The 72,089-nt window shown below is 36.7% G+C and overlaps 2 protein-coding genes and 1 pseudogene across 2 annotated transcripts; all 3 read left to right on the top strand.

The window, feature by feature from the left end:
- The first annotated feature begins 36,643 nt into the window (after window positions 1-36,643).
- Window positions 36,644-39,698, top strand: LOC140884522 (receptor-like protein EIX2). The gene has a single exon (XM_073291296.1). The coding sequence runs from the start codon at window positions 36,711-36,713 to the stop codon at window positions 39,684-39,686; it is 2,976 nt and encodes a 991-aa protein (XP_073147397.1). The 5' UTR covers window positions 36,644-36,710; the 3' UTR covers window positions 39,687-39,698.
- Window positions 39,699-40,146: 448 nt separating this feature from the next.
- LOC140880349 (two-component response regulator ORR21) lies at window positions 40,147-45,973 on the top strand. The gene is made up of 6 exons (XM_073284705.1): window positions 40,147-40,515; window positions 40,919-41,071; window positions 41,143-41,541; window positions 41,700-41,776; window positions 43,341-44,464; window positions 45,587-45,973. The coding sequence occupies exons 1-5, from the start codon at window positions 40,383-40,385 to the stop codon at window positions 44,442-44,444; spliced, it is 1,866 nt and encodes a 621-aa protein (XP_073140806.1). The 5' UTR covers window positions 40,147-40,382; the 3' UTR covers window positions 44,445-44,464; window positions 45,587-45,973.
- A 15,763-nt stretch (window positions 45,974-61,736) lies between these two features.
- LOC140878265 (uncharacterized) lies at window positions 61,737-69,809 on the top strand (annotated as a pseudogene).
- Window positions 69,810-72,089: the final 2,280 nt, after the last annotated feature.

Here is a 72,089-nt window from a genome sequence, read left to right as displayed (position 1 = left end):
ATAAAAAAACAATTAATAAGTAAAAGAATTAATAATGGTACCAAAGTAAAAATTATTGGTAGAAAAAATTATTTAAGAACATAATTGTTAGCCTTATTTTTAAAATAATCAATGAATTTAATAAAAAAAATAAAATAAGATATTAGAAACCAAATCATATGATGTAGTTGATATTTTTATTTAGGTATATAGTTTTAAACATATAATTTTTTTTAATGAAAATAATGAGAAAATAACAAACAAACAATGCACAATAATGAATGAAAAAAATTAAAAAAACAATTAATAAGTAAAACAACTAAAAATGGTACCAAAGTAAAAATTATTGGTAGAAAAAAATTATTTAAGAACATAATTTTTAGCCTTATTTTTAAAATAATCAATGAATTTAAAAATAATGTATAATAACAAAACCAAACAAATAATGCACAACAATTAATGAAAAAAAGAAAAAAAATAATTAATAAGAAAATCAATTAATAAGGGTACCAAAGTAAATTCACAATGAAAGCTCATATAATTTTTGATCAATGACAATAAACATAGTATGGCCATTGGAAAGTTAGAAGCTCTAAAAAAAAGTAATATAACTTTTATTAAACATATAATTTGTGATAATTTTTGAAAGTAGAATAAAGAGTTTAGCGAATTATAAGATCTAAAAATGCACATTTAAAAGTTTTTAAGTCATTCAGTCTATATTTAAATGTTTTTATTCATATTATTAAGAACCAGCAAGGACCAATGTGCTACCGAGGTCATAGAAAAATTGTACGTTCTCAAGTTGCGGCATTTTCTAAAATTATGAAATTAAAAAAATTAAACAACAAAAGGTATACACATTAATCTTTTGACCAGATTTTATTTAATTGAATTTTAAATACAAACCGTAAATTTTAAAAATAAAATAAAAAATATATAAGAAATCAAATCACATGATGTAGTTGATATTTTTATTTGGGTGTATAGTTTTAAACAGATATTTTTTTAATACAATAATGAGAAAATAAAAAACAAACAATGCACAATAATGAATGAGAAAATTAAAAAAAAACAATTAATAAGTAAAACAATTAACAATGGTATCAAAGTAAAAATTATTGGTACATGATGTAGTTGATATTTTTATTTAGGTATATAGTTTTAAACATATTATTTTTTTAATGACAATAATGAGAAAATAACAAACAAACAATACACAATAATGAATGAAAAAATAAAAAAAAACAATTAATAAGTAAAACAATTAATAATGGTACCAAAGTAAAAATTATTGGTAGAAAAAATTATTTAAGAACATAATTGTTAGCCTTATTTTTAAAATAATCATTGAATTTAATAAAAAAAAATAAAAATAAGATATTAGAAACCAAATCATATGATGTAGTTGATATTTTTATTTAGGTATATAGTTTTAAACATATAATTTTTTTTAATGACAATAATGAGAAAATAACAAACAAACAATGCACAATAATGAATGAAAAAAATTAAAAAAACAATTAATAAGTAAAACAACTAAAAATGGTACCAAAGTAAAAATTATTGGTAGAAAAAAATTATTTAAGAACATAATTTTTAGTCTTATTTTTAAAATAATCAATGAATTTAAAAATAATGTATAATAACAAAACCAAACAAATAATGCACAACAATTAATGAAGAAAAGAAAAAAAAACAATTAATAAGAAAAGCAATTAATAAGGGTACCAAAGTAAATTCACAATGAAAGCTACATATTTATAGAGACTAGTAACAAATACGTACGTTGCACGTGAATATCGATTTTGTATTCACTATGAATGGTCACAAAATTTTGCTATTGAATGTTATACGCAATTTTTTTCATTTCCTATTCAACTATTTTAAACAATCGTGATTTTTTTTTAATCATTTTCTTGTTCAATTTTCTAATCATTCAATTTCTTTATCTTTTATTTTTATTTTTCTTACTTTATTTTCGATTAAATTCACAAATCCTATTATCATCTCTTATTTTAACGTTTCTTTGTCATTATCGAATTTGATGTTATTTAGTCTCTTTGATACTTACCTGTTTTTTATTGTGATATTATTGTTTTATTTATTTGAATTATCGTGATATACTTTTATTATTTATTTAATTAAGGTAACTTTTTGGGTTTTCTTCCCTCAACCCTCCCTTTTGTGTTTTATTAAGAATCACTCGATTTTTTCACTTTTTTCTACCGTAACTAACAATACATAATTGTTTTTAGGTATTAATTTGTCAATTTTTTTTTTAAAAAAACATTGTGTGATTTGTTGTTTAGTTCTTTAAAGTTTTTTCATGTTTAGACATACATTTTTCTTGTATATAAAACAAGCGTAATATTAAATAAATTTTTAACTCTCTCCTTCGATACGTACTTAAGTTTTTTTTACGCGAGATATATATTATATATATATATATATTATTATTATTATTATTATTATTATTATAATCATCATCATCATCATCATCAATTATTAATGTATAGGTTTTCGTGCAATGTCATTTCCTAATATATTTATTTATTTATTATTATTAGTACTACTAATACTAATACTTATTATATGTATTTATTATTATTATTATTATACATTAATTAATGTATATATGAAGTTATTTTGTTTTATAAGAACAAACAATTTCATTAGATATTAATCTTTAATTCAACGTGCAATCAGATTTTCTTATTTATTATTATTATTATTATTATCACTAACTATTATATTTATTTATTTATAATTATAATTATTATCATCAACAATTGGTTAATATTGTATAGGTTTTCGTGCAATGACATTTCCTAATTTATATATTTATTATTATTATTAGTATTACCAAAATTTGTCACACTTTTATAATAGTAATAGATATATTTATATTATTTGACGAACAATATGTAATAAAACTAAGTTACACTTTGTTTTTTTATGAGATATATCTACACGCAATCACATTCTGTATTTATTTTTATTATTAGTATCACTAATAATTATTATATGTATTTATTATTATTATTAACATCATCATCATTAATTAATTAATGTTGTATGGGTTTTCATGCAATGAAATTTCTTAATTGGTATTATTATTATTATTATTATTATTATTATTATTATTTAATGTTGTATATATGGAGTTATTAGTATTACTAATAATTATTATATATACATAAATTAATTAATTTTGTGTGGATTTTTAATTTATAATAAATTTTATATATAAATTTGGATACAAACTTTTCATGTACCAAATTGAGGGATAATAATATAAAATCACAATTCAAACTCATACTTTTATAATAGTATTATATGAAATTAGATATTAGATTTGATAAATTTAATTTATTTTTTGTTTTATTTAATAAAATTATTTATAACCTTATTACTATTATCGGTAAGTTATTATATGTAACTAATCATTTTAATAAAAAAATAATATAGTTACCTAAATATTATTAAATAAAAATTCGATATATTATATTTTAAATATTTAATTTTAATAATGCATGTATTTTTGTATATGCTATAATTTTTTAAAATAAAAAAATTGATAACATTGTCATCATTATTTTAATTATTTTTATGCTATCACTATATTTTATCCAATTCAATTTCAAATGATGACTGTAGTAATCCAGATTCCATTTTAAGATAATAATATGTTAAACATGATTAAGGGTTAGTAATTAACCAATTTCGGAGTGTAATTGGACTTCAGAAGAAAATTTGGGCTTTTGACTTTGGGCCGGATCGGAAGCTCCGAACCCAGATCGGAAGCTCCGATCCCAGCCACTTCGGAAGCCGATCGGAAGCACAGAGATCGAAAGCTCCGATCCAGGAATGGAAGTTCCGATCTCCAGCTGCCAGCAATGCTCGATGACTCAGTCGCGAGTTTTGATAAGTGTCGAACGGAGGGCAGATCGGAAGCTCCGATCGTCGGATCGGAAGTTCCGATCCTGGCGTGTTAAGCATGCACGCAGTGAGCTGGATCGGAAGCTCCGATCCCGAAATCGGAAGTTCCGATCCTGGCCGGGAATTTTGCCTATAAATAGGGCTTGTCTGATTTCATTTGAATTATGAATTTCCGAGTTTCTTTCTTCAGTTATATAGTGTGAGATATACACTTGAGGGCTCTATCGGTTATAATAGAGATTCTGAAATAACCAAGTTGTGATTATAGTCATCCGGGACTAGCGACTCCAAAGGGCTATCTGAAACGACCCTAACTCTATAATAAATAAATATGCGGAATTTTTTTTTTTTTTATTTACTTACTAAATAAAATATGTACATATATGCCCATACATATATGCACAGAATAAAAATATTTAAAATGAATAAACAATTAAATACTTAAATAAAAATGCATTCTTAAAAATATAATAAATATCTGAGTCAAACATTAATTAAAAATATACTGCATAAGTAAATAAAAGTTTGCATGCACTGAAAAAATTAAATAAATATTCTAGACCCTCAATCACTGAAAATAATAAAAATGTATCATGCTGACAAGAACAATCACATGCATAGCGACTCAGAATATTTCACGGTCACGGGGCCACTGCATGCATGCTCATACGTCCTCGCCTCCGGTGGGTACAATGTCATCCTCAATGTACTCACCTGCACCATACCAGTGTAGTGAGCCTAGAGGCCCAACATGCTAACATAACAAGGGTTTAAAATAATTTAAACCAATTTAATACTAATACATACATATACATGAATGAGCATGCTTAAAAATTACATAACATAACTTAATTAAATAAACATAATACATAACATAATACATAACATTATTGAGCAATTTATTTTCTAACATAGCATGGTTGTATCCGTAGTGTAACCTTAAATCATACATTAAATACTGATCAGCGTGGAAACCTACGTACGTGGCCGGTGACGAATCACCTCTTAAATTGGCAGTAAACTGCCCTTCAATCATATGGGGACGAATCCCCCTTAAATTGTCACACTACTTCAACTTCCAACATAAAATATTTTTATTGCTCAACTTAAACATTAAATCATGCATAAAATATTATTTCATGAATGCATGTACTTGAATAAAATGTGTGTCCATCATATATATTTAATTTAATTTCTTACTAACATATAAATATTAAAATAACTTAAATGCATATAAATAATTAAATATATATTCAGGACACATGCAAATTTTCTCATGGATGGTCCTGGACTGCTGGCCCTAACACTCAAGCCCATTAACTTAAAACTGGCCCATTAACATACTTAAGCCCATTATTTCAAACTTTAAGCCCAAATAATTATTCTAAGCCCAATTAAATTAATAAAGCCCATTAAAATTACACTAAGCCCAATAACACTTAAACTGGCCAATTGGGCCCAAAAACCCAAAGACTGGCCCATTAACTTTTATGGGCCCAAAAGTCCATAAAATAAATGGACTAACTTAATTAAAATTTTAAAAGTCCAAATAAAATTATTTGGGAGTCCAAATAATTTTATTTCAATTTATTTGACCCAAAAACACATAAATTCGTAAAATACTTTAAAAATAAAAAAACTCGAGCCCGGCCCACCAAACTCGGACCCGAACTCACTAACCCGACCCACTACCTAACCGCCCTGACCCGGACCCAAGACCCGACCCGGAACCACTCCCAAAGCCCCAACTCAATCACCCTCTTCCCTGCACTGCTGCGGCCACGAGCAGTTGCAAAGAACGCCGGCGGCCGCCATGCTCCGGCCACCCAACGGCCGGAGCACCACCCCTAGGACTTAGCTCACATCCAGACCTTTCCAACAAGCCAAGAACCAGCCCAAACCGTCGACTATGGAGTGAGAACGAAGCCCTGCAACCCGGCCCTTCTGCACTGTCGCGCAGACCCGAGCAGCTGCGGGAAAACCCTTCGTCCTCGAAGCTCCGACCACGAAAGCCCATGCAACCTTCTGCAAAAACTTAGAAAACTCAAATGGGGTTCTAACCCAACCGGCCTTACCCTAAACCGTGGTCTGAGGAAGGAGAACGAAGCTCCCTTCCTTGAAACCCTGTTCTGCGCACTTGGAGAGGCAGAAACGAACCAGCTCAATTTCTGGGCTCTTTTGGCTCGAACCGTCCGAGCCAATCGAGCCTAGACTCTCCCTAGACATCCTAGGGACCCTGTCCAGCAGCCTAGACACACCCATGGCTAAGAAACATGAGCATGACAATCAAACTCACACTACAAGCCATAAATTTCATGATGGCCGAAACTTTTCTGAAAATTTTTGAAAGTTTTTTGATGCATACACAATCCCCACATATTATACTGATATGGCACGAAATTAAGAGAAGGAATCATGCCTTTCACCGAAGATGACGAGAAAACACGAGCGTGGGGCGGTTCCGGGACGACGGGACGATGACTCGGCTTGAAAACCACACGAATTGAGGCTATGGAGTCCTTGGAGAATGCTATCTGATGAAGAATATGGAGAATGGAGGGGAGGTAGGCGGCTGATGCTAGGAGAATGGCGTAGGGTTTGGGGATTATTTTAGGTAGATAATGGTTTAATAATTAAAATAGGAAGATAATAACATAATTAAAATAATCCCAACTTTAAAAATAATAATACTAACATAAATATTATAAAATCTCGAAATAATAATTTTAGGGAATTTTAAAGATAATAAAAAGTCAATATTTTGGCTTAATTTGAATAAAAATGGACTCCTAAAATTAAATAAAATTAAATACTTAAAATTTTGAGATAATAAAACTCAAAATAATATTTTAAGGCTCTAAAAAGGCTCATAAAATAATTTGGGTGGAAAGTTGTCATCTCGTCCGTCCACGGTCCCGTCTACGCGATCAAATAATTAAAATACTAAAAATCATAAAAATTACTAATTATGGGTTAAATGCTTAAAAAAATAAATTAAATCATGCACAAATAATTCACATAATTATTTAACCCATAAATCATAAATTTAAATAATTAAATATCTTAATTATGCAGGCGGATTTATGTAATTAAAAATACCGGGTGTTACAATTCTCCCCCCTTAAATTGAATTTCGTCCTCGAAATTAAAGTACTTACCCGAACATCTCCGGGTAGCGAGTCCTTATATCCTCCTCGGTCTCCCAAGTAGCTTCCTCCTCCGAGTGATTCAGCCACTGGACTCTGACCATCGGTATGACCCGCGTCCTAAGCCTCCGCTCCTCTCTAGCCAAAATCCGCACTGGTCTCTCCTCGTAAACAAGATCTGGTGGCAACTGTAAGGGCTCAAAATCCAACACATGCGACGGATTGGAGACATATCTCCGAAGCATGGATACATGGAAAACGTTGTGCACTGCCGCTAGCCCTGGAGGTAGAGCTAAACGATAGGCCAACGTGCCAACTCGCTCCAAGATCTCGAATGGCCCTATATACCTCGGATTAAGCTTGCCTCTGCGTCCAAAACGCGCTACTCCTTTCATAGGTGACACCTTCAAGAATACGTGATCACCTACTGCGAACTCCAAATCGCGTCGTCTGGCATCGGCATAACTCTTCTGCCGACTCTGCGCTGTCCTCATCCTGTCTCGAATCTGCGTCACAATGTCAGCTGTCTGCTGCACAATCTCCGGACCCAACAAAATCCTCTCACCAACCTCATCCCAATGCACCGGAGATCTGCATCTCCTCCCATAAAGTGCTGCATATGGAGCCATACCTATAGACGACTGAAAGCTGTTGTTATAGGTAAACTCCACTAAAGGCAGTCTAGTCTCCCAAGATCCTCGAAAATCGATAACACAAGCTCTCAGAAGATCCTCGAGAACCTGGATCACTCTCTCAGACTGGCCATCTGTCTGGGGATGAAATGCTGTACTGAACAAAAGCCTAGTTCCCAAAGCTGTGTGCAGACTCTTCCAAAATGCTGAGGTGAATCTCGGATCTCTGTCTGACACAATAGACACTGGTATGCCATGCAGTCTAACAATCTCTCTGATGTAAAGCTCTGCATACTGTGTCAAAGTGTATGTAATCCTTACCGGCAAGAAATGAGCTGACTTGGTGAGTCTATCCACAATCACCCAAATCGCTGTACACCCTCTGGTACTCCTCGGTAAGCCAACCACAAAGTCCATCGTAATGTTCTCCCACTTCCATTCCGGAATGGGGAGAGGTCTAAGAAGTCCTGCTGGACGCTGATGCTCTGCTTTGACTTGCTGACAAGTCAAGCACTCTGACACCACTCTCCCGATGTCACTCTTCATACCGGGCCACCAATACAATAGCTGCAAGTCTTTGTACATCTTCGTACTTCCGGGGTGAATGGAGTACGGAGATGCGTGAGCCTCTGTCAAAATCTCAGCTCGCAACTGATCGACGTTCGGTACCCACATCCTACCACGGTACTGAACGATGCCATCCTCCACTGTATACAAGAGATTACCTCTAGCCTCATCTCTCTGTCTCCATCGCTGTAACTCCTCATCAGTGGACTGTCCCTCTCTAATCCGATCTCTCAAAACTGGCTGCACCGTCAACACTGACAAGCTCGGTGCATGGCCACTCGGATAGCACTCCAAACCAAATCTCTGAATCTCGGTCTGTAGTGGTAACTGCACAGTCAAACATGTTACCACTGATGACTTCCGACTCAAAGCATCGGCCACTACATTAGCTTTACCCGAATGGTAGCTAATGTCACAATCATAGTCCTTCACCAACTCCAACCATGTGCGCTGTCTCATGTTCAACTCCTTCTGGGTGAAGAAGTACTTGAGGCTCTTGTGATCGGTGAAAATCTTGCACTTCTCGCCGTAAAGATAGTGCCTCCAGATTTTCAAAGCGAAAACCACTGCTGCCAACTCCAAGTCATGCGTCGGGTAGTTCTGCTCATGAATCTTCAACTGTCTCGACGCATACGCAATAACCTTACCACACTGCATAAGCACTGCGCCTAAACCAAGTTTAGACGCGTCGGTGTAAACCACTAACTCCTCATGTGGTACTGTCATCGCTAACACTGGTGCTGTAGTGAGTGCTTCCTTCAGCTGATCGAAGCTCCTCTGACAGTCTGAACTCCATATAAACTTCGCATTCTTCTTGGTCAAGGAAGTCAAGGGTACTGCAATAGAGGAAAAACCCTTGATGAACTTCCTGTAGTATCCGGCCAAACCCAAGAAACTGCGAATCTCTGAAGCATTCTTCGGAATGCCCCAATTCTGCACTGCCTCCACCTTAGACTGATCGACTGCAACTCCATCTCTCGAAATAATGTGGCCAAGAAATGCCACCTGCTCAAGCCAAAACTCGCACTTGCTGAACTTGGCATACAACCGATGCTCCCTCAAAGTCTGCAATGCGGTCTGAAGGTGCTGTCTATGCTCCTCGATGCTCCTAGAATAGATCAAAATATCATCAATAAAGACTATGATGAACTGATCCAGATATGGCTGAAAGACTCGGTTCATGAGATCCATGAAAACCGCTGGAGCATTGGTCAACCCAAATGGCATCACCAAGAACTCGTAATGCCCATATCGTGTCCGGAAAGCAGTCTTGGACACATCTGCATCCCTAACACGCAACTGATGGTAACCAGATCGCAGATCGATCTTGGAGAACACTGAAGCTCCCTGCAACTGGTCAAACAAGTCCTCTATCCTCGGCAGTGGATACTTGTTCTTCACTGTGACTCTGTTAAGCTCTCGGTAATCGATGCACAGTCTCATACTGCCATCCTTCTTCTTCACAAACAACACCGGAGCTCCCCAAGGAGAAAAGCTAGGTCGAACGAAGCCTTTCTCTAACAACTCCTGTATCTGCTCCTTCAACTCTTTCATCTCGGTAGGAGCAAGCCTGTACGGTGCCTTAGAGATAGGCACGGTGTCTGGCACTAAGTCAATACTGAACTCCACCTCTCTCACTGGTGGAATTCCTGCCACATCCTCCGGAAAGACATCCGGAAAGTCACGAACCACCTCTAACTCTGATAATGATCTGCTAGATGGCTCTGAAGTCGTGACAATACTCGCTAGAAACCCCTGGCAACCCCGTCTCAACAACTTCCTCGCCTGAATATAGGATATCACCTGAGGAATATCACTGCTCTGAGATGCATAAAAAGTGAACGGGTCGCCCCCTGTAGGTCTCACTGACACTGATCTCCGACGAAAATCAATCGAAGCTCCATTGACTGTCAACCAGTCCATACCCAAAATAAGATCAAAACCACTCAAAGGCAAGACTACTACATCTGCTCGAATGGAGTGTCCCTGCAGCTCTAACTCCAGTCCTCGAATAACCTTCGAGGTAGACATAATCTGCCCTGACGGCATAGTAACATCATACCCGCTGTCACTACTCTCAGGTGTGATGCCTACCCGTCTGATAAACTCCAGGGAGATAAACGAATGCGTAGCCCCTGAATCTAGCAACGCAAACGTGGAGTTGCCCCCAACTAGAATTCTCCCTGCACGCAGAAAATTCCCAACAGTTTCATACCACTTCTAATTTTTTCCCAAACGAGTCACTACAAGTTCTTAATTCTAATCACAAGTAAAACATGCTTCCTATTCTAACATGCAGTTAAATGACCCAAATAACAAGAATTTCAAATTAAATACTAAATCTTTAACCAAAGGAGAATTTATGAAAATACTAGGGATAGGATGTACCGGTGATCAAGGAGGTGTCAGGATCGACCTCCTCAGCCTGCATCACAAACACCCTACCAGCGGTGTTCTTCTTCCTGGGGCAGTTAGCAATCTGATGCCCCGGCTCTCTGCAGTGGAAGCAAACTCCTGCTCCCAATAGGCAAGGTCCCGAATGCATCTTCTGGCACTTCGGGCAAGTGGGATGAGCTATGGCATTAGGGGCCCCGCCCCTCTGCTGCTGCGGCCTCTGCTGCTGTGGCCTCTGCTGCTGATTCGGGCCCTTAGCCGGCCCTGTATACTGCTTCTTCGCAGGTGGCTGCGAAGATGGTCGCTGATATCCTGTCTGTACAAACTGCCTCTTGCCCTGCTGCTCTCTCTGGATCGCTCTCCGACCCTCCTCAGAACGCAAGGCCCTGCTGACTGCAGACTCATATGTAAACACGTCTGCCATGCGCACGTCATGCCTGATCTCAGCCTTCAGGCCCTCAACAAACTGTCGCAGCTTCTCCTGCGGACTATCGGCAATCATGGGCACAAAACGACAGCCCCTCTCAAACTGGCTTATGTACTCCACCACAGATCTGTCCCCCTGACGGAGACTCATGAACTCCCGGATCATGCGACTGCGCACATCCTCAGTGAAATATTTGGCGTAGAAGATACGCCTAAACTCAGCCCATGTCAGAGTAGGTAGATGGACTCCTCGTACTGCACCCTCCCACCATGAGGCTGCATCGCCTCGCATCATGTATGTAGCACAACTCACCCTGTCGGCGTCTGTGATCCCCATATAGTCAAAGATGGACTCAAGTGAGCGAATCCATCCCTCAGCCACCAACGGATCGGTGGTCCCCAAGAACTCCTTAGGCCCCTTCTTCTGGAACCTCTCGGCGACGTCCTCCTCGTGGGACAGTCTGGGACGGGCTGCCTGCTGCTCCAGCAAGGCAGTAATACCCGCCATCATCGTGGCACTGGCCTGCTCCAGTGCCGTCATGGGGTGCTGCTGAGGTGGCGGTGGAGGTGGAGGTGGATGTGGAGGTCTCCCACGTCGATTCACCTGTCTGGGAGGCATTCTGCACCACCACATATTTATTTACGTAAATCGCCATGCATAACTAAGTGTTTTGAAATTAATACTAACTTAAATTCTAGAAATTAAATCATGCTATAAACATTTAAAACTTACAGACCGGTAGCGTGGATTTCTGAGCTCGCATAGCAGTGAGGACCCCTCCGAGGACCGTGCTTTGATACCAACTGAAACGACCCTAACTCTATAATAAATAAATATGCGGAATTTTTTTTTTTTTTTATTTACTTACTAAATAAAATATGTACATATATGCCCATACATATATGCACAGAATAAAAATATTTTATGTTGGAAGTTGAAGTAGTGTGACAATTTAAGGGGGATTCGCCCCCATATGATTGAAGGGCAGTTTACTGCCAATTTAAGAGGTGATTCGTCACCGGCCACGTACGTAGGTTTCCACGCTGATCAGTATTTAATGTATGATTTAAGGTTACACTACGGATACAACCATGCTATGTTAGAAAATAAATTGCTCAATAATGTTATGTATTATGTTATGTATTATGTTTATTTAATTAAGTTATGTTATGTAATTTTTAAGCATGCTCATTCATGTATATGTATGTATTAGTATTAAATTGGTTTAAATTATTTTAAACCCTTGTTATGTTAGCATGTTGGGCCTCTAGGCTCACTACACTGGTATGGTGCAGGTGAGTACGTTGAGGATGACATTGTACCCACCGGAGGCGAGGACGTATGAGCATGCATGCAGTGGCCCCGTGACCGTGAAATATTCTGAGTCGCTATGCATGTGATTGTTCTTGTCAGCATGATACATTTTTATTATTTTCAGTGATTGAGGGTCTAGAATATTTATTTAATTTTTTCAGTGCATGCAAACTTTTATTTACTTATGCAGTATATTTTTAATTAATGTTTGACTCAGATATTTATTATATTTTTAAGAATGCATTTTTATTTAAGTATTTAATTGTTTATTCATTTTAAATATTTTTATTCTGTGCATATATGTATGGGCATATATGTACATATTTTATTTAGTAAGTAAATAAAAAAAAAAAAAAATTCCGCATATTTATTTATTATAGAGTTAGGGTCGTTTCAGTAGTACGGTGTGGTTCGAGGACGAACCAAGCGGAAGCTGGTGGGCATGTGACACCCGAAGCCAAAAAGTCCTAGGGCGGTACATGGTCCGCAATATGGGTGGTTAATACCTGAAAGATGGAAACTCCACCAAAGAATGGGCGACGGGTGACATGAATGAACCGATCCCACACCGGAATGAGAGGTACAAAAGATTTGATATGTACAACTCATATAAAGAAGGTGCATCTTCTTTTCGGGAGCTCATCACATAAGAACTCCAAAGTTAAGCGTGCTTGACTTGGGGAAATTATAGGATGGGTGACCTCCTGGGAAGTTTTCCAGGGTGCGTGTGAGTGAGGACATAAGCACGCTGAAAAGACTCGTCTTGATACAGTGGGTCGTTACACTATCTACGGACGAAGGTATGGTCCGAGAATCTATTTAAGTTTTGGGAGTACTTATTAGCTTAGTTAAGGCTTGTAGAACTTGTGTAGTGATACGGTGAACTTTTGAATATAGACTTGAAACCTAGGATCCTACTATACTTGAACTAGCCTAGAGGTACGTATACATTGACTGAGATTGCCAGCGTGTATACATGTTAATATGTTGCATTTATTTGACATTATTATATGGCATGAGATATGATTTATCGCTTTTATTATTCATATGTCATCTGCATATACACGTTGAGCCTATACCTTGTTATACCTGATTATAGAGCCGCTCAGCTCTATACTCGATAGTCTATCACTGAGAGTACCGTGACGGTGGGGGCATTTATATCTGACTACTCTGGTGTACTAGACGAGTGTGGTTGCACCCAGAGGTTGATCCGTGCGGTGGCAGCACTCATGTGGCGCCGGTACTGAGCATGACTTTTCAGATGACCCTTTACCAGTCATCACGTTGCATGCATTATATATATATGTTTACTCATGTTTATGTACTGGGCGTTAGCGCTCACGTCCTAGTTGTTATCTTGGACACCTTATTCCATGGGGCAGATCGCAGGATGGACGGAGTCGGTAGTTCGAGGCAGGACTAGAGAGCCGGAGCTTGTCAAGAGATTTTATACAGCAGGATTTGTTTTAGCTATAATCATGTTTTAAGACTGTTTACGTTAAGTTCTTCGATATGGTTATATCACTACAGATTTAAGCCTGGAATTGTTTTACTAAGCTGATATGTAAATCTTGGGTTATGTTTCCGCACGTTTTACTCTGTTAAGCGTTATTGCTTTATTAAGTTTAATGCATGCTATTAGTTGCGAGTTAGTAGGTGATACCATGCAGGGTCACTACATTTTTGGTATCAGAGCATGCTTAGATTTTGGGATTAGTACTTGGGATTTAGTTTATACTTGAGTAATTTTTGCGCATTTGGGATTTTAATGTGCAATTCTTTTCAGGATATGGCTGATGAGAGTCACGGTAGTGTTGGACAGGGAGGTGGTCATCATCATCGTCACCACCACCATCATGTTGATCAACATCGTTCTCATGAGGGTAAACGTCGCTACTCTATCAATAAATTCATGCAAGTAGGACCGAAACCCTTGGTGGGAGGCGAGAATCCTGAGCAAGCAAGAAGTTGAATGTCTAAACTCGAGAGTACTTTTCGTGCTTTCGATTGCACTGAGGATCAAAAATTGTAAGTTCTAGAATTTGTTCTAGAGGATCGAGCACGTTTTTGGTGGGATGCCAAAGCAACGTACTAAGAGAGGACATGTGACTTAGGGGGATTTCTGTCAGCAGTTTCAAAAACTGTATTTTCCTCCAGCTATTCGCCAGGCACGATCTATGAAGTTGCTAACTCTGAGGCAAGGATCAATGACTATTGATCAATATCAGCAACGATTTCTTGATCTGCTACCTTTCAGTCCTCATATTAGTAGCAGTGATGCGTCCAAATATGATATCTTTCTGCAAGACTTGAATCAAGATATCTACTCACAAGTTGTTGTCTGTGATGATCCAAAATCTTATGAGACTTTGGTGAACCGTTGCCGTCTGGTGGAGACCAGCAACAGGAGGGCACAGTTGATGATGCCAGGACAATCTAGTGGATCCGTTGAGCCTAGAGCTCAATCTATTGTGCAATTTGGACCTATGTCTTCTTCTACTCCTACTACTTCGTCTGGTTCTCGCGGTTCACGAGGTATGTTCCATTTTGGGAAGAAGAAGAAGAATGAGGAGTTTTGTAGCCATTGTGGAGGAAAGCATCCTGCAGCTTCATGTCAGAGAGCTACTGGTGCTTGTTATATTTGCGGTCAGCAGGGACATCTGCGGAGAGATTGTCCTCAGCGCATGGGTTCTGCTAGTGGATCGGGATCACAGGTTGGATCTCAGGATTCTACTTTTTCATGATAGCAGCCAGCACCACAGAGTTCTTCTGGTTATCGTCCACAGTCTCAAGGGCAGGTATTTGCTCTGTCTCAAGAATAGGCTACTGAGGGAAGAGATCGCATGTTGGCAGATACCTTTTTGTTATGTGGTATTCCTGCACTTGTCTTAATTGATACTGGAGCATCGCATTCCTTTATTTCTAGTCGTTTTGTTAAGAGACATAGATTACCTTATGTATCATTAGATATGGATTTAGTTGTATCTACTCCGCTGGAGCAGGAGATAGTAACTAAGCGTCTAGTCATGGGTTGCCTTCTAGAGTTTGAGGGTAATACGTTATTGGCTAATTTGATGATATTAGCGATGACAGATTTTGAATGTATTTTGGGAATAGATATGCTGACTTTGTATCACGCTACTGTGGATTGTTATCAATGTCTGGTACAGTTTCATCCTGTTGAGGGTGATAGCTGGTATTTTTATGGTGAGGGTGCGCGACCTTCGATGCCACTTGTTTCGGCTCTGAAGGCATGTCATGTCTTAGAGCCAGGTGGGGAGGGCTACCTCATCTATGCAGTTGATATGTCCATGAATAGTACGGGTATTGATCAGTTACCGATAGTCAGTGAGTTTCTTGATGTATTCCCTGATGAGATTCCTGGTTTTCCTCCGGTTCGAGAGGTTGAATTTGGTATTGATCTAGTACCAGGAACTACGCCTATATCCCGAGCACCTTATCGTCTGGCACCGTCAGAGATGAGAGAATTGAAACAGTAGTTACAGGATCTGCTTGATAAGAGATATATTCGTCCGAGTGTTTCTCCGTGGAGAGCATCTGTTTTATTTGTCAAGAAAAAGGATGGATCGATGTGATTATGTATTGATTACAGGCAGTTGAATCGTGTCACCATCAAGAATAAGTATCCTTTGCCGTGGATTGATGATCTGTTCGATCAATTACAGGGTACTTCTGTTTACTCGAAGATCGATCTGAGATTTGGATATCACCAAATGCGGGTACGAGACTCAGATATTTCTACGACTGCTTTTAGGACCAGATACGGGCATTATGAATTTCTGGTTATGCCATTTGGTTTGACGAATGCACCGGCAGTCTTTATGAATCTGATGAATCAAGTATTTCGAGAATATCTGGATAGATTTGTCATCGTCTTCATTGATGATATTCTTGTCTATTCTCATGACAAGGATGAGCATGCACAACATCTGATGATTATGTTGCAGATATTACGAGATAAGCAGTTGTATGCAAAATTGAGCAAGTGTGAATTCTGGCTTGATCGGGTAGTGTTTCTCGGTCATGTGATTTCTAGTGAAGGGATATCTGTTGATCCTAGTAAGATAGAGGCAGTGCTGAACTGGTCTTGTCCGACGACGGTTGCTGAGATTCGTTGAAACGACCCTAACTCTATAATTAATAAATAAATATGCGGAAATTTTTTTTTTTATACTTGCTAAATAAAATATATACATATATGCCCATACATATATGCACAGAATAAAAAGATTTAAAAATAAATAAATAGATAAATAATTAAATACTTAAATAAAAATGCATTCTTTAAAATAAAATAAACACCTGAGTCAAACATTTAATTAAAAATACTGCATAAATAAAATGATTAAAGTTTGCATGCACTGACAATATTCAATAAAATATTCAAAACTCACAACCACTGAAAAATATTATAAAATGTGTACGTGCTGACATAATCAAAACATGCAATGACTCAGACATCTATCACGGTCACGGGGTCACTACATGCCCGCTCATACATCCTCGCCTCCGGTGGGTACAACCTCATCCTCAACGAACTCACCTACACCATACCAGTGTAGTGAGCCTAGAGGCCCAACATGCTAACATAACAAGGGTTTAAAATAATTTTAAAACAATTAAATACTAAGACATACATATACATGAATGAGCATGCTTGAAAATTTCATAACATAACATAACTTAACTTAAATAACATAATACATAAACATTATTGAGCAATTAATTTTCTAACTTCGCATGGTTGTATCCGTAGTGTAACCTTAAATCATACATTAAATACTGATCAGCGTGGAAACCAACGTACGTGGCGGTGACGAATCACCTCTTAAATTGGCAGTAAACTGCCCTTCAATAGTTCACATATGGGGACGAATCCCCCTTAAATTGTCACACTACTTCAACTTCCAACATAAAATATTTTATTATTGCTCAACCTTAAACATTTAATTATGCATAAAATTATTTCATGAATGCATGCACCTAAATAAAATGTGTGTCCTTCATATATATTTAATTTAAATTTCTTACTAACATATAAATATTAAAATAACTTCAATGCATAAAAATAATTAAATATATAATCAGGACACATGCAATTTTCTCATGGATTGTACTGGACTGCTGGCCCTAACACTCAAGCCCATTTACTTAAATCTGGCCCATTAACACTGAGACTGGCCCAATGACATACTTAAGCCCAATAAAATTTATTCTAGGCCCAATTAGTTAATTAAAGCCCATTAACAACCTATTCTGGCCCAATGGGCCCAAAAGCCCAACGACTGGCCCAATAACTTTCATGGGCCCTAAAGCCCATAAAAATTAGTGGGCTCACTTAATTAAATTAATTAAGCCCAAATAAAATTAAACTTAGCCCAAAATAATATTTAAAAGTGGCTCATACATTAATTAAATCTAATAGCCCAAATGAAAACCCATTAACTTATTAATTCGCTTAAAATTAAAATACCCGAGCCCCGCCCACCTAACCCGGACCCGGACCACCTGACCCGACCCTGCTACTGCCCAGACCCGACCCAGACTCCTACCCGACCCAGAACCCGCCCCAAGACCAAAACCCGAACCCTCTCCCTCTCGGCTGCTCTTGGTTGCGTACAGCAGCCCTTCCAGGGCTGCTGCGGCTCCAGCCCGGCCACCACTGGTCGGTCGCCGCCGGCAGGACCTTCCCAAGGTCCTGCCGGTCCTAAGCTGCCCATGGGTCTGCTGGTTCTCGGCCCTGCATGCCCCAGCCGACCCCTCTTCCCTCCAACCCTAAACTGCACCTCTAGGGAACTCGATCTGAACAGCAGGCCTTCTGGACTCATTTGGCTCGAACCACTCGAGCCATTCGAGTCCAGGTCACACACACACACCCACTGGACCCTCGACCAGCAGCTAGTCTACCATGGAAGAAGAAAAACGTGAGCATGAACTAATAATCCAACCAAAACCGTACGCCTTCATCAAACTCAAACATTTTCTGAAAAAAAAAACTAAAAGTTTTCGATGCACAACACTACACACACTATCATAACTGACATGGCAAAAAAAAATCGAAAGCAAACATGCCTTGCACCGTGGTTTGAAGCGAAAACGGCGTGTGCGACGATTCCGAGACGACGGGACGACGAACAACTCGAAGTTTCGAAGAAAACTCGGCTATGGAACCTCCTTGGCTGATGGCTCGATGAAGAAGATGATGGAGGGTGGAAGTGGGGTGGCTGATAGTGAAGGGCGTGGGGTTGGGGATAGGTTTAGTCTAGGTTTTAAAATAGGTTAATAATTTAGAATAAAAATAATTAAGTAGATAATATACAAATAAGATTTTTAAACTTTTAAAATACCTACTAATCTAAAAAAAACATAAATCCCGAAATACATAATTAAGGGAATTTTAAAAATACTAAAAAGTCAATATTTTGGCTTATTTTGAATAAAAATGGACTCCTAAAATTATATAAAATTAAATACTAAAAATTTTGAGGAAATAAAACTAAAAATAATATTTTAGGGCTCTAAAAAGGCTCATGAAATTAATTGGCTAGAAAGTTGTCATCTCGTCCGTCCACGGTCCCGTCTACGCGATAAAATAATTAAAATACTAAAAATCATAAAAATCACTAATTATGGGTTAAATGCTTAAAAATAAATTAAATCATGCACAAATAATTCACATAATTATTTAACCCATAAATCTAAAATTTAAATAATTAAATATCCTAATTATACATGCGGATTTACGTATTTAAAATACCGGGTGTTACAATTCTCCCTCCCTTAAATTGAATTTCGTCCTCGAAATTAAAGTACTTACCCGAACAACTCCGGGTAGCGAGTCCTCATATCTGCCTCGGTCTCCCAAGTAGCTTCCTCCTCCGAGTGATTCAGCCACTGGACTCTGACCATCGGTATGACCCGCGTCCTAAGCCTCCGCTCCTCCCTTGCCAAGATCCGCACTGGCCTCTCCTCATACACTAGATCTGGTGGCAACTGTAAGGGCTCGAAATCCAACACATGCGACGGGTTGGAGACATATCTCCGAAGCATGGATACATGGAAAATGTTGTGCACTGCCGCTAGCCCCGGTGGTAGAGCTAAACGGTAGGCCAACGTGCCAACTCTCTCCAAGATCTCGAATGGCCCTATATACCTCGGATTAAGCTTGCCTCTCCGGCCAAAACGTACTACTCCCTTCATAGGTGACACCTTCAGGAATACGTGATCACCTACCGCGAACTCCAAATCTCGTCGTCTGGCATCTGCATAACTCTTCTGCCGACTCTGAGCAGTCCTCATCCGATCTCGAATCTGAGTCACAATGTCAGCCGTCTGCTGCACAATCTCAGGACCCAATAAAATCCGCTCACCAACCTCATCCCAATGCACAGGAGATCTGCATCTCCTCCCATACAAGGCTGCATAAGGAGCCATACCTATAGATGACTGAAAACTGTTGTTATAGGTAAACTCCACTAATGGCAGTCTAGTCTCCCAAGAGCCCCGAAAATCAATGACACAAGCTCTCAGAAGATCCTCGAGAACCTGGATCACTCTCTCAGACTGACCATCTGTCTGGGGATGAAATGCTGTACTGAACAAAAGCCTAGTCCCCAAAGCTGTGTGCAGACTCTTCCAAAATGCTGATGTGAATCTCGGATCTCTGTCTGACACAATAGACACTGGTATGCCATGCAGTCTAACAATCTCTCTGATGTAAAGCTCTGCATAATGTGTCAAAGAATAAGTAGTCCTCACCGGCAAGAAATGAGCTGACTTGGTGAGTCTATCCACAATCACCCAAATCGCTGTGCAACCTCTGGCACTCCTCGGTAAGCCAACCACAAAGTCCATCGTAATATTCTCCCATTTCCATTCCGGAATAGGAAGAGGTCTAAGAAGTCCTGCTGGACGCTGATGCTCTGCCTTGACTTGCTGACAAGTCAAGCACTCTGACACCACTCTCCCGATGTCACTCTTCATCCCGGGCCACCAATACAATAGCTGCAAATCTTTGTACATCTTCGTACTTCCGGGGTGAATGGAGTACGGAGATGTGTGAGCCTCTGCTAAAATCTCAGCTCTCAACTGATCAACGTTCGGTACCCATATCCTACCACGGTACTGAACGATACCATCCTCCACTGTATACAAGAGGTTACCTCTAGCCTCATCTCTCTGTCTCCATCGCTGCAACTCCTCATCAGTAGACTGTCCCTCCCTAATCCGATCTCGCAGAACTGGCTGCACCGTCAACACTGACAAGCTCGGTGCACGACCACTCGGATAACACTCCAAGCCAAATCTCTAAATCTCGCTCTGTAGTGGTAACTGTATGGTCAAACATGATACCACTGACGACTTCCGACTCAAAGCATCGGCCACTACATTAGCTTTACCCGGATGGTAGCTAATGTCACAGTCATAGTCCTTCACCAACTCCAACCATCTGCGTTGTCTCATGTTCAACTCCTTCTGTGTGAAGAAGTACTTGAGACTCTTGTGGTCTGTGAAAATCTTGCACTTCTCTCCATACAGATAGTGCCTCCAGATTTTCAAAGCGAAAACCACTGCTGCCAACTCCAAGTCATGCGTCGGATAATTCTGCTCATGAATCTTCAGCTGCCTCGACGCATACGCAATAACCTTACCACACTGCATAAGCACTGCGCCTAAACCTAGTTTAGACGCGTCGGTGTACACCACTAACTCCTCGTGTGGTACTGTCATCGCTAACACTGGTGCAGTAGTGAGTGCTTCCTTCAGCTGATCGAAGCTCATCTGACAGTTTGAACTCCAGATAAACTTCGCATTCTTCTTGGTCAAGGAAGTCAAGGGTACTGCAATAGAGGAAAAACCCTTGATGAACTTCCTATAATATCCTGCCAAACCCAAGAAACTGCGAATCTCTGAAGCATTCTTCGGAATACCCCAATTCTGCACTGCCTCAACCTTAGACTGATCAACTGCAATCCCATCTCTCGAAATAATGTGGCCAAGAAATGCCACCTGCTCAAGCCAAAACTCGCACTTGCTGAACTTGGCATACAACCGATGCTCCCTCAAAGTCTGCAAGGCTGTCTGAAGATGCTGTCTATGCTCATCGATGCTCCTAGAATAGATCAAAATATCATCAATAAAGACTATGATGAACTGATCTAGATACGGCTGAAAGACTCGGTTCATGAGATCCATGAAAACTGCTGGAGCATTGGTCATCCCAAATGGCATCACTAAGAACTCGTAATGCCCATATCGTGTCCTGAAAGCAGTCTTGGACACATCTGTATCTCTGACACGCAACTGATGATAACCAGATCGCAGATCGATCTTGGAGAACACTGAAGCTCCCTGCAACTGGTCAAATAAATCCTCTATCCTCGGCAGTGGATACTTGTTCTTCACTGTGACCCTGTTGAGCTCTCGGTAATCGATGCACAGTCTCATACTGCCATCCTTCTTCTTCACAAATAACACCGGAGCTCCCCACGGAGAAAAGCTAGGACGAACAAAGCCTTTCTCTAACAACTCCTGAATCTGCTCCTTCAACTCTCTCATCTCGGTAGGAGCAAGTCTGTACGGTGCCTTAGAGATAGGCACGGTGTCTGGCACTAAGTCGATACTGAACTCCACATCTCTCACTGGTGGAATTCCTGCAACATCCTCCGGAAAGACATCTGGAAAGTCACGAACCACCTCTATCTCTGATAATGATCTGCTAGATGGCTCTGAAGTCGTAAACTGTGCGACGTACATGCTGAGGGGTGATGCAGCGCTCTGGTGGGAGGGTACAGCCAGGAGGGTGCAGCCAGGGGAGTTCACCTTCCTACACTGACCTGGGCAGAGTTTAGGCGTATCTTCTACGCCAAGTACTTCACTGAGGATGTGCGCAGTCGCATGATCCGAGAGTTTATGAGTCTTCGTCAGGGGGACAAGACAGTGGTTGAGTATGTGAGACAGTTCGAGAGGGGCTGTCACTTTGTGCCTCTGATTTCAGATAGTCCACCAGAGAAGTTGAGGCAGTTTATGGAGGGTTTGAGGGCGGATATCAAGCATGATGTTCGCATGGCAGACGTTCTTACTTATGAGTCTGCAGTCAGTAGAGCCTTGCGTTCCGAGGAGGGTCGGAGAGAGATTCAGAGAGAGCAGCAAGGGAAGAGGCAGTTTCAGGCTGGGTATCAGCGACCATCTTCGCAGCCTCCTGCGAAGAAGCAGTATACAGGGCCGTCTAAGGGCCCGAATCCACAGCAGAGGCCACAGCAGCAGAGGGGCGGGGCCCTTAATGCCATAGCTTATCCTACTTGCCCGAAGTGCTAGAAGATGCATTCGGGACCTTACCTATTGGGAGCAGGAGTTTGCTACCACTGTAGGGAGCCAGGGCATCAGATAGCTAACTGCCCGAGGAAGAAGAACACCGCTGGTAGGGTGTTTGTGATGCAGGCCGAGGAGGTAGATCCAGACACCTCCTTGATCACGGGTATATCTTACCCCTAATATTTTAATAATTTTCCTTTGGTTAAAATTTCGTCTTTAATTTGGAATTTGTTGTTATTTGGGTTATTTAACTGCATGTTAGAATAGGAAGCATGTTTTACTTGTGATTAGAATTAAGAATTAGTAGTGACTCGTTGGGGAAAATTTAGTAGTGGTATGAATCTGTTGGGAATTTTCTGCGTGCAGGGAGAATTCTAGTTGGAGGCAACTCCACGTTTGCGTTGCTAGATTCAGAGGCTACGCATTCGTTTATCTCCCTGGATTTTATCAGGCGGGTAGGCATCACACCTGAGAGTAGTGACAGTGGGTATGATGTTACTATGCCGTCAGGGCAGATTATTTCTACCTCGAAGGTTATTCGAGGACTGGAGTTGGAGCTGCAGGGACACTCCATTCGAGCAGATGTAGTAGTTTTGCCATTGAGTGGATTCGACTTGATTTTGGGCATGGACTGGTTGACAGTCAATGGAGCTTCGATTGATTTTCGTCGGAGATCAGTGTCAGTAAGACCTACAGTGGGCGACCCGTTCACTTTTCATGCATCTCAAAGCAGTGATATTCCTCAGGTGATATCTCATATTCAGGCGAGGAAGTTGTTGAGACGGGGTTGCCAGGGGTTTCTAGCGAGTATTGTCACGACTTCAGAGCCATCTAGCAGATCATTATCAGAGATAGAGGTGGTTCGTGACTTTCCAGATGTCTTTCCGGAGGATGTTGCAGGAATTCCACCAGTGAGAGATGTGGAGTTCAGTATCGACTTAGTGCCAGACACCGTGCCTATCTCTAAGGCACCATACAGACTTGCTCCTACCGAGATGAGAGAGTTGAAGGAGCAGATTCAGGAGTTGTTAGAGAAAGGCTTTGTTCGTCCTAGCTTTTCTCCGTGGGGAGCTCCGGTGTAATTTGTGAAGAAGAAGGATGGCAGTATGAGACTGTGCATCGATTATCGAGAGCTCAACAGGGTCACAGTGAAGAACAAGTATCCACTGCCGAGGATAGAGGATTTATTTGACCAGTTGCAGGGAGCTTCAGTGTTCTCCAAGATCGATCTGCGATCTGGTTATCATCAGTTGCGTGTCAGAGATACAGATGTGTCCAAGACTGCTTTCAGGATACGATATGGGCATTACGAGTTCTTAGTGATGCCATTTGGGATGACCAATGCTCCAGCGGTTTTCATGGATCTCATGAACCGGGTCTTTCAGTCGTATCTAGATCAGTTCATCATAGTCTTTATTGATGATATTTTGATCTATTCTAGGAGCATCGATGAGCATAGACAACATCTTCAGACAGCCTTGCAGACTTTGAAGGAGCATCGGTTGTATGCCAAGTTCAGCAAGTGCGAGTTTTGTCTTGAGCAGGTGGCATTTCTTGGCCACATTATTTCGAGAGATGGGATTGCAGTTGATCAGTCTAAGGTTGAGGCAGTGCAAAATTGGGGTATTCCGAAGAATGCTTCAGAGATTCGCAGTTTCTTGGGTTTGGCAGGATATTATAGGAAGTTCGTCAAGGGTTTTTCCTCTATTGCAGTACCCTTGACTTCTTTGACCAAGAAGAATGCGAAGTTTATCTGGAGTTCAGACTGTCAGAGGAGCTTCGATCAGCTGAAGGAAGCACTCACTACTGCACCAGTGTTAGCGATGACAGTACCACACGAGGAGTTAGTGGTGTACACCGACGCGTCTAAGCTAGGTTTAGGCGCAATATTTATGCAGTGTGGTAAGGTTATTGCGTATGCGTCGAGGCAGCTGAAGATTCATGAGCAGAATTATCCGACGCATGACTTGGAGTTGGCAGCAGTGGTTTTCGCTTTGAAAATCTGGAGGCACTATCTGTATGGAGAGAAGTGCAAGATTTTCACAGACCACAAGAGTCTCAAGTACTTCTTCACACAGAAGGAGTTGAACATGAGACAGCGCAGATGGTTGGAGTTGGTGAAGGACTATGACTGTGACATTAGCTACCATCCGGGTAAAGCTAATGTAGTGGCCGATGCTTTGAGTCGGAAGTCGTCAGTGGTATCATGTTTGACCATACAGTTACCACTACAGAGCGAGATTCAGAGATTTGGCTTGGAGTGTTATCCGAGTGGTCGTGCACCGAGCTTGTCAGTGTTGACGGTGCAGCCAGTTCTGCGAGATCGGATTAGGGAGGGACAGTCTACTGATGAGGAGTTGCAGCGATGGAGACAGAGAGATGAGGCTAGAGGTAACCTCTTGTATACAGTGGAGGATGGTATCGTTCAGTACCGTGGTAGGATGTGGGTACCGAACGTCGATCAGTTGAGAGCTAAGATTTTAGCAGAGGCTCACACATCTCCGTACTCCATTCACCCCAGAAGTACGAAGATGTACAAAGATTTGCAGCTATTGTATTGGTGGCCCGGGATGAAGAGTGACATCGGGAGAGTGGTGTCAGAGTGCTTGACTTGTCAGCAAGTCAAGGCAGAGCATCAGCGTCCAGCAGGACTTCTTAGACATCTTCCTATTCCGAAATGGAAATGGGAGAATATTACGATGGACTTTGTGGTTGGCTTACCGAGGAGTGCCAGAGGTTGCACAGCGATTTGGGTGATTGTGGATAGACTCACCAAGTCAGCTCATTTCTTGCCGGTGAGGACTACTTATTCTTTGACACATTATGCAGAGCTTTACATCAGAGAGATTGTTAGACTGCATGGCATACCAGTGTCTATTGTGTCAGACAGAGATCCGAGATTCACATCAGCATTTTGGAAGAGTCTGCACACAGCTTTGGGGACTAGGCTTTTGTTCAGTACAGCATTTCATCCCCAGACAGATGGTCAGTCTGAGAGAGTGATCCAGGTTCTCGAGGATCTTCTGAGAGCTTGTGTCATTGATTTTCGGGGCTCTTGGGAGACTAGACTGCCATTAGTGGAGTTTACCTATAACAACAGTTTTCAGTCATCTATAGGTATGGCTCCTTATGCAGCCTTGTATGGGAGGAGATGCAGATCTCCTGTGCATTGGGATGAGGTTGGTGAGCGGATTTTATTGGGTCCTGAGATTGTGCAGCAGACGGCTGACATTGTGACTCAGATTCGAGATCGGATGAGGACTGCTCAGAGTCGGCAGAAGAGTTATGCAGATGCCAGACGACGAGATTTGGAGTTCGCGGTAGGTGATCACGTATTCCTGAAGGTGTCACCTATGAAGGGAGTAGTGCGTTTTGGCCGGAGAGGCAAGCTTAATCCGAGGTATATAGGGCCATTCGAGATCTTGGAGAGAGTTGGCACGTTGGCCTACCGTTTAGCTCTACCACCGGGGCTAGCGGCAGTGCACAACGTTTTCCATGTATCCATGCTTCGGAGATATGTCTCCAACCCGTCGCATGTGTTGGATTTCGAGCCCTTACAGTTGCCACCAGATCTAGTGTATGAGGAGAGGCTAGTGCGGATCTTGGCAAGGGAGGAGTGGAGGCTTAGGACGCGGGTCATATCGATGGTCAGAGTCCAGTGGCTGAATCACTCGGAGGAGGAAGCTACTTGGGAGACCGAGGCAGATATGAGGACTCGCTACCCGGAGTTGTTCGGGTAAGTACTTTAATTTCGAGGACGAAATTCAATTTAAGGGGGGGAGAATTGTAACACCCGGTATTTTAAATACGTAAATTCGCATGCATAATTAGGATATTTAATTATTTAAATTTTAGATTTATGGGTTAAATAATTATGTGAATTATTTGTGCATGATTTAATTTATTTTTAAGCATTTAACCCATAAATTAGTGATTTTTATGATTTTTAGTATTTTAATTATTTTATCGCGTAGACGGGACCGTGGACGGACGAGATGACAACTTTCTAGCCAATTAATTTCATGAGCCTTTTTAGAGCCCTAAAATATTATTTTTAGTTTTATTTCCTCAAAATTTTTAGTATTTAATTTTATATAATTTTAGGAGTCCATTTTTATTCAAAATAAGCCAAAATATTGACTTTTTAGTATTTTTAAAATTCCCTTAATTATGTATTTCGGGATTTATGTTTTTTTAGAATAGTAGGTATTTTAAAAGTTTAAAAATCTTATTCGTATATTATCTACTTAATTATTTAACCCATAAATCTAAAATTTAAATAATTAAATATCCTAATTATGCATGCGGATTTACGTATTTAAAATACCGGGTGTTACATTCGTAGTTTCTTGGGTCTAGCTGGTTATTACCGTCGGTTCATCGAGAATTTTGCACAGTTGGCCAGACCTTTGACTCAGCTTACTCGGAAAGATGTTACCTTCATATGGTCCTCGGATTGTGAGGAGTCATTTCATGAGCTGCAGAGATGTCTTACTACTGCACCTGTGCTAGCTCTAACTTCTAGATCAGGAGAATATGTTGTTTTCACTGATGTCTCTGGTCAGGGGTTAGGATGTGTTCTGACATAGTATAAACATGTTATTGCCTATGCTTCTCGACAGTTGAAGACGCATGAGAATAATTATCCAGTACATGATCTCGAGTTAGCCGCCATTGTATTTGCACTCAAGATCTGGAGGCATTATCTTTATGGCGAGAAATTTGAAATATTCATGGATCACAAGAGTTTGAAGTATTTATTCACTCAGGCAGAGTTGAATATGCGACATAGACGCTGGATGGATCTTTTGAAGAATTATGATTGTGAAATCAAATATCATCCAGGTTCTGCTAATCTTACTGCTGATGCCTTGAGTCGGCAGGTGAGACTTTCTGCACTTCAGACTAATGAAGTATCTCATATGATTCAAGAGTGTTGTTATTTGAGTTTTATGCTCAAGCACAGGAAAGGAAGGAATGGAATTCAATTGTATACTATTTTATCTGAGCCAGCATTGTATTCTCGGATCAGAGATGCTCAGATATCTAATATTAAGACTCAGCGTTTGGCACGTTTAGCCAATGAGGTTAATACATCTGGATTCCATTTTCAGGCAGATGGATTATTGTGCTTATCTAATCGAGTGGTTGTACCTAATGTTGCGGAGCTTATGAATGATATTATTTCTCAAGCTCACAGGAGTCGATTATCAGTTCATCCTGGAAGCACGAAAATGTATAAGGACTTGCGAACTAGATTCTGGTGGAAGGGGATGAAGCGTAGTGTGTATCAATTTGTTTCTCGATGTTTGGTTTGTCAACAGGTCAAGGTTGAACACCGACGACCAGGTGGATTACTGCAGAATCTTGAGATTCCTGAATGGAAATGGGAGCACGTGACTATGGATTTTGTCACCCACTTGCCTATGACGTCACGTTAATGTGATGCTATCTGGGTTGTCGTTGACCGGTTGACGAAATCAGCACATTTCATTCCTTACAACCAGGAGTATTCTTATGATCGTATGACATGCTTATATGTCCAAAAGATAGTGCGATTGTATGGGATTCCAGTGAGCATAGTCAGTGATAGAGACCCGCGATTTACCTCACGTTTTTGGGGTAGTTTTCAGCAGGCGTTGGGTACCACTTTGAGTTTGAGCACTGCATATCATCCGTAGACTGACGGGCAATCAGAGCGGACGATTCGTATTTTGGAGGATATGCTACGTTCTTCTGTTATGGAATTTGGCTTATCTTGGCAGGATCAGTTACCTTTGATCGAATTTGCCTACAATAACAGTTATCATCGTAGTATTGATATGGCACCTTTCGAGGCATTGTACGGTCGACAGTGTCGTACTCCGTTATTTTGGGATGAAGTCGGGGAACGACAAGTCGAGGGTCCTGAGTTGGTGCAGCAGATTGTAGATAAGGTAGATTTGATCAAGCGAAGGATAAAAATTGCTCAAGATCGGCAAGCCAGTTATGCTTATATTCACCACAGGCCACTTCAGTTCAAGCCTGGTGAATATGTTTTTCTACGAGTATCACCTTTCAGAAAGGTGATAAGATTCGGTGTGAAAGGCAAGTTGTCTCCTCATTTCATTGGGCCTTTCCAGATACTGGAAAAGATATGAGATATTGCATATCGTTTGGCGTTACCGCCAAATCTTTTTAGTATACATAATGTTTTTCATGTGTCGTTACTTCGACAGTATATAGCTGATGAATCTCATGTGATTCAGTCTACTGATATTCAGCTAGAGCCAGATCTGTATTTTGTTGAACGACCACTCCGTATCCTAGACAGTAAGGATAAAGTTCTTCGGAACAAGGTTATACCACTTGTGATAGTGCAATGGCAACGTCGAGGCGTTGAAGAAGCAACTTGGGAAACCGAGAGTCGTATGCAAGCAGAATATCCTGAGTTGTTTGCTTTGTACTTTTGATTACCATGTAAAGATATAATTACAGTTATTGTAATAAAACATGGTTTGATGTTTCATATTGTTATCTTAATTTGTCTTTAGATTTTATTTCGCGGACGAAATATCTAAAAGTGGGGAGAATGTAGTAATCCAGATTCTATTTTAAGATAATAATATGTTAAACATGATTAAGGGTTAGTAATTAACCAATTTCGGAGTGTAATTGAACTTCAGAAGGAAATTTGGGCATTTGACTTTGGGCCAGATCGGAAGCTCCGAACCCAGATCGGAAGCTCCGGTCCCAGCCACTTCGGAAGCCGATCGGAAGCAATGAGATCGGAAGCTCCGATCCAGGAATGGAAGTTTCGATCTCCAGCTGCCAACAATGCTCGATGACTCAGCCGTGAGTTTTGACAAGTGTCGAACGGAGCTGGATCGGAAGCTCCGATCGTCGAATCAAAAGTTCCAATCCTGGCATGTCAAGCATGCACGCAGTGAGCTGGATCGGAAGCTCCGATCCCGAAATCGGAAGTTCCAATCCTGGCCGGGAATTTTGCCTATAAATAGGGCTTGTCTGATTCATTTGAATTATGAATTCCCGAGTTTCTTTCTTTAGTTATATAGTGTGAGATATACACTTGATGGCCCTATCGGTTATAATAGAGGTTCTGAAATAACCAAGTTGTGGTTATAGTCATCCGGGACTAGCGACTCCAAAGGGCTATCTACGAACGAAGGTATGGTTCGGGAATCTATTTAAGTTTTGGGAGTACTTATTAGCTTAGTTAATGCTTATAGAACTTGTGTAGTGATACGGTGAACTTTTGAATATAGGCTTGAAACCTAGGATCCTACTATACTTGAACTAGCCTAGAGGTACGTACACATTGACTGAGATTGCCAGCGAGTATACATGTTAATATGTTGCATTTATTTGGCATTATTATATGGTATGAGATATGATTTATCGCTTTCATTATTCATATGTCATGTGCATATACACGTTGAGCCTATACCTTGTTATACCTGATTATAGAGCCGCTCAACTCTATACTCGATAGTCTATCACTGAGAGTACCGCGACGGCGGGGGAATTTATGTCTGACTACTCTGGTGTACTAGACGAGTGTGGTTGCACCCAGAGGTTGATCCGTGCGGTGGCAGCACTCATATGGCACCGGTACTGAGCATGACTTTTTAGATGACCCTTTACCAGTCATCATGTTGCATGCATTATATATATATGTTTACTCATATTTATGTACTGGGCGTTAGCGCTCACGTCCTAGTTGTTATCTTGGACACCCTATTCCATGGGGCAGGTCGCAGGATGGACGGAGCCGGTAGTTCGAGGCAGGACTAGGGAGCCGGAGCTTGTCAGGAGATTTTATACAGCAGGATTTGTTTTAGCTGTAATCATGTTTTAAGACTGTTTACGTTAAGTTCTTCGATATGGTTGTATCACTACAGATTTAAGCCTGGAATTGTTTTACTAAGCTGATATGTAAATCTTGGGTTATGTTTCCGCACGTTTTACTCTGTTAAGCGTTATTGCTTTATTAAGTTTAATGCATGCTATTAGTTGCCAGTTAGTAGGTGATACCATGCAGGGTCACTACAATGACAACCAAATTTATAATTTTGCATTATATCTCCATTAAATAGGATTAAAATCGAACAAATAAATTTTTTAATTTAGTGAAAATAAAATAAAAAAATTTAATAGATACATAAAAACTCACGAATGTGGATACAAACATCAATTTAAGACAATAATTTAAACATTAAGATAATTTGGATAATAAAAAAAATTATTTACACATTGAACTTAAAAACACAATTTATTTTAGATTTACACAATAATTCAAAGAAAGCATGACAAAAAAATTTAATTGAACAATGAGAGACAAAAAATATTTGTAGGATAAAAATTCATCTAACATGACAATAAATTAATAGGAAGGCATTTAAGAGAAAGACTCACAATTAAACTCTCACCATTTTAATGTTACTAGTAGGATACACGTGCTTCGCACGTGGGAAACGAACATGATTGCATAATGATCATAAATATAATTATTTATCATTTTAAACAATCATGATTTGTTGAATGCTTTAATGGCTCGATTTTCACCTCATTTAGCTTTATTTCATATTTTTCGTATTTTTTTGTTTCCTTCTTCGATTAAATTCAGAAATGTTTTCGTCATCTTTGATTTTCATGATTTTTTTTTGTCAATTTATGATTTTCTGTTTTGTCTAATTTGAAAAAAAAATTGTGTTGATCTTTGCTCGGTTCTCTAAGCCTATTTTCATATTTATACATATCATTTTTTTATAAATGAATAGGTTGAGTTTTCTGTTATATTTCAATTGTTATAATTAGGATTAACTTTAAATAAATGTTTTATCTAGTCAATCGATAAAATATATTATTTGACAAAATATGTTATAGAAGGAATGGTCGGTGCTACCCTCACCAAAGAGATCTGGACGAACCAGACCATATAAGCAGATCAAATGATTTGATCTGTTGTGCAATTTGTTCCGTCCAGATCATGTTGGGACAGCTACCCTCAGAGTAGCATGAACTGTTTCTCAAACAACTATCTAATTCTCAGCTCGATTAATTATAATTATAAGTCTAAACAAAAGATATTTTTATATTATTTTAATATTTTTATTTATTAAAGAGTTCTTTTTTCTTTTAATATATATATATATATGTATATCTATAAAAAATGGTTACTTGTGTGTAGGACCAAATACTTGTCGCTTTATACTCAAACACATGTTACTACATCCGCCTCCATCTCCAAACTCGAAAATCATCATACCCGATTACCCATTTATATAATCGGATACAAAAACTCCCTCCATATCCTCCTCTATTCGGATAGAATATCCAATTATCCATTGGGTTTGGAGAAAATTGTCATTCTTATGAATCGGTGCAAATTGCTTCACTAATTCAGGTTGTCAAAAAAAATTGGTTATGCGGCAATCCTCTTCATTTAGAGAGATTTTTTTGTTGAAACAATGATATTAAGAGTCATGTCAACCTAGCCCTTTATGACATCAAAGATAAGTGATGATGTTAAATATACGAGTTCTCTTTTTAGTGTATTCCTATTCAACTACATACTTAATTAGAAAAGACATCGATTATTTGTCTTATTCAACCAAAACACCAAACAGTACAGACTCTGAAAGAAAGAGAATTGCATATTTTATATAAGAAAATCACTTCAAAAAAATATTAAGTTTATTATTGATGTAAAAATAATCCACCTTATCATTATATTTTTGTACTTGAGTTTTCACAAGAGTTAACTTCTTTAAATTATATATTATATATTGCATCATAAAAAGATAATATCGTAAAATATTTTGATTGCAGTACTTATTAATTATTTGCACAATAGCTGCACACTAACTAAATTACAAATTTGTAATTAACTAATTACTAATTTTTCTCTATATATTTCACACACAAACTAAATTACTAATTTTGTCCCTATTCCACAAACAGACTAAATTTATTAAATTAAATTACTATGGTTTTCATGTTTATTCAACACACTAACTAAATTAGTAACTTCTAATTTGATAAAGTACTGATTACTAATTTTTTTCTCTATTTATTCCACAAACAAACTAAATTAAATTAGATTACTATTTTCAAATACATACGACTTGAATATATAATCTCAATATATACCCGTATTCGATTTGATTATTAAATTATTAATTATAAATTTGTTCTATTACTCACTTATTGAATTTATTGAATTAAATTAAATCACTTTTTTTGCCTCAATAATTTATTCCACAAACTAACTAAATTATTAATGTCCAATTTACTACCGTAAAAAATGTCTAATTTACTAAATTAATCATTTCTATCCGTGATCATATTTATTTCACACACTAACTAAATTTACTTCTATTTATTCCACATACTAACCAAATTACTAATTTTTAATTTACTACATTACTAATTTAATTAGCTCTTATTTGTTCCACACACACTAACTAATTAAATCACTGACTCTATCCCAATTTATTCTATAATAAGTTAATAAGTACTCATATTTCCCCAATGTAATTACTAATTTTTCCCCCATTAATCCACATACTGACTAAATTTATTTAGTTATATTAAATTACTAAAATTTTCCTATTTATTCTATACACTAACTAAATTAGTAATTTCTAATTTTCTAAAGTAATCCTTCCTAATTTTTCCCCTATTTATTCCACACATACTAATTAAAATTCTATTTTTCAAATACATATTACTTGCATATATATATATATATATATATATATATATACTCGTATTCTGATTTGATTATTATTAATATGATTATTAAATTAAAAAATTCTATTTTATTACATGTTAACTCCTTATTTAATATTCTACACAATAACTAACATTTCCCTCTATGTAATTACTAATTTTGTCCCCACACACTAAATCAATTTATTAAATTAAATTAAATTACTAAGTTTTTCCTATTTATTCTATACACAAACTAAATTAGTAATACCTAAAGTACTCTTTAATAATTTTTTTACCTATTTATTGCACACATACATACTAATTAAATTAAAAATTTAATTTTCAAATACATTGACTTGAATTTGAATATATAATCTTAATATATACGCGTATTCTGATTTGATTATTATTAATATGATTATTCAATTACAAATTTTGATTTATTACACACTAACTAAATTTATTGAATTAAATTACTATTTCATTCCAATAATTTATTCCAAACAGTAACTAAACTACTCATTTCTTATTTACTAAATTATCAATTCTAATATTGCTCCTATTTATTTCACACACTAAATAAATTTACCCATATTTATTCCTCAGACAAACCAAAGTACTAATTTCTAATTTATTAAATTATTTGCTCTTATTTATTTCACACACTAACTATATTACTAATTGTTTGATCCCTATTTATTCCACACATACTAATAAAATTTTTAATTTTCAAATACATGTGGAATTTTTTAAATAAGAAAAAAAACACATAATAATGACATTCAAATATTAATTTATTAACCATCAAGTTAAAATCAAATATTTTGTAGAAAGTAAATGAATTTGAGAAAGTAAATGAATTTTGCAGTTACTTGTGGTTTGGGATGAAAGTTTCCTTCATTTTCTCCTACTCTGCTACTTTTTTTGTATGTACATACATTTCTTAACCTGTTACTTTGTTCCTCATTTAAACTAAGGATTAATTTTTATTTATTTTTTACTCAACTATGGATTAATTCTTTGACATACACACACATATATAATAGCAAACAATAGCATATAGAAGAATGAATAACCTTCCAAGAAAAGGAGAGAAATCTTGGCAGATCATCCTCCTTGAGTCTTGACTGAGCCAAAATCAATGACTTTCTTTGTATGTACATGCATTTCTTAACCTTTTACTTTGATAATGAAGATCGCATTCGACCATCCATAGCTCACGAATCGCTTGCTGTTTATATATAATATGATTACGACAGTAGATAATTCAAATCAATGCATAGAATAGAAATTAAATATCAAACTACAAAGAAAAACATAGATCAAAAAACAATTAAGAAATTGTCATAATCTATATGTAACCTATATCTAGGGATGGCAATGGGGCTGGGCGGGGACGGGTTTGCCGTTCCCATCCCCGCCCCCGAATTATACCCCCATCCCCATCTCCGTCCCCATCCCCAGTCCTGCTTAACCGGGAAATCCCCGTCCCCGAACCCGCGGAGATCAAATCCCCATTCCCGTCTCCTATTGCAGATTCTGACTTGAAATTTTTGTTTTTCCAACTCATTTTTTTTATATAAATCCAGTGACATACATATAACATTATAATCTCAGCTTATTATTATTTTTTATTTATTTAATATATTTTCGGGGCTATTGGGGTGGGTTCAGGGATGGGGATGGCACTCCCCTGCGGGGATTTTAAAAAAATCCTCGAACCCGCCCCCGAACCCGAAACATTCCCCCGAACCCGCCCCCGTTTTGGATTTTCGCCGCGGGGACCCGAACCTACGGGAAAAATTGCCATCCCTACCCATATCGGGCCACATGCAGTCCTTGTTCTTCTTTTCCGCTGGCTCAAGAGATATTCATCCTATGGATCCCTTTTAAATCCCCTTAATTAATAAGAATCCAGAAATCTTGTTGCTCACTCGTTTGCAAAGGATGATATCGATGACATCATCAAAAGTTTATATATCCCATTCCATCGGTCGTGTCGTTTAATTTGCTTTAATTTAATTTAATTTGCTCAATGTATCCATGTATTTGATTGACTAATTCATTTAATGAGCCACTCATTATCCATGTATTTGATTGATTGACTAACTAATTCATTTAATGTGATGAATGAATTTCCAAAATTTTATCGAAACAAAGAAATTAAAATATCATTATTTTTAAGAAGATGAAGATGCAACAAAAAACATGCACTTGTGAACAAAAGAAAATCAAAAGTCGGGTGTAATAAATGAGATGTTAATTGGGTGGGGGTATTTGATGTATTAAACGGAATCACCAACTAATTATTATTGGAACAAAAACCAACACACATATATATTAATATATATTAATAATTCAATTCAATGGCAATATTGGAAAATTAAATACTATAAGGACACAAAAGTAATTACACAATTGACAAAATTATTCATGCTTTTATAAGATAATATATATAGATAGATATAGATAGATATAGATATAGATATAGATAGATAGTTAGATAGATAGATTAAATTCACGCCTAAACTCTCACCATTTTAATGTTCACACAAAGATAAAGTGGACATTTAACGATTAAACTCACACTTTTTAAGATATATTAGAATATTAGATAATAGATATGCAATTTCATCACAATATAAAATTATATCCTCTACTTTTAAAATTGATATAATTAATGATGATGAGGGAGATCATAACATACTAATGCATTAGAAACATTGCTAAGTTCAAACTCATCAAGACCCTAATTTATTCTCGGTGTTTCCATTTGTCCATTTTTGCGGCGATTGAGGCAATCGAACAAGATATGTGGGAGTAAAATATACCCATGAGTCAAACATAACATCACCTGTCGCTCAATGATAATGTTTTAAATTAATTGAGAGTTGACTCTAGAATTAATTGCCCATTATCTAAATAATAATAATAATAATAATAATAATAATAATAATAATAATAATCTTTGAACGTATAATATCCCAAAAGTCAATGACTTCACCGCTACATCAATTTCAAGGTCTTCCTTTGTATATAATAATGACCAATTAGAAGCTAAATGGTCTTGTGCATGCTAAAATAAAGTATTCTATATTGCAACACATCAAAAGATCTTCTGATTCAAAAGACTGCATTTTTAATTTGGTAACATAGCAGAAAAACAAATGTGAGCGTGATGTAAATTAACTAGTTAAGCTGTTTGTTTAAACACTCTAACCAAAAGCTTTGTACACCATCAAGAAAAACAAAACCATGTCCATGTCTGCTGTTGCTTTCCTATTCTTTGTTCTTTGTTTCACAAAGACACCAGAACTAACAACTGGGATTATGCATTCAGCTGTGAAATGTATCGACAGTGAGCGATTAGCACTCTTAACATTCAAGCAACTCATCACGGATGAATCAAACCGGCTATCATCGTGGATTGGACGAGAATGCTGTGAATGGGAAGGGGTCACATGCAACAACAAAACGTCTCATGTTGTGAAATTAGACCTTCATAATCCAACCGTTATCGACTATGCACGGTTCCAAGATGCTGTTGATCACGATGAATATGCAGCAAATTACAGCAAGACTTGTCTCCGAGGTGAGATAAGTCCTTCCATACTTGATTTGAAGCTGTTGCAGTACTTGGATTTGAGTATGAACAACTTTTCAGGCTTTGGGATTCCTAAGTTCTTCGGTTCCTTTACATATTTACGATATCTTAATCTTTCTGCTGCTCGCTTTGAAGGGAAGATTCCACCCCATATTGGGAATCTTTCGCATCTGGAGTACTTGGATTTGAGTGATTTTTGGATGAATAGATTGACTTCTGGTAGTATTCACTGGATATCTCGTGTTTCCTCTTTGAAACACTTGGATTTCTCGGGTGTGCAGCTCGGAGAAGCCGAGGATTGGTTGGTTTCAATCAACATGCTACCTGCATTGATGAAAGTGAACTTTTCTATGACATTGGTTGGTTCCATTCCCCCTCTGTCGAAGGTGAATTTTACGTCTCTTGTATCTCTTGATCTTCAATGGAACATGATAAATTCTGTGATCCCTAACTGGTTGTTTAACATTAGTAGCCTCGTCGAACTGCGTCTTGATGGTAATGGTTTTTACGGTTCAATTCCACAAAATTTTGAAAATTTGGTATCTCTCAGAGTACTTGGCCTTTCTTCCAATTTCCTGAACTCTTCAATGCCTGGTACTTTGTTGAACTTGAGTAGTCTTTCTTACCTAGACCTATCCAAAAATAAGTTTCAAGGAACGATATCTGATGGTATCCTTAACCTCTGCAAACTGAAGTTCCTGGATTTGACAGAAAACAGATTTACTGGGAAAATCCCAGATTTTGGAGTAAATGAAGATGGCTGTCTTCAAGATTTGGAGTATCTCCGGCTTTCTTACAATTCGTTGACTGATCCGATCCCAACATCACTCGGGACACTGTCGAATTTGAGGGAGTTAGATTTTCAAAATAACAGGTTAAGTGGAGACATCCCACCAAGTCTTGGACTGCTTTCAAATCTTGAAAAGTTGGATTTATCCAACAACTCTCTGTCAGGGATGGTAACTGAGTTGCACTTGGCGAAACTAAAAAATTTGATCGAGCTGTCTGTGTCGCTGAACGACTTAGTTTTCAATGTGAGCTCCGATTGGATTCCTCCATTTCAACTTCAAGTGATCAAACTAGCTTCTTGCACTATAGGACCTCGGTTTCCATCTTGGCTTGAAACACAACAAAACGTCACAGATTTGAGGATGTCTCGTGCTAGCATATCAGATACATTGCCCAGTTGGTTTGAAAAGCTGTACTCACGAGTTAAATACTTGGATATATCGAACAACAATATCAGTGGACGCTTGCCACAGTTTCAGGAGGCAAATAACCCGGAAAGGCGGTTAATAGTTCATTCCAACAACATTGACGGACTATTAAGACCATTACCCTCAGACATTTATCTTCTTGACGTTTCCAACAACGCTCTGTCGGGTGGTATTCCTGTCCAAAATGCAACAAACATGATACTTGGTGTGCTTATACTGTCAAACAACCAACTGAATGGTTTGTTTCCAAGTTTTCTATGTGATGCAATGTCAATGACGATTCTTGATCTCGCAAACAACCAGTTACACGGAACATTGCCCGAGTGCATAGGAGATATGGAGAACTTGTCTATGCTGGACTTGACAAACAACTCTTTACACGGCGAAATCCCCAGTTCTTTGAGCAATTTAAGTCTCATGTCTTTACACTTGAACAACAATAGTTTCGAAGGGAAGCTCGTATCACTTGAGAACATGACATTTCTCAGCATTTTAGACGTGGGAAGGAATTCGTTTACGGGAACCATTCCCCAATGGATTGGGGAAAAGCTTCAGTATCTTAAGTTTCTCAGTCTGCAATCAAATGGATTCTATGGTGAGATCCCTCAAAACCTCTGCCAACCACCACAACTCCAATTATTAAACTTGGCATCAAACAACATCAGAGGACAAATCCCTGAATGCATTAAAAATCTCACAGGCATGATTGAAGAACACAGCACCATTGAATACTTAATCCTCGATGTTGATTATGGAGGAAGCATTCTAGAAATTGTTAATGGGATAGAGCGCCGGTACACGAAAACGATGCCCTTTCTCACATCCCTCGACCTTTCAAACAACAACATAGTTGGTGAAATTCCACGTAACATTACAAAACTCATTGGATTGAGGAATCTAGATTTAGCAGGAAACCTTTTGGCGGGACGAATCCCAGAAGACATCGGAGCAATGCAAGAACTAATTTCACTAGATCTTTCAAGAAACAACCTTTCTGGCCAAATCCCATCAAGCTTGTCTTCCTTAAACTACCTCACGCATTTAAACTTATCCTTCAACGATTTGTCGGGTCGAATACCTACCGGAAATCAGCTACAAGTTATCGAAGATCCATCCATCTACGTCGGAAATAAAGGACTCTGTGGAGCTCCGATTTTGAAAAGCTGTGATGGAGATGCGGCAGTGCCGCCAGCACATGCAACTGGCGATTCCGATGAAGATGGAGATGATTCTTTGTTCCCATGGTTTTATGCAGGAATCGGGCCTGGATTCTTGGTTGGTTTCTTGATTGTTGTGGGGACTTTGCATTTTGCCAAATCTTGGAGGTATTTTTTGTTTGATCTGGTGAAGAGAGTGGCAACTACAGCTTGCATCAAAAAGAGATCGCATAGAGGAAGAATTACAGGATGAATCCCGTGGAATTAAATGAAACAATTTCCAGCTTTCAGATTGTTCATCTTCGACCATTTTTTTCATGCATGCCAAATGTTACTCTCTCATCCTTATAAAATGTTAGCATGTGTTATAAAATGTTTTCTTTTACAAATTATAACAAACAAGTACCAAGTCTAATAATTAGAGACATTAATGTTGATAACGTGTAATTTATCTGACATTAAGCTCTAAAATCTCTAATATGAGATGTGATTTCGAGTTCAAGACCCAATTATGACAATCTTTTCCCCAATTATTTATTACTAGCATATATCTTGCATTACAAAATATCAGCATTTGATAAATAATATATTGTAAAGTGGCACATGGAAAGTATGGGTGTGACGTAGCCAAGTGATGTGGATGATAACTCAGCGACATATACACGTACAGAAATACTGTATCGTACGAAAACGGACCACAGTTAGCGTTATCCCCTCCAGTTCCACAATGTAATAAAAATATAAAATCCCCTTGCTGCCACGGCGCGAGTCTGCTCTGTTCCCCGTTTTCTCCCTCGAATCAATCAGATCTCAGGGGCAAAACGGTCAACTCTTTGACAGGTGGAGCTTTTAGTGGTTCCATATTGTTGATGTGTATATTCTACCGCTGCTGTACACCGTAAAGCTAGGTCTTTGCTGCGGGAGGCAAAGTCTCCTCTTTTACTCTGATATGGCGTGCGCTAGCGGCGGAAAATTGGTGGTTCCAGAGCAGTTTCCGGCGGGGCTGAGGGTTTTGGTGGTGGACGACGACGTCGTTTGCTTGCGTGTGCTGGAGCAGATGCTTCGCAAGTGCATGTACAATGGTTAGTGATTCTTTGATTCGTTTTACTGAAGTAGGTAGTGCCTTAAAATTTGACTTGGAGCTTATTGTTCTACTACTTTAATGTTTTTTTTTTTGGGTCTGTGCAATTGCTATTTCAATTCTCTGTTCTTTCTCGACTTGCGAGCGAATAATTATCTTCGATTCTTTGAGAAATCGTATGTGATCTACTTGTGTTGGACCAAAGGAAAAGCTGTTTTGGTTCCATCCACACTTGAGTATTAGTGCAATGAGATCTTGCTGCTCATTGCGCGGTTGCTGATCGACGATTTGGCTTTACAAATTGGGAATCGATTTAAACCAGTATGATTGTCAAGTAATGTGCGAATAGTAATAGTTTTACATTCAGTGGAGTAAAATTTGTTAAAAAAGTGTAATTTTTGCAGTTACCAGTTGTTCTCAAGCTACAGTTGCTTTGAAGCTATTACGGGAAAGGAAAGGCTGTTATGATATAGTACTCAGTGACGTTCACATGCCTGATATGGATGGCTTCAGACTTCTTGAGCTTGTTGGATTGGAAATGGACCTTCCTGTTATAAGTGAGTTGGGCATGTTGTGGCTAAGGCTTGAAAGATGGTGATCTGAGCTTATGTGGCATTTTGTTTTGCAGTGATATCTGCTGATGGAAGAACGGACCTTGTCATGAGAGGAATCAGACATGGAGCGTGTGATTACTTGATTAAACCTATTCGGGATGAAGAACTGAAAAATATTTGGCAGCATGTTGTTAGGAAAAGGTGGAATGGCAATAAAGAACCTGAACATTCAGATAGCCTAGAAGACAGTGATCAGATTAAACGAGCAGGTGATGATGCTGATTATTGCTCCTCTGTGAATGAAGGGGGGGATGGGGTCCTAAAATCACAGAAGAAAAGGAGGGAAACCAAAGACGATGACAGCTCAGAATTGGACAATGATGATCCTACTATGTCAAAGAAGCCTCGGGTCGTCTGGTCAGTGGACCTTCATCAGCAATTTGTTACTGCTGTAAATCAACTCGGGATTGATAGTATGGTTTTTCTTTTCTCTGTTTTCTGACTTCTATATATTTGTTTCTTTAAAATTTTCTAGAGGAAGAATTTTGTTAATTGATGCAGTTTTCCTAACAAAGAACACTATATTGAATTTATGTGTATTAAACTATTAATGTACACTGTTTCCTTTCAGAGGCCGTACCCAAGAGAATTCTTGAATTGATGAATGTTCCTGGTTTAACAAGGGAAAATGTGGCAAGCCATTTACAGGTCTCTATGCAGTTCCACGTTTTTATATTCCTTATTAATCCTCCATATTACAAAATAAATGGAAATGTTAATGATGTGTTACCAATACCATAGCTTCTCCCCATCAATTCCACATCCTTTAAAAGGTCACCGACAGAAGTGAATTTTAAAACAAGTAATGGTTCTATTCTCATGATTGAACAAATATTATAATTATTATGGAACTAACATAATTAGAAAGTTTCTTGCATTCCTTTTGGAACCTACCTGTATTTTGTAGTAATTACCTTTCGATATTTGGGAACCTACTATGTACAGTAAACCACCTGTGTAACTTGGCAATATGAATTGCTACTACCACACGTCACTCTTCGGATATGAACATTGTGAGTAGATTGTTTAAGAACTTTGTTATTTTCAACATTGTTCCCCCCTCCCCCTCCCCTCCTAGTTGCTTGCATTGTTCTAGGCACACAGTCAATCTCTAATAGTTGTCATTTGACGAGAACATGCAATTCTATGAATACAATAATAAAAGTGGAAGTGTAAACAATGAAGAAAATGTAAAGGAACACGTGTTATAAAAATTCGGATGTATTGCAGCCCTTCTAGTCACTGGCTGATTTCGATCTCCACCAATTTCACTTAGGTAGTGCTTGAGAGAGTTTTTAGGAAGCAATTAACTTTTTCTTAACAAAATTTTAAAAATTTTGTTAAGAAAAAGCTGATAAGTGCTTTCTAAAAGTTCTCTCAAACACTATCTTAGTGATGTCTGATTTACATCAATCTCAGAAGTCTTCCTCACAAGCAAGAATTACATGGTCCAATCCCTAGTTACAACTTGCGAATATAGACCAACATCTCCTGGAATTGTGGAATTGCATCTATACTGCATCCTCTTTATTTTTTTAGTTGACTGAGCTTTCGGGATCAAATGCTGCCACATACTCGCTTACAATATCTACTTGCACAATCATAAACTTTCAGTGAAAGTTTACCTAACTGGCAATATTTCTTTATGAAGGCATAATGAATGAAAACTGTGTGAAGTTGTACATAGTCAGAGACTTTTCAAGTGCAGCTGGTCTATTGTGAAAGTGATCCTTCCCAAAGAACTAGATCAGATCCAGTCGTCCTCCTTGTTTTGAAGTTTATATTTCTTGGGGTGGATATGATTTTTGTGATTTTCAGATTTCCATCTCCTTGTTGCCCCTGAGATTACAAAGGAAAAATTTAAAGATCCCGAGATTTGTGAAAGAGAGTGAACATGTGTAACCATGAAATTTTATGTTTGAAAACAGTTTTCCTTGGTCAACAGAAGGATTATCAAAATCTTAGAACCTGTTTCATAAGTGTTCTTTTCATGATATTATCCATTGACAGAGATTGGTAACTTCTAAGAAAGAAATTTAGTTCTTTAGGAATAAAAAATATACAATTTGTTTGTATAATTTCTTATTTCCTATATCTTATCAATAATTTATTACCAAATCATTTGAAGTGGATTGTACTTTTTCAATTTTTGGCATAGTTAGGTTGACTCTTCACTTATCACCATTCATAATGATTATGATGTCAATCGCAGAAATTTAGACTATACTTGAAGAGATTGAGTGGAGTGGCTCAACAGCAGGGTGGTCTCCCTAGTTCTTATTGTGGCCCACTGGAACAAACTTCAAACCTAGCTTCCATTGGGAGATTTGACATCCAAGCATTGGCAGCTTCTGGCCAACTTCCTCCTCAGACATTGGCAGCTTTACATGCTGAGTTTTTGTCTCGGCCAGCTGGAAACCTAGTTTTGTCAGCAATGGATCAGCCAGCCCTACTTAACGCATCTCTTCAAGGACCTAAATGCATTCCTGTAGATCAAAATGTGGCTTATGGTCAGCCTTTGATTAAATGCTCATCCAGCATTATGAAACAAATTTCTCAACCTCTGATGTCAAACGAGGATGGTCAGTCGGAATTCAGAGCCTGGTCATCCAAGGATATCGGTGATGTGATACCAGCCTGCAATAATAGTAGTGTAGTTGAAGCAAACAGTAATATGTTGGCAAGTTTCGTACAGCAACAGCAGCAACAAAGAAGACAGCACCAGCTGGAACAACAGAGACAATCTATAATGCTGGAGCCAAGCCGTTCAATTAATGTGCAGCCTTCTTGCTTGGTGGTTCCATCCCAGTCTTCAGCCAATTTTCAACCTGTAAATAGTCCTGCTTCTGTCAATCAAAACTTTAGCTTTGGCAATAATACAATGGATTACAACAATCCCTCAGTTCAATCAAATAATCGATCAGGTTTTGGTCAAATATTGGACGTGGAATGTAAACCTGCATTTTTGCTTTCTGAGTTTTCTGCTTCAGGTTCGGTTTCATCTGTGTCGTCTTGCAAAAAAAATGCAGAAGGGAGTGCATCTAACATGCACTATATGCAAAGTTCGTATAGTGGTAAAACGGACAGAGTAATTGATCTGGAATCAATTAGAAATCCTGTATATGTGGGTAAAGGAACATCCATACCAAGCCGCTTTGCCGTGGATGAACATGAATATCCACTGGGAAATTTAAATTATGTAAGATTTTATGCCGAGAATGATGCTAACAAAGTGAAGCAGGAGCCAACCATGGATTTCACGGATAATGTCAAGGTGGGCATCCCAGTACGCCAGCATTTTCCCCAAATGATCTGATCAGGGGATTCTCTGAATAGGTGAATTGTCTATTTCTCTTCACTGTTTATATTTGTTACAGAACATAGAAAGTAAAATGTTATTCATGTTTAACTGGCTAACTTTCAAATGACGCTGGCCTTCAAACTTCAGGTCTCACTAAAACCATTTCTGAACTAGAGTTCTACAGTCGAGGCTTTAAAAACAATATCACTGGCAGGCATTTAACATGCTTAACTGGCTTTAGAAATGCGAAACATTTAATATATGTGCTGTATACATGATCTTAACCCTATTCATTTATCCAGTCTGTTTTCACATAATACTCCTGAAACATTTTCTTAGTTTATTCCCATAGCATTTCTGGGTTATAAGAATTTTTTTTAGCTTTTTCTGTTTTGGTTTTCTTTTGGCCGTAAGAGTGGAATGTTTAGTCAGGTCTTCATTTCTACTATGATCTCACTGTTACTATTACTATCACTTCATTTCATTAATGGCCTATCGAGAAGCCAATAGGTTAGAGGCTCTATATGTGAAAAATTTCTGGTGGAAATACGAAGGAAGAGGCCCAGAATATCAGCAATTTTAGAAGTCTAACTTGAGCTTGAATCACAGACGTCCTACAATGTGTGTATGCAGTGTTTAGAACACGCAACTTGGCTGGTAATTTAAATGGTGGAATAGTTTTGTGCGAGGATGTCTTACCCTCGCTCCAACCGTACTATAGATTTATTGATGAATTTTATTTTAAATATAAAAAGTTTGTGTCTTACAAGTTATATTTTCATATGACAGAATTTTCTATGCGCATCCAAAGTTTAGAATATTATTCTTTAGTGTGCTAATCGCCGGATGTTGTGCCTTATTTATGCCTTGTGTGCTTTGGTGCATCTGCACCTTCAACAGCTAAGGCCATGACTAAGATGATCTCAAGTCCCCAAACACTCCCTTTGCAGCACCTGTTTCAAATAAATTTATGCTTACCCCCACTTTTCCATGTGTAGTTCTCTGAATTTGAAGATGATTGGTTTGTAGTGAAAATGGTTGGCAATAGTTTTTGCTTCTGTGAAATTCACCCACATAGGTGCACATGTTCATGTGTTTTTTATGGATGGAAATTTGGAACACATGCTAACTGGCTGATTTTTCGTCGATTTGTGCAGGTCATGTAATGCTTGAGTAAATTGTTATGAGTTTCCACGCGAGTAGCTAGTAAACAATATTTTATGACCACGACTTCTATTATAGGCGTCTTTGTTATTTAACTTCCATTTGGGGAGTCCCGTCATTGGAGGACCCTATTCGACATTTCGGAAGATCTGTATGAAGGTTGTGCTAATCTGGTGAGTACGAGCTTTATGCCTACCAATGGGTGGAACCTGGTATATATATAACTCTCTTTTCAACTAGTCTTTGTCTTTGTGCAATAAGTTTTAAGATTTCTATAGCCTGTAATGTTATTCATTTGACAGCAACCTGCTTCAAAATTTGTTTAGTTCCTCGCCTATTTGTTTCAAAATCTTTAGTAGTTAATGGTTATCACTTATCAGTTTGTTTTCAACTAGTCTTTGGACTCGTAATATTGAGCAATAACTTTTTGCAAGTGATCTTGAAAAAGAAAATTAACTATGTAGTGATATCAAAATAAATTTACATGTGTTGTTTTCTTATTTCAATTAAACTACACACAAATATGGCGCGTTCAAGTAAAAAATACCAAGAATCGATCCCTTGAAAGAGAGGAGAAAAAACTTGTCTCACGGATCTCTTTCTAAATTGTTTTACGAGTTTCAAAAACTAATTTTTCCAAGAGTTTCTAAAATTTGTTTTGCCAACAACATGGTCGTTTAAAAAAGTTAAAATGCGTGTGGTTAAAATTATATATATATAGGTGAGTTGACAAGCACAATTGGTGAGTTGACTTATATATGGTGGACATGAAGTTGGGCATAGTTGTTGATCATCATAAAAGAACTATATATATATATATATATATTAGCAAAATGTACGTGCGTTGCACGTAATAACAATTTTATTTGATTGTGACCGGAGTTATCAAATTTTTAATATTTAGTTTTATTAAAATCAAGTGTTATATTTTTTACGGGTGCCAGTTCAAACTTCAGTAACTATGATTCAATATCTAATTAGTTACTGAAGTGATCATATGACCTATTTAACTTTTTTTTTTGTTATATTTGTCGGTTTCTGATAGACTTTTTTTAGTGATATTATATGTTTATTCATTAAGTTTTATTTTTTAAAGCTAACAACTTTAAAGCAATAACATATGTTATATATTTATTGAAAAACGTAAAATATTTATATTGTTACAAAAGGTAGGATCAAGAGATTTGTGTTTACTAAAAATTATAGTTGGTGGTAATTGTGTAACGCAAATCTTTTAGATCGTATCACAGTTCAAACGAATACATATTTCAGTTGTTCAACCCAAGAGGACAATTATTGCACCCAAACAATCACCTTATCAACAATTGTGCTTTCAATCAATATGAATCGAAACTATGGCCTTGACTCTAATATTAATTGTATGACCGAATACGTATCGCTTTACTAAAATTTATAGTTGATGGTAACAATACGATTCAAATATCTTAAATATTACAAAATATCAAGCATCATGTTTCGATTGCTCTTATAGACTATTATTGCATCCCAGCTTAAACAATTTATGTTAAATGATAATTTTACTTATATTGATTTTTAAGGAAAAAAACAGTAATTTCTTTCAGAAAAATGATTTTTTGATTCATTAACTTGTCCAAATTTGAGTTTTAGTCCATTGAGTTGTCAAATTTGGTTATGGTGTACTCACATTTAATTTTCAATTATTGTTTGTCCAATTGATGACTTGATATTTGAAAATTCAACAATGTTTGATCTCACTTCAATATTTTTACGTCATGTCAGTATTTTTTTTATTTATTATAATTCAGTATTTTTCAATGGGCCTCTGACCCAATTAGACCTAAAATAACCGAATTAAAATTTAGCGTATCAAAAATAAACTTTGTAAACTTAGTGGACCAAATCATAATATTAAATAAGTTATTGCACAAAAAAAAAAACGACTTTTCCTTTATTTAAAAGCTTTTATTTAGATATAAAAGTTGATCTTCCATTGATAAAGTAAATAAAAATCACGTATTTTTTTCTCTAATAAACCATGTTAATCATAAGACAATTGTTGTAGATTAACTTGCTACAGTAATATTTTTCAAATAAGTGATTTTTGATTCATTAACTTATCTAAATTTGAGTTTTAGTCAATTGATTTGTCAAATTTGGTTTTGGTGCACTAACATTTAATTTTCGACTATTGTTAGTTCAATTACTGACGTGATATTTGACAATTCAACAATGTTCGATCTCAGTTTTTGACTCGAATATATTCTTTTATTCTTAATTTTCTTCAATAATAATCCAATTGAGTTGTTTTAAATTTTATATACATTTAAAGTAGATGTTGTTGTACATGCCATAAAAAATATTTATATATGAGTGTGATAATTACTTTATAATTTTTAAGAATAGTATGTTAAATATATTATTTGCAATAAAAATTTGAGTAGACTAAAAAATATGAAGAGAAATATTTTTTTAGAGGATGAACAATCATATTTTAAACAAGTTAAAAACTTTTATAATAAATCATTCAAGTAACTTAGATATAAGAATAACTTGTCTAACTTAAAATCGATTTGAATTTAGTGTGATTAATTTTTTAAGTTTTGTCACACAATATTTTACGATTTTATAAGTATTAACATTAATTAATTCTATTAGCCAAGTATTATATTGTAATACAAATATCCACATGAAATTTAGTCATAATCATACTCGATCTCTTTGTCTCACTTATTTAAAATACATTTATTTTATATTTGTCTCAATTATATATATATATATATGAAAGAGTGGGTATCCGGTTAGCCAACTTGTGGCTAAGGGCTTTTATGACTCTATGTAAAACAATCTTTTGTTTAATATAATTTACACTTTCATAATGGTATTAACTTTATCTTTCTTCATATTGTTATATTATGATATAATATTGTTGTTTTGATAAAGACCTTGAATATATTATAGTGTATGTACGATGTGGTAGCACATGGGGATGACTATCATGAAACACATCTTATAGTCACTGTATATTCTAAATTGTTCATAGTCAATTGAGCCGTCCGCAAATAAGGATAAGGATCGCTCGAGATTGAGACTAGCATTTGCGATGCCGAGTACCACGTTTCATTGGTATGGAACATAGAGATATTCAAAGCATGCAAATGGATATTCATATGATGAATGATCGAACTACCCTATTCGGACTTTCCAAGTGGTTATCACTTATCGAGTGGATAAAGTTCGCGGTTTTGGTTTTACACCATTAGTCCTTATTACTTGAAATATCATTGAGACTCTATATGCTAGTACTGTACTTTGACTCGTTTATCGACTCTATTGGGGTCATCAGGTGTCGGGATTGGGTACAGTTACGACACATATAGGAGTCGATGCTTTGTTGTCAAGGATTCACCACATACTTGCGAGTGTGGATATCCTATGCGATCTGAGGAGATATTAGTGTGACGAATCTCTGGCCAGAGTACATGATGTGTTTTAGGTTAATTGGTTATCCTAGTAACACATGCGATGTCACTAATAGATCTCCAAGATGTTGTGCATAGTTATCGAATCTCGAACGACTCTCGATATACCAATGGTTGTTGATTCGATCGGGATATATGGTTGAAGGGACCGTACTGTACGCTAACCAAAATCTACTGGTTCTTGCAGGCACTATCAGTAATACCTAGGGAATCATGGGGCGATGTTGCTAGACGCTCTTACCATGATTCGATGGGTAAGTCGGAAATTGTTGTTCCGAGTCACAAGGAGTTGTGAGCCCACGGCTAACTGTATTCCTGGACCATTGAGGGTTATACAAGTAATGGATTACTAAAACCCCGTAGAGATAGTTAAATTTAAAGAGTTAAATTTAATGAAAGAGAAGTTGGACTTCTTAACTAAAGGGAGTGGGATTTCTTAAAATGACATAGGGATGGGCATTTTTGGAAATCACTGAATTCGGATTCAGAAAAATTATCTTGACTTTAAAAGATGCAGAAATGGTTTCTGTGCACATTGGTAAAATCAGTTTATCAATCGGAGTCACGATGAATTTTATATTAATTTTTAGAACAACGGGCTTGGCTTGTTGGGCTTAAGTTATGGATTGTGGGCTTTAAGGAGTTAGAGTCCTAACACAATTATAACTTAACCTAGTCTAGAAATTATCTATAAATACATGTAGTGGGTTCGAAAATTACGAGTGATTCAGTCTTCAAATTTTCGAACACTGCATAATTATTTCAAGAGGATTTTCGAAAATTCCTCTGTCCCTTTCGGAGAAAATTCGGCTTGTGATTTTTATGAAAAATTACAATCTGAATTAACAGATCATATCTGTTTATTCTCTACGCAAACTTCTGATTGATTTCTAGTGCAGTCAATCAGAGGGTTTCTGTTTTCTGTTCGTGGACCTTATTCCGGTGATTGATCGTGACGCCATCAGTTCCCGGGATTTACAAGAAGAGCAGATTAAATTCTGTTGGAGTCCATAATCTTGTTTCGAGATTTAAGGTAAAACATTAATTGTGATTATTTGTTTTACTTGTGTGAATTTAATCGTAAAAGTTTTGATACCCAGATATGAAATCGTTCCATATTAAAAAAATAAAATTTTTAAACTTCCGCTGCACCGGATATCAATTCTAATTGATCTGAACACCGTTTTTCAACAGTGGTATCAAAGCCAGGTTGCTCAGATCAAACGATTAAATTAATCGATTGTACAAAATTTTTAAGTCTCGTTTTTGAAACAAAACAAATTTTAAAAAAATCAAAATTTTGACGGGCAAAACACGGGCAGCGACGGGCTGCCCAGCCCGAGCCCCGGTCGGGGCACGGGCTGCCCGAGATTGTCCCGGGCAGCCCGGAAAATTAAAATTTTAATTTTTAAAAAAAATTTTGAATTTTTGAAATTCTAGTGTTTGATCCGATCGAAAATTATTTTTGATTAGATCACGAGGCATCGGATCGAATTGTTCGAGTTCAAAATTTTTAAAATTGATTTTTGGATAAATTTGAATTTTTGGAAAATTTATAAATTTTATCCGTTAAATTAGATTTTATAAAATTAATTATTTTGGTACAATTGATGATAAAATATGATCTTATGGATGGATAAGATAAAATATGATTTTATCTTTTAATTATGATGTCATTGCATGTTTATCCAATTATTTAATTATTGAATTAATTAATGGATAAAGGATGATCGATTGCCATGACCAATATTTTAGGTGTATGTTAGGTGATTTACATTTGTCTTATTATTGTTGTTGTTTATTAATGGGCTTGGTTTATAGCCCAATATGATTGTCATATGTAATAAAAGTGGGCCTGGTTTATGGCCCGTTCCCACCCCTAAAAATGTATCCCATATTTGTCATCGAAATTTATTGTAAATTTATTAGACTTAGTGGGAGACAAAAATTTGAAGAAATGGTGGGCCCAGCAGACAATGAAGACCGAAGAAATGTAAATTGGAAGCACAATGTAATAGGATTGCATTGCATACTTGCATATCACTTAGGATTGGACTTAGACTCGTGATTGGCAACCACGGATCGAATAGTTAATGGGATCGATCATCCTTTAATAATATATGATATTATTGATGTATGCATGTTTAGACATAAATTGTATGAATCCCGCAAGCATACATAAATTGCATGATGAGACAAATTTTCAAATATGATTTAAAATTGATATCAAGATAAACAAAAGGGAAGTTTAAATATTGTTTAAATATTCCTAACTTCCATCAACGATCAATGTATGTGATGCTACCCGCGGATACGGTCCGGCTCATATTATTGGGGGGGCCCGTTCGTCGGAAAGCTGTATATTGGATCGACACATATTGTAAGTTGGGTGGAACTCCCATGGGATTGGCTCATATTATTGGGGATCCACATGGCGACCGTCCATCACAACTTGATATTGATGGGTCATCTTGACATGTCACAATAAACGGCGTCATATTATTTGGCCCTTATTGGACATGAGATAAAAACATGGAGGTTGCTTTGGAAGCAATTGGGCTCTACCTTTTGAAAATTATGGTTGACTGATATTATTCGGGACCATAGTTTGTCAATTAGACTCCATGTTCCCACTAAAGAAAATGTTTTTCGTTTTCACTAGAGAGTAATGAAATCGTCAAAATAGTGGGAGTGTAATTCATAAAATGAAATTCGCCATATTTTATGTCTTAGTAAATTAATTAAACAAATCACTGATTATTGTCTGTTTCCTTTTCAGTATTTCATTACTATGAATTCGCGTAATCCACTACTCTCAATTCTCGATCAAAACAAGTTGACTGGCGCTAACTATACGGAATGGTTCCGTAAGTTAAAAATCATTCTAAATTCGAAGAAGGCTTTCTACGTGTTAGAGAAGCGTCCTCCGAAGGAAGCCCTGGCTAACACTAGTCCGAAAGATTTGAAAAAGCTTGACGATTGGTGGGACCATGGTGTCAAGGCAAAGAGTTATATGCTAGCATCAATGTCTGATGAACTCCAGAGGCGATTTGAGGATGCGGTGAATGCTGCTGACATTCACAGCGCACTCAAGAAACTTTTTGGAGCTCAGTCAAGGGCCGAGAAATTTGCGACTGTCAAAGAGCTCATGACATGCCGCATGCGAGATAGGACTTCGGTCCGTGAGCATGGGGTACACATGATTGGGCTCATTGAAAAGTTGGTAAAACTCGAACTGACATTAGAGCATGAACTCAATGCGGACTTGTTGCTTCTTTCACTTCCTTCGTCGTTTGACGGTTTTGTGATGAACTTCAATATGAACAAGATAGAGGCCACCCTTGAAGAGATGGTCAATATGCTTGTGACTTATGAAGCCACACTAAAGAAGGATAAACCGGTACTCTTGGTTGACTCCTCTTCTAACTCTAAGAAAGGACCAAGTGGAAAGGGTAAGAAACGTTCTGCCCCGCCCAAGAAGGTTGTACCAAATAAGAAGGGAAAGGCTAAGGCTTCAATTGGAATAAAAGATGAAAACGTTTGTCATTACTGCAAGAAACCCGGTCATTGGAAACGTAACTGCAAGGAATACCTCGAACAGTTGCGAACTTCAAAGGGTATGTTTTACATTTAAATAAATGTTTATCTTAATACTTCTTCTTGGGTATTGGATACCGGATGTGGATCTCACATTTGCAATGATTTGCAGGTGATGACAAGAATTCGTAAGCTAAGGATGGGTGAGACCCAGCTAAGGCTCGGGAATGGTTCTAGAGTCGAAGCCAAAGCTATAGGAGACATTTATTTAGTTTTGCAGAACAATTTTAAGTTATTTTTGAGAGATATTTTATATGTTCCGGATTTGGTCAAAAATATTATATCTATTTCTATGCTTGATAGAGATGGTTTTTCTTGCAATATTGTAAATGGGATTTGCAATATTTACAAGAATGAATGTTTGATTGGAAATGGACAACTTGAAAACGATCTATATAGCTTAAAATTAAAAGACTTTTCAATTAATTATGTTGATAAACCGGAAACAACAATTAAAAGGAAGGACGATAGTCAAAACCCGGCAAACCTTTGGCATGCTAGGCTAGGTCATATTTCCTCAAGAAGGATGAACAAGCTAGTGGAGAGGGCATATTTGATATGTCTGATATTAACTCTCTACCTACTTATGAGTCCTGCCTAAAGGGAAAAATGACTAAATCTCCTTTCAAAGGAAAACCTGAGCGTAGTCAAAATCTGTTGGATTTGATCCATACAGATGTTTGCGGTTCATTTAGGATTGGTACTAAATGTGGCAACACCTACTTCATTACCTTTACTGATGATCATTCTAGGTATGGGTATTTATATTTAATGAAATATAAGTCTGAAGCATTTGAAAAGTTCAAAGAATTCAAGGCTGAAGTAGAAAATAAACTAGGTAAAAGTATTAAGGCACTTCGATCGGATCGATGTGGAGAATACTTAAGTACCGAGTTTTTGGACTATCTAAAAGAGAATGAGATTCTCTCTCAGTGGACTCCTCCTATGACACCTCAGCTTAATGGTGTTTCGAAGCGTCGCAATCGAACTTTGTTGGACATGGTTCGATCCATGATGAGCTTCACTGAGCTCCCACCTTCGTTTTGGGGCTACGCGCTTGAAACGGCGGTATTGTTGTTAAACAACGTCCACACTAAAGCAGTAAATAAAACACCATACGAGTTATGGAATGGCAAAGCTCCTAAGTATTCGTACTTGAGGATTTGGGGATGTTCTGCTTACGTGAAGCAGACAGTGGGAGATAAGTTGGATAGTCGATCCTCCTTATATTATTTTGTGGGGGTATCCGAAGAATTCAATCGGATATTATTTCTATCATCCTAATGAAACAAAAGTGTTTGTTTCAAGAAATTCCACCTTCTTGGAGAAGGAGTTCTTATTGGATAAGAAAGGCAAGATGATGGAACTCAAAGAAATTCGAGAAGAACCCGAGATACAAAATAGCGATCCTACACCTCAAGAATCATCACAAGACACGCCTACTACTAGGAGATCCGAGAGGACTTCTAGGCCTCCTATTAGATATGGTCTTCTTCTTGAAGGGGATCAAAGTGAACCCGACATTGGATGTGATCCAAAAAACTTCAAGGAAGCAATTTCTGATGCGGATTCAAATTTATGGCTTGAAGCTATGCAATCGGAAATTGATTCGATGCATTTTAACCAAGTTTGGTCTTTAGTAGATCCTCCCGATGGAATTGTTCAAATTGGGTGCAAATGGATCTACAAGAGAAAGCTTGGGTCTGATGGAAAGGTATTGACCTACAAGGCACGATTGGTGGAAAAAGGTTATACTCAAAGACAAGGAGTTGACTATGATGAAACCTTTTCACCAGTCGCAATGTTCAAGTCCATAAGAATCCTTATTGTCATAGCAGCATGGTATGACTATGAGATATGACAAATGGATGTAAAGACTGCATTTCTTAATGGAAACATTAAGGAAGAGATCTATATGATGCAGCCTGAGGGATACACATCCATGAGAAGCGAGCATAAGGTATGCAAGCTTCAGAGATCAATCTATGGTCTCAAACAAGCATCAAGAAGTTGGAACCAGAAATTTGATGAAACAATAAAGGATTTTGGTTTCATTAAAAACCCGGAGGAACCATGCGTGTACAAGAAAGTAGTTAAGGATGCGGTAACATTCTTAGTACTTTATGTTGATGATATTCTACTCATGGGAAATGACGTAGGGATGTTGCAGTCAACAAAGATATGGTTATCAGGTAGATTCTCGATGAAGGATTTGGGTGAGGCCTCCTATATTCTTGGGATACAGATCTATAGAGATAGATCTAAGAGAATGATAGGACTTACTCAATCAACCTACATCGAAACCATATTGAAAAGGTTTTCAATGGATGGGTCCAAGAGAGAATATCTACCTATGTGTCATGGAGTTTCTTTATCCAAGTCTATGTGTCCCAAGACTGACGAAAAGATAGAAAAATGACACACATACCATATGCGTCAGCCATTGGTAGTATCATGTATGAGATGATATCTACCAGACCGGATGTGGCCTATGCTCTGAGCGTCACGAGCAGATATCAAGCCAATCCCGGTCAAATGCATTGGAAAGCCGTGAAGGATATTCTTAAGTACTTGCGAAGGACTAAGAATGTGTTCATGGTTTATGGAGGAAGAGAATTGAAGTTGGAAGGCTACACCGACTCTAGCTTCCAATGTGACGTGGATGACTCAAAATCAACCTCTGGATTTGTATTCGTGCTCAATGGCGGTGCTGTCTCTTGGAAGAGTTCCAAGCAAGACACCACAGCGGATTCCACCACTGAGGCAGAATACATTGCAGCATCAGCTGCTGCTAAAGAGGCGGTTTGGATAAGGAAATTCATCCAAGAGTTGGGTGTAATTCCTGAAGCTGTTGGTCCAGTTTCGGTGTACTGTGACAACACGGGTGCCGTTGCTCAGGAAAAGGAGCCAAGGTCTCATCAGAAGTCCAAACACGTACTGAGAAAATACCACATCATCCGGGAGATTGTGGAAAGAGGAGACATCAGTGTCGAGAGAGTGGCCTTTACAGACAATATCGCTGATCCGCTTACTAAGCCCTTGCCAGGACCATTGTTTGACAAACATCGCGAAGCAATGGGATTACGTAGTATGACTAGTTGGCTTTATGGCAAGTGGGAGATTGAAAGAGTGGGTGCCCGGTTAGCCAACTTGTGGCTAAGGGCTTTTATGACTCTATGTAAAACAATCTTTTGTTTAATATAATTTACACTTTTATAATGGTATTGACTTTATCTTTTTTCATATTGTTATATTATGATATAATATTGTTGTTTTGATAAAGACCTTGAATATACTATAGTGTATGTACGATGTGGTAGCACATGGGGATGACTATCATGAAACACATCTTATAGTCACTGTATATTCTAAATTGTTCCTAGTCAATTGAGCCGTCCGCAAATAAGGATAAGGATCGCTCGAGATTGAGACTAGCATTTGCGATGCCGAGTACCACGTTTCATTGGTATGGAACATAGAGATGTTCAAAGCATGCAAATGGATATTCATATGATGAATGATCGAACTACCCTATTCGGACTTTCCAAGTGGTTATCACTTATCGAGTGGATAAAGTCCGCGGTTTTGGTTTTACACCATTAGTCCTTATTACTTGAAATATCATTGAGACTCTATATGCTAGTACTGTACTTTGACTCGTTTACCGACTCTATTGGGGTCATCAGGTGTCGGGATTGGGTACAGTTACGACACATATAGGAGTCGATGCTTTGTTGTCAAGGATTCACCACATACTTGCGAGTGTGGATATCCTATGCGATCTGAGGAGATATTAGTGTGATGAATCTCTGGCCAGAGTACATGATGTGTTTTAGGTTAATTGGTTATCCTAGTAACACATGCGATGTCACTAATAGATCTCCAAGATGTTGTGCATAGTTATCGAATTTCGAACGACTCTCGATATACCAATGGTTGTTGATTCGATCGGGATATATGGTTGAAGGGACCGTACTGTACGATAACCAAAATCTACTGGTTCTTGCAGGCACTATCAGTAATACCTAGGGAATCATGGGGCGATGTTGCTAGACGCTCTTACCATGATTCGATGGGTAAGTCGGAAATTGTTGTTCCGAGTCACAAGGAGTTGTGAGCCCACGGCTAGCTGTATTTCTGAACCATTGAGGGTTACACAAGTAATGGATTACTAAAACCCCGTAGAGATAGTTAAATTTAAAGAGTTAAATTTAATGAAGAGAAGTTGGACTTCTTAACTAAAGGGAGTGGGATTTCCTAAAATGACATAGGGATGGGCATTTTTGGAAATCACTGAATTCGGATTCAGAAAAATTATCTTGACTTTAAAAGATGCAGAAATGATTTCTGTGCACATTGGTAAAATCAGTTTATCAATCGGAGTCACGATGAATTTTATATTAATTTTTAGAACAACGGGCTTGGCTTGTTGGGCTTAAGTTATGGATTGTGGGCTTTAAGGAGTTAGAGTCCTAACACAATTATAACTTAACCTAGTCTAGAAATTATCTATAAATACATGTAGTGGGTTCGAAAATTACGAGTGATTCAGTCTTCAAATTTTCGAACACTGCATAATTATTTCAAGAGGATTTTCGAAAATTCCTCTGTCCCTTTCGGAGAAAATTCGGCTTGTGATTTTTATGAAAAATTACAATCTGAATTAACAGATCATATCTGTTTATTCTCTACGCAAATTTCTGATTGATTTCTAGTGCAGTCAATCAGAGGATTTCTGTTTTCTGTTCGTGGACCTTATTCCGGTGATTGATCGTGACGCCATCAGTTCCCGGGATTTACAAGAAGAGCAGATTAAATTCTGTTGAAGTCCATAATCTCGTTTCGAGATTTAAGGTAAAACATTAATTGTGATTATTTGTTTTACTTGTGTGAATTTAATCGTAAAAGTTTTGATACCCAGATATGGAATCGTTCCATATTAATAAAATAAAATTTTTAAACTTCCGCTGCACCGGATATCAATTCTAATTGATCTGAACACCATTTTCCAACAATATATATATAAAAAAGGTTGACCCCGAAGGGGACCCTATTCCACATGAGTCAGATGCCCATTGGCTCATGCGTATGTTAAATCGAGGGATGTGCACGAGCGGCAGAGACCTGAAGGAGGAAGCAACATGGCCAACCCCCAGAGCATACCCCAACAATATTTCAGCAGGGAATATGCTCCACACGAGAATCGAACCCGCAACGCTGGAGAATCTTTTTCCACGTCACCTCAGACCTTACCAACTCGCCTATGCCCATGTGGGCTTGTCTCAATTATATAGTCTAGTTCATATTTAATATCATATGTCCCGCTCTTTTAACAATTTATCCATATTAACTTAATATTATTAACTACTTGTATAATTATTTTATTTTATTAGTATTAATTGATTCTATTAGCCAATTATTATACTATAGTACAAATATCAACTTAAAACTTAATTATAATCATACTCTCTATGTTTCACTTATTTAAACTATATCTATTTTTTTTAATTAATAGTATGTAAAATAAGAAGGGAAAATTAGAAAATTGACAATTGGAACTAATCTAGAAATGAGTATATTTTTTAACTTGAACAGAAAAATATTGATGTTGATTATATTTGTAGTCTCTAAAATTTATAGATATATATTATAACAAATAAATTAAGACATCTTTCAATTAATATTAAAATTTAAGATAAATTTTAATTAATAACTTTTTTTAATTGAAGACATGAATTAAATGTTAAAAATTAATAAAAAAATTAATTACTCTAAACTAATCTAAAAAACTAATCTACAAAATGAAAGGAAAAACCAAAAAATACATTGGAAATGACAAAATATTTAATTAATATTATGTAAGATAAATAAGGGCAAATTAAAAAATTCACAATTGGAACTCATATATTTATAATAGTAATATATAGATAGATAATAGATAATAGATAATTAATTATTAATTAATTAATTAATTAATAACTTTTTTTAATTTAAAACATGAATTAAATGTTAACAATTAATAAAAAAAATTAATTACTCTAAACTAATCTAGAAAACCAATCTAGAAAATGAAATGAAAAACCAAAAAATACATTGGAAATGACAAAATTATTTAATTAATATTATGTAAGATAAATAAGGGCAAATTAGAAAATTCACATCTATGTTTCACTTATTTAAACTACATTTATTTTTTTTAATTAATAGTATGTAAAATAAGAAGAAAAAATTAGAAAATTGACAATTGGAACTAATCTAGAAATGAGTATATTTTTTAACTTGTACAGGAAAATATTGATATTGTTGATTATATTTGTAGTATCTAAAATTTATAGATATATTATAACAAATAAATTAAGACATCTTTCAATTAATATTAAAATTTAAGATAGATTTTAATTAATACTTTTTTTTAATTGAAGACATGAATTAAATGTTAACAATTAATAAAAAAATTAATTACTCTAAACTAATCTGAAAAACTAATCTACAAAATGAAAGGAAAACCAAAAAATACATTGAAAATGACAAAAATATTTAATTAATATTATGTAAGATAAATAAGGACAAATTAAAAAATTCATAATTGGAACTCATATATTTATAATAGTAATATATAGATAGATAATAGATAATAGATAATTAATTATTAATTAATTACTTTTTTTAATTTAAGACGAATTAAATATTAACAATTAATAAAAAAAATTAATTACTCTAAACTAATCTGAAAAACTAATCTAGAAAATGAAATGAAAAACCAAAAAATACATTGGAAATGACAAAATTATTTAATTAATATTATGTAAGATAAATAAGGGCAAATTAGAAAATTCACAATTGGAACTCATATATTTATAATAGTAATAATAATAATAATAATAATAATAATAATAGATAATTAATTATTAATTAATTAATTTATAATTTTTTTTAATTTAAGACATGAATTAAATGTTAACAATTAATAAAAAAAATTAATTACTCTAAACTAATCTAGAAAATGAAAGAAAAAACCAAAAAATACATTGAAAATGACAAAAATATTTAATTAATATTATGTAAGATAAATAAGGGCATATTAGAAAATTCACAATTGAAACTCATATATTTATAATAGTAATAATAATAATAATAATAATAGATAGATATATTTATAGAGTTCATTTATGGTGCCCAACATTATATGCCCACTTCATGCCCACCATGTACAAGTCAACTCATCTATTGTACCGGTCAACTCATCTATTGTACATGATGGGCATGAAGTGAACATATAGTGTTTGGCTCCATAAAAGAACTCTATATTTATATATGTATATGTATATGTAATATTTATATAAATTTCTCTCAAAAATATTTATATATGTATATTTATATGTAATATTTATATAAATTTCTCTCAAAAAAAATATTTATATAAATTTATTGTCAAATTACAACTGACATTGACCCCTAAACCAAAAAAATGAATATTAAAAACATAAACTTAAAACAAAGCAAGATTTATTTAAAAAAATTAATAACTTTTTAGTTTTTCCATCAACTTGAACGAAAAAAAGATATCATGTAAAGTTATGTTTTTATATAAAAAATGAAGAGTATTATTTAAACTTTACATTTTGTTAAATACATTATATTTTTAATTTTATATAAAAAATTGATTAAATATATTTTGATTGATTTTGTTTTTAACAACATATAGTCTTAAATTTTAAGAAATTTTGTAATTTATATCAACTTTAATGAAATTTGTTAAATAAAAATGTTTAAATCCGATATTTTATACTTTTTGTGGAAAAATCAATAGATATTCATATATATAATATAAATAATGTTAAATTTTAATATCAAAATAAAATATTTTTTTATTTTATATTTTATTTATATAAGAGAAAATATGTGCCAAAATTTTAAAAAATTTAAAATTATATAGTTAACAAGAATCCTGCACTTTTTTTTTTTTTTTTTCAAAGGTGTGATTTGATTTGATTTGATTTGATTTGATTCGAATTTTTTTTTTAAAACAAATAAAAAATTTGATTTTTCAAAGCTGTGATTTGATTTGATTTGATTTTTTTAAGGCAAATCAAAATTCTATAATATGAGGAAGGATATTATGAGAATAATTTTGTCTAATAATAAATTAGTTAGGTAAGATGAACTCCCCCCAAAAAAATATACCCTGAATGAACACGATTCTTCCTGACGTAATAATATTAACAAATAATTTCAATAGAACCGGTCACAAATCAATCAAATAAAGATATACATATTAAATATCTGTGAAGACTTGAGTTTCAATTTTTTTTTTTGAAAATTTAAGTTTTATATTCTTTAATAACAATCACGAGTCAACCTGTCACATTCATTCAATATACAAACCATTGAAAACGATCATTACTTTGTTGGTAATAACGATAATTACGGGAAACGCGACGTATAACAATTAATCAAATAAATTGAATCAAATAATATCTGTTCTTCTCTGGCTAATAATATTATATTGAGTAACACTTATGTGAGATGGTCTCATCCGTAATATGGGTCAACCCTATCCATATTTATAATAATAAGTAATATTTTTGGCATAAAATGTAATACTTTTTAATGGATAACCCATATAAGAAATCCGTCTAAAAAAATGATCTTTCAGACCGTCTCATAGGAGTTTTTGTCTATTATATTTTATTAGAATTTTATAATCACTAAAAATATAACGCGTTATTACATATGCATGATATATTAATTTTGTCACTTAGTTTTTCAAAATAACGGATGGCCTTTTCTCGAAGACGTTTTAGTCAAGAAAAACGATCCAAAGAGGGAGACTTACCGAGTCCTCCCTTTTAACTTTCTCGGAAAAAATAAAGTCAATATTAATTTGAAAGGTAGTATAACTTTTTTGGCATTTTTTTCTAAAAGAAATATATACATAAAAAAAAAAGAAATATATAAAGTTACACTTCTATGATATTCTAAATGCCGAAGGAAGGGGGCAAGCTTTTTACAAAGAAAAAAGTTGACGAAATCTTTGTATAAATGGTTATTCACGCGAAACAAGTAACAAAGTTGTTAAAAGAGCATGGCAATTAACTCCATACCACTACTATTTCATGGCTTCTTATTTTTGTTCTATTCTTCTGTGGCCTTTACTACAGCAACATACTCCAGTAACGAAACCGATTTACTCGCGCTTCTCGCCTTCAAATCGGCCACCAACTCACCCCTAAACTCATGGAACCAGACGTCAAATTTCTGTACCTGGGAAGGCATAGTTTGCAGCCAACAGAATAGAGTTGTCGAAATAAATTTAACATCACGTGGCCTAATGGGAACTCTTTCGCCTTATCTAGGTAATCTATCTTTTCTTACAAGAATCTCCCTCCAAAACAATATGTTTCGAGGTGTCGTACCTCAAGAAATCGGTCTTCTAGGACGACTAGTGTTTGTCGACTTGAGCGGTAATTCTTTCGATGGGGAGTTGCCTAGGAATCTGTCACAATGTTCAAATCTTGTTTATCTTGACATGGGTAATAATAACTTTTCTGGCATGATACCACCGGAGCTCGGTTCTTTGTATAAGCTAGAGGTTTTGAACTTGACAAGCATCAAGTTTTTAGGCACTATCCCTCCCTCCATTGGGAACCTTACATCTCTCACACATCTTTCTCTGAGTTCCTGTGGGTTGACAGGGCGAATCCCCGAGTCGTTCGGCCAACTACAGAGCCTAGTTCATCTCCAATTAACGGACAATCTTTTCAGTGGCAGCATTCCTTTAGGACTCTTCAATATACCTACTATTCAATTGTTTGAAGCTGCTAACAATCAGCTCGAGGGAACCATACCAGAAAACATAGGCATCAGCCTTACTAGTTTGACGGGCCTTTTGTTGGCACAAAACAATCTAAGTGGGGTCTTTCCTGTTTCCCTTCTAAATTCCACGACACTCGAAAGGATAGGCTTGTTCTCGAATAAGCTAACAGGGCCGATACCAGAAGATCTTGGCAGGCTTTCGAGGCTCACTGTTGTTGCCATTTGGAATAACTATTTCGAAGGAGATATCGGCTTTATTTCTTCATTGACAAACTGCACGAACCTAAGTGTTCTTCTACTCAGTAACAACATGTTCACTGGTTTCTTGCCGCTCTCCATTTCCAATCTTTCCAGTCAAATTTCCAGGATAACCATTTCTGATAATAGAATACAGGGAAAAATTAGTTCGGATATTGGAAACCTTTACAATCTGGCTCGATTGAATCTCTCTAGCAATTATCTTGAGGGTCCTATTCCTTTTGGAATTGGGAATCTTAGTAAATTGATAGATCTTGACTTAGGAGGCAACAGATTTACAAGTGAGATACCATCTTCGTTCGGTAACTTGACGTTATTGAATAACATGTTCTTGCAAGAAAATAACCTCTACGGAAGTGTACCTAAGAGTCTCATAGCTTGTACAAACTTGTTGTCTCTAAATCTCTCTCATAACAATCTTAACGGCTCGATACCCCAAGAGATTATGAGCCTTTCTTCCATTTCTATTTTTCTTGATCTGTCTCACAATGCTTTCACGGGTTCTATTCCATTCGAGGTCGGCTCATTGACGAAGCTAGAAACCATAGATTTATCTGACAATAAATTATCTGGACTTATTCCTTCATCTTTAGGCCGCTGCGTGAGCTTGCAAGGACTTTATCTTGGGGACAATTCTTTTGAAGGTGAAATACCTTCCGAGTTGAGTGACTTGGTGGGCTTACAGTTCTTGGATCTTTCAAGAAACAACCTCTCCGGGACGATTCCTAGTTTCTTGATTAAGCTACACCTCGAAAAACTTGACTTGTCGTTCAATAATCTCCAGGGACAAGTTCCAGTATCAGGAGTATTTGGAAACAAAACTCTTGTATCTCTTGATGGGAACAAGCAACTTTGCGGAGGGATTCTTGAGCTAAAACTCCCCCCCTGCCCTTCGTCGGATTCCTCGAAGGAACACTTGTTAACCCAACTGAAATTCCTGATTCCGTTGCTTGTTTTTGGAATGATCTGCATAACACTTTCGGTATTCTGGATCAGACTCGGTTTGAGGAGAAGAAACAGGAGGAACGACTCATTCTCTTCCTCTCCATCCTTTCTTGGTGATCACATCACGAGGCTTTCTTACTCAGATCTAGTAAAAGCCACGGGGGGATTCAACAAGGATAATGTGGTTGGGGCAGGGACATTTGGATCGGTGTACAAAGGGATTCTTGATGGTCCTGCAGGGCCATTAATCGCGGTGAAAGTTCTTAATCTATCAGTCAAAGGTGCCTCCAAGAGTTTCCTGGCAGAATGCAACACATTGAAGAACGCAAGGCATCGAAATTTATTGAAGATATTAAGCATTTGCAACAGTTTAGACTCGCAAGGAAATATGTTTAAAGCATTAGTTTATGAGTTCAAGACTAATGGGAGTTTAGAAAAATGGTTGCACCATGATAAACAAGAAGATAATCTTGACTTGATCCAGAGGATAAATATAGCCATCGACGTTGCTCATGCGGTAGAGTACTTGCATTGCGGGACTGATTCAGTGATCGTTCATGGTGATTTGAAGCCTAGTAACATCCTTTTGGATCAGGATATGGTGGCACATGTTGCCGATTTCGGATTGGCCAAGATTGTTTCAAGCATCCCGCCACCAAGTGAAAGTAGTAGTTCGGTCGGAATGATCATGGGTACCTATGGATATATTCCTCCAGGTATGATTCTCTTAGCACAAGAAACATTATGGTACAATAGTTATTGAAAGTCGATGTTTATATTTAGATGTTTTGAAATAATTGATGAAGAAATATATATGCAGAATATGCATCGAATTGGCGAGTGACAAAACAAGGTGATATATACAGCTACGGGATTCTTGTTTTGGAGATGTTCACCAAGAGAAGACCAACTAGCGATCCACTTAAGGAACACTTGAATCTTCACAATTTTGTGAGCTGTGCGTTGCCGAATGATCAAGTACTAATGGAAATTGTTGATCCATTTATTCAAAAAGGACATGGCCAGAATTCGAAGCTCAAGGATTGTTTGACTTGTCTGCTACGTATTGGAGTTGCATGCTCAAAAGAGAAGCCAATTCACAGAATGCCAATGAACGACGTGATTCACGAATTGCAAAGGATAAAAGATTGTTATCAAGTTGGCGAATCTCAGGTTTCAAGTCATGAGTTATGATATAATGTACGAAGAGTATTTATATGTTGCTTTTGAGATTATAAAATTACCCGAAATGCATTTTAATTTTGAAATTGTATTTGGGGTACTTTTGTAATCACAAAAGCTACATATAACCGTACGTTTTATAACCATTGTTGTACATATCGCATATACCAAATATGTAGTGTACATAATAGAGCATGTTTTGAAGATGAAACTCCGGATGTTGAAGACATGGTTCGGCGCATTAAGATTTTGGTTTTACGTTGTATGTAATCGAACTATGATGTTGTGCCTTCGTGGCTTTTTTAGCTTGCATTTCGTTTATTGTAATCATCTAGGTATGTTTGGTATAGTTGTACTTATACCCACTTATTTTTAATGAATTCTTCGTTTATTAAAAAAAATAAAAAAATATTTTCCATTTTGTGAGTTTTTTTTATGTATCCGGAGTCAATATTAATGTGCGTTTTTTATTTTATTTTTGAAATGTAAATTGTAATGTCATTATTATCGTTGTCAGTTGTCACCACTATATTTTAATTTTCCCGTTTCACTTATAAATAATTAATTTATATATATATATATATATATTTTGGTTCAAACATCTTGACCATTTATATATGCAATTTTTTTTGACAAGAACTTGTAACCTTTATTAATCGCAAATAGTATCTTTAGTAGAGGCTTGTAATTAACTAAATCTTAATTAATTAAGCAATGATACCAAATAAATTTACATTAGTAAATATATAGTTTTTTTATCTGACTATATTATTATAGTAGAGACCTTCTAATTAACTAAATATTAATTAATTGGTGAAACTTAAAATAAAATTATGATTATATCTTAACTTAATTTTCAACAAAACCAAAATTACGTTTATATCATAACTTAGTTATTTTATATGCACTCCTCTTTTTTTAGCCATTAAAAACAATTTTAGATTAGATATTTTTTTTTAAAAAAATATTTATATTAAATAATTATCAATTTTAAACTTTTAAATATCTAATTCATCATAGATTCGGTTTATCCTATTAGATAAAATCAGAGATTGAGATAGGATGAGGACTTAGCATGCATGGATAGAAATGGGGTAACATAATTATAAAGAAAACAGAGATTGAGACGGCGGGGGCGGACCCTAAATTTTTTTTTTCAAGAGGAGCAATTAAGAGCGGAGCCACGCATTGTTTCGTCGGATGGTAGCTTAGGTACTTGGTTTTTTTTATTTTTATTTTGTATACATTAAATTTAATTCATTTTTTCAATATCTATGTTAATTAACAATTTTTAAAATAAAAGGATACAAGCTAAACATATTAAAAAAATTAAGAGATCAAAAAAATTTAATTTAGGTAAAAATAAAAATCTAACTATGTTAAACGATGCAATTCATAAAAAATCACGAATGCATAATTTATATCATTAAAAGACAAACAAAAAATTTAAAATATTGTCATCACTACGTAATAATTTATTATATTATTTGATAAGTTCCTAAATAATTTTATTTTTCAATATATAACACCAATATAAATTAAAATTGACATGTATTATATTTTTTTAAATTAAATAAATAATACAAATATATAATAAAAATTTTGTATGAAAAATTGAGGGGTGGCAGAGACCCTATATGGGTCCGCCCATGGAGACAGGTGACGACGATATGTTTTAAATTTTGGGTCGAGACCGTGCCCATTGTCATCCCTACTCAATTTTTTTTTAGTCAGTTTATTGTACTTCTATGAAATCTTTACCATAACAACGTGTTTTTTAAAAAATTCACAAAATAACATAAAACTTGAAAAAAAAAGTATCAATGGCTTCCCCTCCCTAGGAGTAGGCTGCTGGACACTAAGAAAGCTTCGATTTTTATAGCCCCGCCCACTGTATGGGGGTGGGCTTTTATTACATTATGTGAAATAATATAAATCAATCAATGTTTAATTATCACCAAACACAGTTTTAAAGATAAAGTGATCAAGCTTTCCTAAGCCCAATTCTTCATGAACAAAATGGTCTCAAAACAATTCATTTATTACATGCCACCAAGTTTCAAAGACCATGGCAAACTCCATTCTTCTGTATCTTGGCTTCTTCTTTTGGTGCTATTCTTATGTGATCTTTACTCCAGCAACATGCTCGAGTAACAGAACCGATTTACTTGCATTACTCGCCTTCAAATCCAGCATTGTACTCGATCCTCTAGGATCTCTACATTCGTGGAACCAAACATCAAACTTCTGCTTCTGGGAAGGCATAGTTTGCAGCCAACAGTACAATAATAGAGTGGCCGAAATAAATTTAATGCGACGTGGTTCGGCGGGCACCCTTTCGCCTTACATCGGCAATCTTACGTTCGTTACGCGAATCGCCATCCAAAACAATTACTTCCAAGGTGGTATACCTCAAGAAATCGGTCTGTTAGGACAGCTAGAGTTTGTAGAATTTAGCGGCAATTCTTTCTCTTGGGAGTTGCCTAGGAATCTGTCACGATGTTCAAATCTTGTTTATCTTAACATAACAGATAATAGCCTTTCTGGAAACATACCACCGGAGCTCGGTTCCCTGTATAAACTAGAGGTTTTTAACTTGACAAACAACAAGTTTTTAGGCACTATACCTCCCACCATTGGGAATCTTACATCTCTCACACATCTTTCTCTGAGTTCTTGTGGGTTGACTGGAAAAATTCCCGAGTCGTTCGGCCAACTACAGAGCCTAATTCTACTCCAATTAACGGGGAATGTATTTAGTGGTAGCATTCCTTTGGGACTCTTCAATATATCTACCATTCAATTGTTTGAAGCTGCTGACAATCAGCTCGAAGGAACCATACCAGAAAACATAGGCATCACGCTTGCTAGTTTGAGGGGCGTTTTGCTGGCACAGAACAAGCTAAGTGAGGCGTTTCCTGTTTCACTTCTGAATTCTACGATACTCGAAAGGATAGGGTTGTTCTCGAATAAGTTAACAGGGCCAATACCAGAAGATCTTGGCAGACTTTCGAGGCTCACTGTTGTAGCCATTTGGAGTAACTATTTTGTGGGGGATATCAGTTTCATTTATCCATTGACAAACTGCACGAACCTGAGTGTTCTTATTATCGATAACAACCTGTTCACTGGTTTATTGCCAGTCTCCATTGCCAATCTTTCCGGTCAAATTTCCCAGATAGGCATTTCTCATACTGAGATAAGAGGAAACATTAGTTCAGATATTCAAAACCTTCACAATCTGGCTCGGTTGTATCTGTCTAGCAATTTTCTCGAGGGTTCGATTCCTCTTGGAATAGGGAATCTTGGTAAATTGATATATCTTGATTTGGGGAGCAACAGATTCACCAGTGAGATACCATCTACGTTCGGTAACTTGACGTCGTTAGATCACATGTTCTTTCAAGAAAATCACCTCTTTGAAAGTGTACCTAAAAGTTTCATCAATTGTACAAAGTTGTTATCTCTGGATCTCTCTCATAACAATCTCAATGGCTCCATACCGCAAGAGATTATGAGTCTTTCTTCCCTTTCTATTTTACTTGATCTGTCTCACAACTCTTTCATGGGCTCTATTCCACTTGAAGTTGGCTCGTTGACAAATCTAGGAAAACAATAGATTATCTGGACTTATTCCCGTCTCTTTAGGCAGCTGCACGAGCATGGAAGAACTTTATCTTGAGGACAATTCTTTTGAAGGCAAAATACCTTCCGAGTTGAGTGTCTTGCAGGGTTTACAATTCTTAGATCTTTCAAGAAACAACCTTTCAGGGGAAATCCCTACTTTCTTGAGTAAGCTACACCTCGAAAAACTTAACCTGTTGTTCAATAATTTTCAAGGACAAGTCCCAATATCAGGAGTATTTAGAAACAAAACTCTTGTATCTCTGGGTGGAAACAAAGAACTCAGCGGAGGGATTCTTGAGCTAGAACTCCCCGCATGTCCTTCATTGAATCCCTCCAATGAACACTTGTTAACTCAACTGAAATTTCTGATTCCGATACTGGTTTTCGGAATCATCTGCATAACAATTTTAATATGCTGGATCAGAATCATTGTCAGGAGAAGAAACACGAGGAACAACTCATTTTCTTCCACTTTGTCCTTCCCTGAAAATGATGGTATGAGGCTTTCGTACTCGGATCTTGTAAAAGCCACTGGGGGATTCAACAAGGATAATCTGGTTGGAGCCGGGAGATTTGGATCAGTTTACAAAGGTATTCTTGATGGTTCAATGCAATTAGTTGCAGTGAAAGTGTTCAATCTGTCTGTTAAAGGTGCCTCCAAGAGTTTGCTGTCAGAATGCATCACATTGAGGAATGTGAGGCATCGAAATTTATTGAAACTGTTAAGCGTTTGTGATACTTTAGACTCTCAAGGAAATATTTTTAAAGCATTGGTTTATGAATTCAAGGCTAATGGGAGTTTGGAAATGGTTACACCAAGATACAGAAGAAGATCATGGTGATGCAGAATTCAAGAAACTCGACTTGATCCAACAGATTGAAATCGCCATTGATGTTGGTCATGCAGTAGAGTACTTGCACTGTGGGACTGATTCGGTGATTGTTCATGGTGATTTGAAGCCAAGTAACATTCTGTTGGATCATGACATGGTGGCACTTGCTGGTGATTTCGGGTTGTCTAAGATTGTTTCAAGCATTATACCAGCACATGAAAGCAGTTCTTCTTCTATTGGAATTAAGGGTACCCTTGGATACATTCCCCCAGGTATGATTCTCGTATTAATCATTTCATATCATTTAAAATTTCCATCTCAATATATCTAATGTAATGTCATGAAGAAAATGTGCAGAATACGGATCGAGTTGGCACGTCACGAAGCAAGGGGACGTATACAGTTATGGGATTCTTCTCTTGGAGATGTTCACCGGAAGAAGACCTACGAGCGACTCGTTCGATGGCCACCTGAATCTTCACAATTTTCATTCGTAGCGCGTTGGCGGATCAAGTGATGGACATTGTTGATCCATTTGTTCGGAAAGGACATGAGCAGAATTTCAAGATCGAGGGTTGTTTGACATTGTTGAGATTAATAACCAATACCAATTCTTTGAATCTGAGAAACACACCCTCAAGAAATCTCACAATGGACAGAACAATATATGAACAAGAAAGAACAAAAGCAATTTACGTGGTTCGACTCACTTCGAGTTTACATCCACGGGAGGAATGATAATCACTTTATTGATCAAGACAAGTATACAATTACAAAGCTTCTTTGATCCAAGATCAATCACAGAACAACTCTAAGAAAAACTTAGCTACTATGACTCTTCTCTCGAATCTCTATTTCGCTTTCTCTTGTAACTGTTCTCCAATCCCTTAGAATGAATGCCTGTTGGAGTATTTATCCAGATTAACATCAGCTGCCTTTTAAGCTTCAAACTTCAATAACCAACTCTAACTGTCAAACCGTTAGTAGGCTTTCGGTTATCTCTGATTTGTGGCTTCCAACTAAGACTTCTAGATCCACTCTTATCCAACTTTGATAGACACATCTAACAAATCTCCACCTTGTCTTCATAAGTTGATTACCCTCCTCCACTTATAGACCTACGTTATTTCACCTATGTTAACCAAGTATTGGCAGTGTCTAAACTTAGCTTGAGGCAATGACTTGGTTAGCATATCAGCAGGATTCTCACTTGTATGTATCTTCTCAACAATGATCTGTTCCTTACTCAGAATATCTCTTACATAGTGAAGCTTGATGTCAATGTGCGCTTACTCCTCTCATGATAAGCTTGATGTTTGGTGAGGTGAATGACACTTTGATTATCACAGGTACCTTTAGTTGTTTCTGATCAATTCCAAGCTCTGCCATAATTCCCTTAAGCCAGGTAGCCTCTTTTATAGCTTCGGTTAAGGCGATATACTCAGCCTCGGTGGTAGATAAAGCCACAACTGACTGAAGTGTTGCCTTCCAGCTAACTGTTGAACCAAATAGAGTGAAGATGTACCCTGTGAGAGATTTTCTTGTGTCTAGGTTTTCTGCGAAATCAGAGTCCACATAGCCTTCCACAAGCTGCTCACAATCATCTTGTCTTCTAAATATCAATCCAGTGCCATCAGTTCCCTTTAAGTACCTCAAAGTACACTTTAAAGCATCCCAATGCATTCTTCCAGGATTTGTCATAAATCTTGATATAACACTTATGGCATAGGCTAAATCTGGCCGACTGCATACCATTGCATACATTATGCTTCCAACAGCATTTGCATAAGGAATACCTTTCATGTCTTGAGCCTCTGCCTCATTGCTTGGGGACTGATCTGTAGATAGTTTGAAGTGTTGTCCTAATGGTGTACTCACTGTTTTAGATTCATGCATGCGGAATTTGATCAACACTTTTCTTATATATTAAGTTTGATTCAAGTATAACAACTTCCTGTCTTTACTTCTCTGAATATACATTCCTATTATTCTCTTTGCTTCACCCAACTCTTTCATTTCAAACTCAGAATTCAATTTCCTTTTCAAACTCTCAAGATCTTCCCTGTCTAAGCTTGCAATCAGCATATCGTCTACATACAGCAAAAGTATGGTTTTAATATGATCTTCAGCCTTTTTCACATACACACAACTGTCAAAGTTACTTCTTTTAAACTGAATGCTCGTTATGAATTCATCAAATCTTTGATACCATTGCCTAGGACTCTATTTGAGACCATAAAGTGACTTTTTCAAAAGACATACTTCACTTTTATGAGCTGAAACCTTATATCCTTCAGGCTGTTCCATAAAGATTGTTTCATCAAGATCTCCATGTAAGAATGTTGTGTTAACGTCTAGTTGTTCCAGTTCCATATTCCATTGTGTGGCTAAGGCTAGCACAATCCTAATTGAGCAGTGTTTCACAACAGGTGAATATATTTCATGGAAATCTATTCCTTCCACTTGAGTGAACCCTTTTGCAACTAGTCTTGCTTTGTGTTTTACCTTAGTATCCTTACCAGTGACATCCTTTAACTTGAACACCCATTTGCATCCTATTACTTTCTGATACTTTGGTTTAGGTACCAATACCCATGTTTTGTTCTTGATGAGTGAATCATATTCCTCTTTCATAGTTGTGATCCAATGATCCTTTTGTTTACTGAAAATTGCTTCTTGGTAAGAGGTTGGTTCTGAGTTGTATATTCCTGTAGATACATTTAGAGCGAAGGATACTAGATCATCTTATATGTAACGTTTAGGCATTCTAATTTCCC

This window comes from Henckelia pumila, chromosome 2 (genome assembly GCF_033568475.1).
Source record: "Henckelia pumila isolate YLH828 chromosome 2, ASM3356847v2, whole genome shotgun sequence".
In the NCBI taxonomy this organism is placed as follows: Eukaryota; Viridiplantae; Streptophyta; class Magnoliopsida; order Lamiales; family Gesneriaceae; genus Henckelia; species Henckelia pumila.
The sequence above is the reverse complement of the archived record's forward strand: the minus strand, read 5'-3'. Positions and strand labels throughout refer to the sequence as shown.

What these genes read in the sequence shown, in the direction of transcription:
- LOC140884522 (XM_073291296.1), top strand. Translation starts at nt 36,711, where the DNA reads ATGTCCATGTCTGCTGTTGCTTTCCTATTCTTTGTTCTTTGTTTCACA.
- LOC140880349 (XM_073284705.1), top strand. Translation starts at nt 40,383, where the DNA reads ATGGCGTGCGCTAGCGGCGGAAAATTGGTGGTTCCAGAGCAGTTTCCG. An exon ending in AATGGACCTTCCTGTTATAA is followed by an intron (nt 41,072 to 41,142) that starts GTGAGTTGGGCA and finishes TTTGTTTTGCAG; the next exon opens with TGATATCTGCTGATGGAAGA. An exon ending in ATGTGGCAAGCCATTTACAG is followed by an intron (nt 41,777 to 43,340) that starts GTCTCTATGCAG and finishes TGTCAATCGCAG; the next exon opens with AAATTTAGACTATACTTGAA.